Raw genomic sequence first — 72089 nt, 5'->3', positions numbered from 1 at the left:
GACATCTCTATTAGTCATGAATCAATATTCATTGATTGAGTTTCTATTAAAATGTTTATTTCTAAAGCTGAATTACTTCTCTTAGAATTTGATTTTGCAATTTTGTTTCATATACAGCTACACACTCTCAATCAAATGTATCATTTACGATTTTTCCTGAGGAGTACTTAATATTTCTATTCACTTAATAGTGATTTTTGGATGAAGAGATAGCTTACTCTGTAAAGATCTTGCCTTGTAAGCATGAGGCCTTGAATTCTATCCCCGTGTAAAATCTTCTGGAGACAGGCGAGTCCCTGGGGCTCCTGTGCAATAGAGGATCTGCCACACCTCTCACTGGTTGAGCTGAGTGTGGACAAACAGAAAATCTGCTGGATTCCCACATGTTGGCTTTCAGCACGCACAAGCAGTCAATCTGCGGGACTCCAACATGTGGCAGGCAGCTGGTTATTGTGCGTAGGCAGGTGGTCTCCCTGACCTTCATGTGTAGCATGGCTGAGGCATCCACATGGGTGTTTTCCCTGATATTCATATGAAACTGCGAGTGTACACAAGTGTGGACTTTCCCTGACTACGTCCTCCCACAAAGGGTGGTCCATGGAAGAGCACCAGCGCCTTCTGCAACTCGATATGGACAGAGCATATACAAAAGCAGAGAGCTGGTTGACCTGCACACTCAGACTGTCTGGAAATGTGCAACCCTGTGGATCTGTGGGCCGTCACTGAGCTAAGACCATCCACACAACTGCGAGATCAAGTTGCAGCCCCAGTAGCAGGCCCAACTCTCCTCCACCAGCCCACCGGCCGCAGCCACAGTCAAGCCCTCCACGGAGAGCGAGAAAGTGAGTCATAGGGAGAACAGGACGTGACAGATTCTGTCAGGCTTCCTAGGGTCTCCTTCAGAAGGAACAAGGGACAGTGCACACAAGAATGACCCAGCCCGGACCAATAAAAATATGCCAGTGATAGAACCTCAAAATGGAAGAATAATAAACATAATGAACAAACTTAAAGCATCTGTGAACAAATGGATGGATGAAATGGAAGAGAACCAAAACATTTTTTACAAAAGCTCATGAATGAAATGGAAGAGAACTGGCAGCAGCAAACAGCTCTCAGTACTCACCTCAACAAGAGGGAAGAGAATAAAAAAAGATCTTCATAGACAGATAAAACGTTCCAAGGAAAGTCAACAAAGGAATGAGCTCAACAGTCAAGGAGCAGACTTTCTGAGGACGTGATCAACTATAGGAGTGAGAACCGAGGAACAAAAAGAACATCAAACCAGAATCTGAAAAATGGAGCTCAGTAAAATGATGGAAATGTCGAAGAAAATGCCATAGAGAGCAAAAATGAAGGCAGTCCTAACAGGAAAATTTATAGCACTAAATGCCTTCATATTAACGACACAGAGGTCTCAAGTTGATAATTTAATCACCAACCTAAAGGCAATGAAAAAACATGAACAAGCCAATCCTAAGATATCCAGACACAACGAAATAACCAAGATCAGAGCAGAAATTAATGAATTAGAAACTACGAGAACAATTTTAAAGTTCTCAGAATGAAGAGCCAGTTCTTTGGAAAAAAATAAAGATTAATAAGCCCCTGGCCAAATTGATCAAATGACCAAAAACAAAAGATTAAAAGTAAAAGGATTAAAAATGAAAATGGAGATGTCACAAATGGCATCAATGAAATTGAAAGAATCATCAGGACATATTTTTAAAACCTGCATTCCACAAAATTGGAAAGCTTCTAAGAAACTGATGAATTCATACACAATACCAACCTGTCAAAATTAAACCCAGAAGAGATAAATTACCTAAAAAACTTATTACATGCCACTGCAAGCTATGCAATCAATCACCCGGGACAAGCATTGCACACCTCTGAAATAATGGCACACAGCCTTCGCAGGTAACCAGTTTCCCTCAGATTGTATATGAGGCTCACTAAACGGGAGAGAACTTTTAAGTGGTACAAGGAACTAAGTAAGAATCCCATGGCCAGGAAACTCACAAACCCTAGAGAAAAGCCCTCATAACTGTCTGTATAAGTGGAATGGGCATACAAAGTAAAATGTCTCTTATATTTCTTTGAATATTCCCCTTGAACAAATCTGTTCTTATTCTTGGTTGGAGAATCTCTTTTATTATTTTATTTATTTTATAGGTGGCCAAGACCACTGGGGAGGTCCAAGTTCCATCAACATGACAAGGAAAGACAGCTGACTGCCTCTCAGGAGATGGGCCGCCTCCATCACCCTTACTGGGACCCAGGAGAAATTGCAGAGGAGGAAGCTACATGAATATTTTCCCCAACACTAGTGTGACAACCATTTCTGGGGAAATGATAACAGGTCCTGTGGTAAATCAACCTGCACGAAAGCATAAATCCAGAGGCTACAGAAAACTCAACACTAAACCAAACTGCGAACAGGCCTGCCACGTCTCAAGATTGTTGCAGAAGAGGGGACAGAAAGATTTTAAGAACCACAGGGATAGGAGAAATATAGAGGAGCAGTCTCACACCCCCTAAGAACTAACAGAGGCCCCAGTTACCTCACGGTGAACACAAAAGCTCCTACTGAGAAAGCCCTCAGGGAAAGAGATATAAGATGATAATATTTGTTAACAAAAAAAAATTAAAAAATAAACTTTTGATTAGAGGATACACTGAATAATGGGCAAAAAAAAAATACTGTGAAAAGAAAGTGAAGTTTCCTCTTAAAGGTGGAATCAAGGAGGTGAACATATGGATGCTATCTCAAAGTGTCTCAATTGCCTTTACTATTTTTAAATTTTTCATAAGAAACTTTGGGAGAAAAGTGAAAACATACATTTTAATTTTGGCTAAGACATTGGTTATATGTGCGTAACCTTGCCAATATTACATAATTGGGTATTTAAAGATGCCTGAATTTTTCTCTACACATATATAATCTTAATTAAAATGCTTAATTCTTATTTAGATAAAATACATCAGAATCTAGTATCAATTATAACTATAATTTCAATAGCATTTCTTTTTTAGTTTGGCTAAGTAGGGTCTCACTCTAGCTCAGGCTGACCTGGAATTCATTATGGAGTCTTAGGGTGGCCTTGAACTCATGGCAGTCTCCCTACATCTGCCTTCTGAGTGTTGGGATTAAAGGTGTGTGCCACCCTGTCCAGCTTCAATAGCATTTCTTAATGAAACCCCTAAATAATTGTTATATTTAGCTATGCATATATTTGTCATACTTAATTTTTTAAAATACAGAAAAGTTAATTATAACACCAAACTATGTAGAATTTCACACATATAGAACACCCTTTCTACAGTGTTAGCAAACTCTCCAGACCTATTAACCTTATTAATGGAATAGCTATTTGTTTAGAATGCAAAGCCCAGTGGAAATCAAACAAACAAAAGCTTGAACTCCTGATGCCAAGTAATTACCACTGTTGCTTAGAGTGTAATGATGAGGCTGATAGCCTGAGATATGTGGTTCTTAATAAAGTGCTTGCAGGTACTTTCGGATCAATTCTAAATGCAACAATCTAGGCCCTCACAGAGTACCGTGATCACCTTCACTTTTCCCACTCTGATTTAGTAAGTATACGTTATTCTAGTGAAGGCAGATTATTTAGAATGAACATATTATCCTCTGTCAAATGAGCATTAAAAACAAACTTCAAGATGCTTCCTTTATAGAGATGATTCAGTATCCATTAGGGATAATACGCTTGTGAATGGCATAGTTGTTTAGAGGCCTCTTTGCTACTTTCCTTCTCAATTGGTTGCCATCCACCTGGGTAAGTGCTGTGTGTGTACATGCCTTCAATGCACGTGACATTAATCCTCTCTATTTTTTTTTTCCAGATTATTGAGTTGTATTATAGAATAGAACATGAATCTCCCAAGAAGTTCTAAGATAAAGTGAATAATTACAAAGACAGTATTTAGTATTGAAATGCTGTAGTCTCTACCCGGTCACTACCAGAAGCCTCACATTCAAATGCCAATGCTTTTTGAGGCATGTCAGTAGAAAACTCAGACAACGTCTGCAACAGAAACACAAGACGGAGTGTAGAATGAAGTGAAAATCATGTGGGAATTTTCTGGTACAGATATCTTCTCTGCATGTTCCGCTTGATAGGAAAAGACACTTCTTGGACTCAGGCCTGGCTTCGGCAGGTGGCCCTTTGAAGTTAGGCTTAATCGTTATAGTTACATCCACCCAGAGAAGTGTTTAACATCTGGCTCCAAATAATGGGCACAAAGTTCTGTTTTTGTAGGTCGTAAAACATAACTGTTGCTCTGTGAAGGAGTCCATGTAACTCAGCAAGAGCATGAGAACTAATTTTCAGGATGTACGGTTATGATTGCTTCTGACGGGAACAGCTCTGCCAGACACATTTAAACAGGTTGTCATGGCTTTAATCTCTGGGCTCAGAAAGGAAAATTTCTAAGATCAAAAATTATCCTGTAAAACTGAACCTGGTAACAGTTTTCAAGAACCACACTGGTTCACGTGATCTACCTTTTTTTTTTAAAATGTACCCACTTAATGCATGAAATATGAAGGTAAGAAAGGTGTCATAACATTTATTATTAACCTAGTAGTGAGAGCGAGAGACTAAGAAACTGAGAGAGATAAAGAGAAAAGACAGACAAAATATCAAAAATAGCACCAAGAAAAACTTATCTACTCATAAGCCTTGAAAGTAGTATAATTAAATAAAAAGATAAATCACACCACTAATTCACTAAATTAGGGAGAGAAATAAAAGCCGCTCAAACTTTTTAAGGACGATAAAGATGTGAAGAAAATGAGAAAAAAAAAGTATTTTATTATACACACAAAACATGTCTCTGACTTGGACAAGTATAGTTTTTCATTTGTCTGTTTCTGTTGCTATTCCTAAGTTAACAATTCATAATCATCAATTCATCTTACTTTAGAATGTTGCTAGGAATATTTTTATGTGTATGTCTTTTCTCCATAATGGAGTTCATATGTATTGAAGGAACTTTAGCTTGTGAACACATAGAATTATTTTTATTTTATTTTTTATTTTTTGGTTTTACCAGATGGGGGTCACACTTTAGCCCAGGCTGACCTGGCACCCACTATGGAGTCTCAGGGTGACTTTGAACTCACGGTGATCCTCCTACCTCTGCCCCTAAGTGCTGAGATTAAAGGTGTGCGCCACCACTCCCGGCTTTAGATTTTACATCCTATACCAACCAGTGTCCTAACCAATATGTTCAACTCACTTATTCATTGAATGAATTTCAGCCAAAGTAGAGAAATTAAAAAAAAAAACTTAATAAATAAATACCCAAGTATCCATACTTTATTTGAAGCAATGTCATTTAGAAGATAAAAATTAAAAAAAAACACAACTTGAATGTTCTAATATATGTCTAATTTCTAGTATAATAAGATGGAAAGTATGTGCTTATGAGTTTACACAATAAACAGTGGTTTTCATTTAATTTTCACAGCAGATTTCCTCCAGATATTTCCAGAAAAGCACTGGTGACAGGAACCCCCGCAGACCATAGCTCCTGTATGGCAAATGTCATCCACTGCAACATGCCCAAGGCAGCAACTGTAAAACCAAGAGGTGCTTCCAAGCACAATAACCATCCTTACAAAATACGACCCTGGAAGAGATACGTTTCAGACTCTTACGCAATGCGAACTTCCTATGCTGGTATTCAGTTGCAACAATAAACAGAACACAAATAATCCTAGGAGATTATCCTTCAAAATTTTTACCTCTTTGAAAAACTTATTTCCTGTTTCAAAATACATTATAAAAATGCCCCATATTAATTACTAGTATTGATAGGATATTACATATTCTTTAGAATCAACAAATATGTTTTTTCTTTATAACTACACAGGGTAATAGAAATTGCTTTATGCAAATATTATCAGAATTCAATTGTGTTAGAAATATTGTGTTCATATTTCATGTTCAGTTTCTATTATTACTAGAACCTTGGCAAGTCACTAACCATTCTAGCACTTTTTTTATTTTTATTTATTTATTTGAGAGACAGAGGAGGAGCAGAGAGAGGAAGAGAGAGAGAGAGAGAGAGAGAGAGAGAGAGAGAGAGAGAGAGAGGGAGAGAATACACACATCATCTCCAGCTACTGGAAACAAACTCCAGACACATGCTCCACCTTGTGTATCTGGCTTACGTGGGTCCTGGGGAATTGAACCTGGGTCTTTGGCTTTGCTCACAAGAGCCTTAACCACTAAGCAATCTCTCCAGCCCCATTCTAGCACTTTCTTGGTTTTTTTTGTTGTTGTTATTGTTTTGGTTTATTGAGGTAGGGTCTCACTCTAGCCCAGGCTGACCTGGAATTTTCTCTGTATTCTCAGGGTTGCCTCAAACTCACAGTGATCATTCTGCCCCTGCCTTCCAAGTGCTGGGATTAAAAGTGTGCTCCATCCCGCCAGGTTCCATTCTAGCACTTTCAGTGTTTTCTTGTATATTGTAGACTCAATAGATCCTATGACTTTTTCATATATTTATTAAAGTATATGCTTCTTTATGTGATTGATATATGTGAATATATCATATATATATTCTTTATACAATATATACATATAATCATATGCAATTATATGTAGGTTTATGCTGCTAGGCCATAATGAAATGAGTCAAATGAATGACATTTGTATATACAAGTATAAAGCCTTTTCTCATTTTCACCATCTGTTCTGAGTAAAGGGTGGTTCTTAGAATTTTACCAAAATTACCTCTGTTTATCAAGAGGTAATATTACTATTTCACCTCTTGAGAAGGAGTAATTAAGATTTGTAGAAGGCAAAATTTCCAAAAATTACACTGATACTAAATTACAGATCAGGGATTTACAAATGGGAATCAGGTATAATTTCAAAGTCTGTTTCTTGAATATATTTTCTTGCTTCTTTAAATATTTTTGCACCATTTCAAAAAGAAAATTCAGCTCATGGCCAGCCATGATCTAGTTTTTGTCTAAAATAATTCCAAGCCTACCATGGCATTTCATGGCTTTGTTTAGTTTTACCTAAGGCTACAACTTCATTTTACTACTCGGGATTCTGTGGTTTTCATTTGCTCCATAGTCATGTTTGTGACACTGTTGGGTTTGTAAGCTTCTGTATTCTAATCTATTACAATATGGTGGGGCCAGACGTGGTGGCGCACGCCTTTAACGTCAGCACTGGGGAGGCAGAGGTAGGAGGATCACTGTGAGCTCGAGGCCACCCTGAGGCTACATAGTGTATTCTAGGTCAGCCTGAGCCAGAGTGAGACCCTACCTCGAAAAAAAAAAAAGATATGATGGGATTTGGGATTGAAAGACTACCAAGGTCCTTTGTTGATATACACAATACCTGTCTTTTCTTTTCCTATAGCTAGCTTAGGTCCTTCTAATATTATCACAGCCCTCTCTACCAGCAGCAAGTACATATATATTTTGAACTTGGGCATTATGTCCATAAGTTTTGTCTCCATCTCTACTTCCTTTTCTCAACTTCATTGCAATCCAGTATACTTCAGTCCTCACCTCTATAGTAAGATTATCTAAATCCATGGGTTCCATCAGCAAAAACAATATTCTCTAGCCTCTTCCCTTTAAAATTTTTCAGTAATTATTCTATAAACATTTCTATGGTTACTGCTTGCACTTTTAAGTTTTATCATACTTTGTTTGTACCCTGTCTTATCTCTTTCCTACTCCACTTGAGACTATTTCTTATTGCTCACAAAGGACTCTCATAGATACCACAACCACACAATTCACTTTCTTCGTTAGTTCACTTGCCATTTCTGGTGGAAACACCACTATCAGTCATACTTTCCTGTTTCCGAAATTTCTACTTTTTGAAATACTTCTCATCACCGATATCCATAATCATTATTGTGTTATCAGCTACCTATTTCTCATTCAAAAGGTAAATAAAATGATGACAGGTAAGTACCTATGACTATATTTGTGCCTCATTGCAACATACGTTAAGTCACCCAAATAAGAATTGTCATAGAGTACTTTCTGAGAGCTCAGTACAGACACAGAACACATAATCACTTGCATGTGGGGGGCGGGGGCAGAAAAGTGGGAATAACTGGCAGGAAGGTTAGTTGGATAATAGACATCCAGGATGTCTTAGTTGAAGGTTGTTGGCATGGGTTTGCTGAAGGTAGGCTAACTAAAAATCAAGTACAACACTGTCATTGACTCAGGGAATTGGTTGAGTTTTCAATGGTGGTCACCTGGGCCTACTGTTACAGAGCTGTGCTTATTGAGTGCTGTGTGGTCAGTGTTATGTTTCTGTATGTACTGGTGACATGCTTCTCTCTCATAATACACCTTCAGCCTAGGCTCCTTTGAGCTATGGTGCCCTTCCTCACATGCTGTTATCTTACCGTAGACACATGTTGCCTTGGGCCACAGTAAGAATGAACAGATACTGTCTATTCTCAACTGCCTTCACTGGCATATATGTTAAAAGAGACCATGTCCATGGGAATCCATACAGTGAGTGAGTCATCATATAAAGGGAGGGATTCTTAAATGTGGGTCAAAGACAATTTCTGTTCACAGCAATTTTGAACTTAAGCATACTATTTAAAACAAAAATTACTTACGAATTTAATTTGTTCCTAATGTACATATATCAGCCAATTCCTTAAAATATTAGGCCATGCTAATTTTGCTCCTCCCCCTTTCATTTCTTTTTTCCTCCGGAATAATTTCATTTTTCCTCTATCCTTTAAAAAAATCCAGCTACCCAGAGTGTGATGAATTTCTGTTCTGAAATTGCTATTGTGTCACCTGAACCAGGTATACCACAGTGATTTAGATCAAGAAACAGATAAATCATGTGTGATTGATAATGGAGTTATACACTAGCAGAAGAAAATGAATTAAGATAAAGAATAATCGGCCTTGTCAAACTGGAAGGTAGGTATTGTGGGGCTTAATGTTGTATAAATACAAAGCCCTAAGATTTTAGACGTTCATACAGTACTGCTATAAATCATGGCACAAAACATTGCTGTATTTCACAGATCATGCGCACACATTCTTTTGTGTGATTTGACAGACACATTTCAAGATTCATTAGCTAGCTTCTGCTATAATTCTGTGAGCAAAATGTGTCCTGGTTCAACTTACATCCAAGGAGAGAATGAAATGGTCCACTAGGCCACATAATCGAACCCCGAAGAACTTACGCCTTCTTTAAAACAGAGAAAAGAACAAAAAAAAAAAGTGCTCTCGGTTCTACTACACCTTATATAAGTACAGTACTAAACTGATTATTGTTATTTACCAAGATCATAAGTTACATGGAATAAAATGCACAGACATCAAATACAAAGTTCAGTGACTTTGGCTTATAATATTATCTGACGTTTCTGTCACACTGAAAATTTCCTCCTACAATGTAAGTCTACCAACCTCCATTCTCTATAAACCCATTTTTTTTTTCTAAAAATAATTACCACCTATCAGTTTTGGCTACTGTTGGACCGCATAGTATATATTTTATTTTATATGTATCCTTTTCTTCAATATGATTTTGACATCAGTTGATGTTACTGTATATGCAGTCACTCTTCCCTTTTCATATATGAATAGGAATCATTGTATTTATAGATCAAAAGTTTTTGTTCTCCTACATGTGGAGGTTTGGATTGGGCTCATCTTGTCTTTTTATCCTCTATTGGATAAAATCCCTACATATATTGTGCTAAGCTCCTGGGTAGAAACGTCATAATTTATGTTACATTATGAGTGACACTGTTGGCTTGGATATATAATTATCACTAGAAAGAACTTCCAACACAATCCAATGTTATGATGCCATTCTCCATCCTCCACAGAGACATAGTCATGCATTTATACTCATTCACTTCCTCAGTTACACTTGGATCTATCAGTCTAGACATAGGAAGTATCACCTGATTTTTTTTAATTCATATTTTCCTATTAGCAAAAGACTTTAAGCACCTTTTTTTTAAATTTTTTTATTTTTATTGATTTTAGAGTGACAGACAGAGAGAGAAAGAGGGAGAGAGAGAGAGAGAGAGAGAGAGAGAGAGAGAGAGAGAGAGAGAGAGAGAGAGAGAGAGAATGGGCCTCCAGCCACTGCAAACGGACTCCAGACACGTGGGCCCCTTGTACATCTGGCTAACGTGGGTCCTGGGGAATCGAGCCTTGAACAGGGGTCCTTAGGCTTCACAGGCAAGCATTTAAGCACCTTTTAATGTACTTAAAGGACAGTTGTCAGTATTTTCAAGTATATTTTCACCTACTCTTGTCTATTTCTCTGGGACATTAGTCTGGTTTTCCCCCTTATTATTCATTTATAGGATTTTTTTTTAATACATTCCATATATTGCCGTCCCTCAAGCCATTGTTGACCCGCGTGTGTGCTATGTCTCTACCGTCACTATTCTTATTTAAAACTATCGAGAGATGCCTTAGGCAAACAAAAATACATCAATAGACATATAGCAAGCATTCATAACTGCTCTGATCATAACACCAGTCCAAACCAACAATGCTCATTACTAAGTACTGCATGACAAATGCAATTGAATTTCTCCAAAATACTACATCATGATTGTGTTCTTAGCACCATTTGAAAAACAAAATATTTCACTGCTATTTACTATTTCATATATTATTGTTTTATATTTTATGCCACATAAATGTATAGCTAAGCCGTATATATATATATATATATATATATATATATATATATATATATATATATATATATATATATATGGCTTAGCTTATATATGTATACACACACACACACACACACACACATATAGTATTTTGTTTTATGCATTTTTCTAACAAATAGATTTTTTTCTTTAAATGTCTTTGTTACAATTTAACTATACTTTTGTTTAACCTGGTAAATTTATATAGTCTTATGTGGGCATTGATGAAGTTTCAGTCTTCATTGAAAATGTAACATACATTTTTTGCCTTTGTGTAAACACTGTGGGTATGCCTTTCTTATATAGGATGCATTTCTTCCTCTGTTACTGTGCTGCATTATAAGCCATTGCATCCAGTTATCTCTAAATTACAGCTAAGGCATGGGCATTGAATTCATAACACTGGAGACTATTTTATATCATGGTAAACAGAAAATTTCTATTTGGTTGTACAATGAATATCCTTGTGTGTTAAGTAATAGGGAAATAGTACATGGGATGAAGGAGCAATGCAATTATCTATCGATATATAACATGTGGTATTTTGTGCATTAAAGAGCTAAATATAGTTAATTGTCAAGTTCCCATTTACTCTTAATGCCTGGTAAAATTAATGAAACTTTCCCTTCTCCAATCTCATGATCCCCTTTCATTAGGACTCTTCAGATGTCCTTGTTTTTTAACATAAACCTTGCATTATTACATTGTCTGAATGCATTAATCCCCATGCCCAGTTAATTAATAAGCCCTGAAAAAATTATATAACCAAAACAATTATTCATCTGGACACTTGTTCTCACCTTCATTATCACCATCTGGTCTATGTAACCTTCATATCTCTGATGGGATACTTAAGGACCCTCAGATATTTTCGCAGTTCTAAGTAGCAATTGTTTTCATAAGCTATGAAAAATTTAAAATAAAGGTGGACCATGTTTCTCTTGGGTTTAGAAACATACTCTCTGCCTACGTACATGCCTTTCTTCTGCCCCTTCCTGTCCAATCAACCTGGCTTTATCTTTCAAATCCTCTAGTCTCATTTTTGTGGCCGGCTTTCTGTTCTTGTCTCTCTCTCTCTCTCTCTCTATGCCTGGTGAGCTGTTTTCCCCATGCTTCTTGAAAATGACATTTCGCATCAGTCATGTTCCTTTCCATCCCCAGCCTCCTTGCAGAGGTGGTTCTTCCTCTGTCTCCATCCAGCAGGGTGCACCCAGCCTCCCTGGCAGTCACAGTGCTCTCTTCTGTTTTCTTTCAGCTCCTCCTCAGAGATACATGTTTATTCATTGCGTGTTTTTCTTTGGCCCATTTTCCCTATCAGAATCTACTAAAGCAGTAACTTCTTTTTAGCAGTACCTTTATTGTCAACAGATCTACCCGGCCAACAGTAGGTGCTTAATAATTCAGAAGAACATAAACCACTTCCAAACTTTAATAGAATCTTGGTGGTTCTCTGTGTGCATCTTGATGGTTTATAAGGTAAGAACACTTTAGTAGGTCAGTCTTACTGATTTAGGGAAGAGGACAAATGTAGAGTAAAGCCATAGTTGAGAATGTTTTTTATTCCCTTGGAGTCTCAACATGGAAACAGAAGAAATACCTTCTGCTTGGTTCCTTCCAGTGTCCAAATGCAGGCTTTAAATATCACTGGGCTGTGAAATAATTGGGAGATGTGTATTGATATGTTTTCAATATTTACTTGTTATTTTTTAGCTGATCATAACTAAAGTTATTATGATGTAGATAAAACCTACTGTAAGAATAAAATAAATTTGTGAGGTCTTCAATTTAGTTGAGTGGTGTATTGCAATCATATAAAATTAATAACTACTGAGAAACATCATAAAAGAAAGTTTATAAAATGAATAATGTTTTCCATTGGTATAGAATTTATAATATCAGTAATGTGATTTTCAATGAATTAATTTTAGGCTTTGTACAATATACAAATGGAAGTAATCTTTAAAGTCATTTTTAATAATTTTCTCTTTTATTTAATAATTTGTTGGCCTGTATTCGTGCAAACAGCACAAAAGACATAGACACTTTCATTAACTAACTTTGGATACTTTGATTCTTTCCATCTCCTCATGCCCCTCAAGTTAGTCTTCATTCTTTCAGACCATCTTGTTTCTGTTACGTCATTAAATTTCATACAGAAGTATGTTTTAATTCTTGGTTTTATTTCCTGTGTTGTTGGAGTTCTTGTCAGAAATTTCATGCCTAGGTTTATATTCAAAAGTGCTTCCCTTACAGTTGAAGTAGGCATTTTTATTTGGAAAAACTAAAGTAATTTTCACTTTAATTAAAGTCAAAGGGTAAATTCAGTAACCAATTACAGAAAACATAAAGATTATGAATAAATAAAATATAAAAACTAAGATATCATATGAAAACTAAGGAAATTTATCTTTTAAAACTTGGAGTAGCTAGTTCATATAATAAGATTCTGAGACCAATATGATCACTTAAATAGGAATGAAAAAATCCCACCAAAATATCATAATTAGGATTCAGTATATGTGAAGGTTATGCTCTTAAGTAGATTGAGCATCAAGTAAGAGACACATCCCCTGGGCAGTTTTCCAGGAAGGGTTCTCTGAGAGAGGAATTCCTTCTTACAGAATGGATGGCTCTTCTGGTGGTGGGATATGTACAAGGAAGCTACCAGAGAAGAGAAAGCTTTTAGCAAGGCTGTCCTTTCTACTGACTTGCATGTGCATCATAATCTGAAAACTCCTTATTTTTTATTATGCATCTGGCTTAATAAAAGCTCTGGAGAATTGAACCCCTGCCAGCAGACTATGCAAAGAAACACCCTTCAAACAATGAGTCATCTCCCCAGCCCCAATAAATCTCTTCTAAATACATATTCATTTTATCAGCTCTGTTCCTCTAAAGAACTCTGACTAGTGCATTATGTGATAGTCAACTTGCTGAGCTTAGGTATCACCTTGTAAACAAACATCTGGAGCTTGAAGAAGTTTCTAGGTTATGTCAAATGAAGTGGGAAGACCCACCCTAAATGTGGGTAACGCCCTTATGTTGCCATTGACTGGTGTCCAGGATTGAATGAAAAGAAGAAAGGGAGCTGGTGATGAGCACACATCACGGTTTCCTGATTTTGGGCACAACTGCCCAGCTGCTTCATGCTCTTGTTGCTATATTTACTCAACATGATGAAGCGCAACCTTAAATTGTCAGAAATTTCATGCCTAGGTTTATATTACAGTTTCTTCCCTTTTTACTTTTCAGGCATTTCCTTACAACAATGCAAAAAATAACTAACACAAGTTGTTAATATAAATAAATTTCTATTATGTTAGGCTATGAATATTTTAAATTTTTATATACTTATTTGAGTGAGAGACAGAGGAAGAGGCTAAGAGAAAGAGAATGGGTGCACCCGGGCCTCCAGCCACTGCAAACGAACTACAGATGGGTACGCGCCTTGTGCATCTGGCTTAAGTGGGTCCTGGGGAACCAAACCTGGGTCCTTAGGCTTTGCAGGCAAATGCCTTAGCCACTAAGCTATTTCTCCAGCTCCTATGTATATTTTTATATAATTATTGTCTACTCTCCCATGAAGTTTTTTTGTGCACCTAGATCTACATGTCATTTAATTTCTGGGGTCATAAAGAAGTTGAGATACAATCATCTTGCTCAAGTTTTCAGTCTGAGACTAACATAAAATGCATCTAAAATTTAGGATGTGTGTGTGTGTGTGTGTGTGTGTGTGTGTGTGCGCGCGCGCCTGTGAGTGTGCAAGCATGTGTGTGGCACGTGTGCGCAAGGATCAATCACTACTGAAAACGAATGCCTTTCATGTTTTACATGAGTGGCTGGGGAATTGTGCATAGGTTGGAAGGTTTTGCAACAGCCCTTAATAGCCGAGCCATCTCACCAGCCCCGAATTCATGCATGTTTAACTGAATTTTTCTACCTTATTCTATAAAATATCTGGTGTAACTTCTGTTATCTTTCTCAATGTGTCGGAGTGTCTATGCCAACAAAACTGATAGCATAAGAAAGATATGGGTGTGTCTATATTCGCAGTCAAATAGATAGAAATGATAGCTTGCTGTTATTTTATATTTCTCTTGTTATTAACAAATTTGAGAAAATACTAATCACATTAATTTGAAAGATTTCTAGCTCTCATAAATTGAATTTTTATACTAGTCATAACTGTAATGTATGCACCTGGTGTCATTAGCTGATTAAAAAAATAATTAGATGCAATGCATTACTTTCAAAAAAAGTAGCTGAATATTAGGACAATAATCATCAGTGAATCAAGTAGGCAACTATTGTCATGACAATAGGATTTATATATAGTGTTTTAGATTATTTCAGAAATGATTGTTCTGAATGCCACCTATATTCCCATTTTTATTTATTCCAGATAAGTATCTTTTCAAAAACTATAAGCTTCCATTGCATTTTAGTGGGTTATGGAAGTTCCTTTATACGTGCTTTCATAATCTAGCAAATAATGAACTGGGAATGACAGTTATACCCTTATTTTAGAATTGAGAGGGGGATTAACGCCACAGTACAAGTTGCAGCTGGGTTGAATTGCCTGTCAGCTGCCCCTGTTATAGCTGGCTCCCACAAGAGATTTGAGTTAACCTTTCAGAAATGGAATTCAGCTTCCATTTTATCCAAACTATGATACAGTAATTCAAAGAGGAGTGTTGCATACATTGTTTAGCTAAAAATAAAAATTTTCTAGTACTTGTATTTCTTTCAAAGCTTAGTGATACAAATTACCAGAGAAAAAAATAAGAACTTAATTTTTTAACTTTACTCTCTTAGGTCAGATACTCAGAAACTCCCAAGTTTTGGAATGTGTGTGTATATGTGTGTGTGTGTGAGTGTGTGTGTGTGCACATACACATATACAAATTCCTATGCTTCAAGTTGAAAAAGATGCTTTATAGGGAATGCTCTGTTAGCATATTTGACTGCTAAGAACTGACCTACAAGATGCACATGAGAAACTGGCATAAACAAGTGTGTGTATCCTTTCTTCATGTGCCCACGGACAGTGGATATATGACTTTTTAATTTATGCTTTAACTTGATAATAACTTGCCTCTTAAATTAACAAAAAAATCTTAGCCGGCTATTGCATGGCCAGTTTTATGTTTAGCCATGTCAATAGCTTATTAACATCAATTCCTCATTGGTTAGATTTATTGCTGAGAAATCAGTCTTTAATGTGACCCCAAATTTAAAATCAAGCATGTTATGCTCCATTTGGTGGGCAATTTTAATACTACTGGTATGGATATTAAATTTCTGTCAGACTCTTTCTGTGTCCTTGGCCAGTTCATTAAATCTTCGGGTGGACGAGTATCTTCCGTTATTAAGTAGATGATATTCCTTTTGTCGAAAGGGGAAGAAGAAAGAGCTAATTAAACGTATAAAGGGCCTGCTAACAAGTGTAAAACAAATGGTAAATTGAACAGAGTTAAACCTTACTGTTTACACTACATAATCTCAGATATAATTAGTGTTCCTTTACAGTTCATTCAAATGCATTTGTTGTTTGATTATCCGGCACACAATACAAATGAAATTTTGATTCAAGCTATCTCTTTAGTTATTGTCATCTGTAACTAGGAGTAGAAAGAGAGGTAATTGTTTAATAATAAATCATGGAAGAACAATTGCCAAACATGATTTAAGGCTAATAACAGTGGATGTTAGCATATGTAATATCAGTTTTTGGCATGCTTTAAATACCCAGGTACAATTTAATGTTTTATTTCTATTTATTTATTTATTTAAGAGAGAGATAAGGGGAGAGAGAGAGAGAACACGTACCCCAGGGCTTCCAGCCACTGTAATCAAACTCCAGAAGCATGTACCACCTTAGGTCCCTGGCTTAAGTGGGTCCTGAGAAATTGAACCTGGTGTCTTGGCTTTGCTGGCAAGCACCTTATCTGCTAAGCCATCCCATCAGACCCCCAGATATAATTTATATAATGGATTACTTAATTAATTTCTGCATTTTTCTAAAATAATTGGTTTGAGTGTCATTGCTCTTCTTTAATCAACATATATGGCCACCTTCTACCCCTCTGTACTCTGTTTAGTTTTAATTCATGCCAGAGTAAAAATGATAACTGTGTAAAAGGAACAATTTTAGGGACTTATGCCACCTAGATTATGACATTTTCCTAAAAACCAAAATGAGTATGTTACATAATCTGTTGCAAAGTTTAATAATTTTGATTTCCTAGAATTTCTGTAATAAAATCTTGACATTTTTGGAAAATATTTTACAAAGGAAATGTCTCAACATATACGTTCTCTTCATCTCTAGGTATCTCAGGTATCAGGTTTCAGGAGTTGTTGTTATTTCTACAAATTTGCTTCTAAGATTACTGTTTCATTCAAAACACTACCTCCTAATATAAATATAGTTCACGCCAACCATGTAACATGTTTCAGAGCCATTTGAAGTCCTTTGACACCAGCTGAAGTCAAACAAAGTGATACTCATACTTCTTGATCTGCCATCATGCAGAAAAAACAATGAAAACAAGTGAGGATGGAGAAGGCAGGGTCAGTGGATGGAGTTCTGGAGGTCCCAGCTGTCAGGCTGGTCAACAAGGTATAGACCCCAACCTAGGTAGCCTTGCTTGGCTTTAAGCAAGTTACCTAAAAAAATATAAATATTTTTTCTCTTTTCTCAAATTAAAACCTAAGATCTGTTGGGATGAGTTGGTCTTGTGTCTTGTAATATGCAGTATATATAATATATAAAGTGTATGTGTGAGTGAGTGTCTTACATATATAATACATGTATGCATATAAATATATTTTCCTATGAGCAGTGATTCAAAATTCAAAAAATTCAATTTTAGTAGGCACTGTATAGAATGCAACTACCTCAAATTATGAAAGGTGAATATGCTGGAATGAATAATATGATGAAAGAAAGAGATTCTTTTAAAAGTTAACATTTGGGTTGTTTATAATTTAGAGAAAAAATAATGTTACTATTGCAGACTGTCTTAACTGTAGACTGGTCATTAAAATAAACTATTGTGTAAGTTAGGACGCTTTACGCAGAAGAAATAGAGTATGCTCCTTGGGGACCTCTCAGTAAACAACCCAGAATATTTCTTCATGTCAGAGTTTATGCAATGATATGGCCCAAGAGTCCAATAGAATGCAACTTGTATAACTATATGCAAAAAGACTTGATCTTAAAGAAGAATCACATAAACTATTCACCCAGGTCCAAGTCCGGAAATATCAATGTAAGGTTGGAATATTCCCAATACTTAACCCTACAGTTCATTGGCCTTCATGTAATGGATTTTGTTTTTTCCTGTAGTTGTTTAAACTTCTGGCTAACATCTCTCATTAAGAAAAGTGTTTGCTAAGCTGGGTGTGGTGGTGCATGCCTTTTCTCCCAGCACTCAGGAGGCAGAGGTAGATGGATCACTGTGAGTTCAAGGCCACCCTGAGACTACAGAGTGAATTCCAGGTCAGCCTGGGCTAGAGTGAGACCCTCCCTCGAAAAACCATAAAAACAAGAATAATTTCAGAAAACATACACTACCTAATATCAAACATCTTAAAGCAGCAGTTGGCAGTGCATGGTAGCAGTTGTGTAACTGTGGGCACACAGATTACTGCAACAGAATTGAAAGTCTAGAAGTAATTTATTTTTAACAGAGGAGTCAGGGAAAATTAATGCCAATTCTAAAGATCATCTTACTTAAAAATCAGTGCCAGGAAAATTGAATAATAATTTGACATGCCTGTAATTCACACTGATATAAAACTGAATCAAACAGGGTCATAAACTCAATTCCAAGGACTGAAGCTATAAAACTTCTAGAAGAAAATATAGGTGATTTTCTATTCCTAGATAAATATCTGAAGAAATAAAAGTACTTAACACAGAGACATATATGTAAATACTCATTATAAGTATAATTACTCATAATAGCTCCAAACTGAAGTTAATATTATATTCACTGAATACAAAATAGGGAAAATATAGTACATCCACAACATACCATGCTCTAAAATTGTTAGTTCATTACTGTTCCTATAAGTTTGATGCCAGTGACTTCCAGGGCAAATAGGGCTACACAGAAAATTCTTCTCTCAAAAGGGAAGCAAAATAAGCATTACTGAAGAACTGTGAAACAAGGATTATGTCAAATGCCCTAATTGAGAGAAGACAAATACAAAAGTCTCCATATTTTTGATCCCATTTCTATAAAAATATCTGAAATATTCAAAACTATAGATATGTGTATTAAAATAGTAGTTTTAAGCCCATGGATGATTACAGAGATAGAGGAAATAAAAGTGTTTTTGAATGATTACCTGAGAATATGGAAAGTTTTGGCAATAATGTCAAAAATTGTACTTAACTAATGATTTAAAAGAACAATAAAAATGAGATTTTAGACAGATATATGTACTTGGCACTGTGAAAAAAACAAAATGAACATTAAAAAATGTAATGGTGGGCTGGAGAAATGGCTTAGAGGTCAAGCGCTTGCCTGTGAAGCCTAAGGACACTGGTTAAGGCTTGATTCCCCAGGACCCATGTTAGCCAGATGCACAAGGGGGCTTATTCATCTGGAGTTCGTTTGCAGTGGCTGGGGCCCTGGCGTGCCCATTCTCTCTCTGTCTCTCTTTCTCTCAAATAAATAAATAAAAATAAACTAAAAAATTTAAAAAATGTACTGGTTCACTTAAAATGCCTTTAAGTATAAAAAACAGGCATGTCACATTGTACACATTCTTGCAGCCATTTTTGAAATACTTTAAATATAGAGAAAATTCTGGTATAACCTTTATCTTCAGAATAACCACATGTCAAGATATTTTAATTAATACAAATTCCAGAATATTTCTTTACAAGTAGATATTCTGTTCTTAATAAGAACAGTTGTTAAATTAGCAATTTTAAACATAATTTATGGTGATATTTCACACAAAATACTGTGATTACATTTTCTTTCTTTTTAATATTAACTTCTGCTCAGAATCATTGATAAATTTTGAAAATCATTGTCCTAAAGTAAATAATGTTTATATTGAATAGTAGTGTCTTATTTTTCTAACAAGTAGCTCTGACAAAAGGTGTGGTTCATATACTGAAAGGTATTTATATCTCATTAGAAATAACTAACTTGTTGAGGAGCAATACACAGATCATCTCTTTAATGGCTCATGACTTTTTTGAATGACACGGTCAGCAGTATTGATTAATTTGTCACTTTGAATGATAATAGGAAAATATTTGTGTTTTGAAAAACACAATTGGGGCTTTATTTTTCTGAATTATATCAAATTAAACTTAGTGACAAATCTTCTGTTTTGTAAAATGAAACTAGTCCTGAAAACAATTTAATTACTACATTTGTAGGACGAATTTTAAAAATCAGAGCATTTTCGCCTTCCTTTATCTAGAGAAATGAAGCATTTTTCAATGCATTTGTTGCTTCTAATCAAACCACTCACACACAAATGAAATGACTACAACAGATGGGAAAACCTTTGAACATTAGACTTTATGTCTGAGAAAGGCACACTTTATATTGAAATTGCCACTTGGGAACATAAAGTGCTCTCAGGAGAAAAGCACATTTTACACTTTAAAAGAAGTCCATAAAATAATGGCAGATGGTTAAGTAACTTCTTAATTAACACAAAACAAATATTTACCTACAATGCACCCTTTAAAACTGCCTGGGACATATATACAAAGCAGAACCAACTATTTTAACTTTGGGGGAGTCTCTATCTTTATATACCAAAAAGCAGTGATTATTTATTCATAATTCATTAAGTTGAAATTATTTTATAGTGATAGCTTTTACTTTCTTTTATTCTTTAACAAAGTGTACTTGAATCTAAATGACGTAGATTTAAAAAAAAATGTGTGTGTGTGTGTGTGTGTGTGTGTGTGTGTGTTTGAGGTAGAACCTCACTCTAGCCCAGGCTGACCTGGACTTCATTATGTAGTCTAAGGTTGAACTCATAGTGATCCTCCTACATCTGCCTCCCTAGTACTGGGATTAAAGACATGAGCTACAATGCCTGGTTACAAAAATGTTCTTTTCAACTAGTTACACAGCTATTTTATCCATCTATCAACAGACGCTTAAGCTACTCAAGGGAATATTTAATAAATAATTATAAACATGATGATGCTTCTCAAAGTTCCATTATAGAATTCATGGAAGACATCACTATTAATAACATGTAATAAAAGAAACAAATGGTATGTAATTGTATAAAATAGAAGGAAAAACTTTCAGTTATAAGAAATTATTTTGGGTGAAAATGAACATGCAGACAATTTATTTGTAGGATTGAAAAGTGAAAAAATGGCTGGAGGGATGGCTTAGCACTTAAGGCACTTTCCTGCAAAAGTCAAAGGACGGAGGATTGATTCCCCATGACCCATGTAAGCTAGATGCACAAGGTGGCACATGCATCTAGAGTTTATTTGTAGTGGCTGGAGGCCCTGGTACACCCATTCTTTTTCTCTTTCTCTCTCTCTCCCTCTTTCTCTGACAAATAAATAAATGAATAAATATAAAATATTTTTTAAATAAAATGAAAAATAAGAAACACAGCCACACAAATAAAAGGACAGAGATTTGTATGACCTACGTGGCCCATGTGTATTCTTCACATATCTCAAAGTAGGGGTTTAGAAATAGTTTCATAAACAATGAAGGCCAGGATGTATGAATCTTATTCTCAAATGTTTTTACTATTGCTGTGCTTTATTTGTCTTGCTAAAGACATGAAAAACAAGAAAATGGTGATGAATTATTTGAGAGAAATGAAATAAATACAAATAGTCAAATAGGAAAAAAAAAAAAAAAGATTGTCTTTACCTCCAGATGACCAAAAACCAAGGATATTTTTACACTGGAAAGAATATAATCAATATTAAAAACATGGATCAGATGTGGTGCTTTGATTCAGGTGTCCACCATAAACTTAGGTGCTCTGAATGTTAGGTCCCCAGCTCATGGAGATTTGGGAATTAATGCCTCCTGGAGGCAACGTATTGTTGGGGGTGGGCTTATGGGTGTTGTAGCCAGTGTCCCCTTGCCAGTGTTTGGCACATTCTCCTGTTGCTATGGTCCACCTTATGTTGGCTGGGAGGTGCTGTCCACCCTCTGCTCATGATATCATTTTCTCTGCCATTGTGGAGCTTCCCCTCGAGTATGTAAGCCAAAATAAACCTTTTTTTTTTTTTTTCTCCCAAAGCTGCTCTTGGTTGTGTGATTTCTTCCAGCAATGCGAACCCAACTGCAACATATAACTTACTGGATTAGTGCCTATGACAAGTCATTAAATGAAGACATGGTCACTAACTGAAATCTGAATGATATAAACTCCAAAGAATCATCCCTAGTGTTTTGATGCTATATGCTCTGAACATCTTGGATTTTAATAATAAGTAAGTGCTAACTGCATAAACCTAGGATGCTATATATAACTAGGATCTCAGATCTTGGAAAGCAGAAGCAGTAGGATCACAAACATTAATTACAGAATAAAAATATGTATATAATAGTTATTAAATTTATACTGTCAAGTATGCCTGAAATATTGCTAAGGCAGTTATGAGACAAATAATCTAGGAATAGCTAAAAATAATTATGAAATATGCTTATAATATTGTCAGCTCCTCATATTCACAATTAAGACATCAGTAAATAAAAAATACTTTTCTAAAATATTTGTGAAAATATAAAAAATGACTGTAATTTTTTGAAAAACAGGTGCACAATTGATTTAAAAACCTCCATGGATTCTATCATTTATTTATACATACATATTTTAAATTCTTATATAATTTTAAATGTATACCATCCAGGTCTTGAAAACCCAAATTTAACACTTTTTTGACATTGTTGATTCCTTAAATCAAAATGAAAAAACGAAGAAGTGATTTGCTCAAATGTTGGCTAGGAAAAATGTCTTGAATTTTCTCACAGATTGATATAGAGATACCACCAACCTGTTTTAGATTAAGGTGAATATAAAGTGCTTGATTTGAAGTTAATAAATCCCATGTAAATCTGATAAGGGAAGGGAGTGTATAACTGTGATGTCAGAAGTTGATAGTGTGAGCAGGCATATTACAAACTAGGTTGTGTAGCAAGGCATCAAAATTGATTATGTCTGTAAGACAAACAAGAAGCAGGTTATATTTGAGAAACATGAATTAGTGTAATGAAAACATTGTACAAAGGTTTTCTCAGTCCTAACATGGACACCACATTGAAAATAAAATGGATTTTCAGATTAACAAAAACAGTTTTAATTTTGGAAAGCATGGATGACATTAAATCCATAGACAGATGCAACATGTGCAGAAAGGATGATCATGAATGCAACAAGAGAACAAGAAACAAACTACGAAGTTAAAAAACTAAACATATCATTGAAGCAGACATTTATCAGCAGCAAGAGACAACAAGAAAACAGAAATATATTTCATATTTTAAAGGTTGTGAGCTCAATCTACATATCCTTACCCAGATAAACTGTCCTTCAAATTTGAGTGTGAGGCCAGGTAAAATTTATCAGTTATGTTATTACATAGAGGATTTCAAAAGTTGGGCTTCATTAAGATAATCAACACTAAATGAAATATGGGCATATGCAAGTGGTGGTATACAAGGAAACTGGATTGTGCATAGCAAGTATAAGTAACATTGAGGATAACACTGGTGATGGTAATAATGACATTAACAAAAGCCTTTGAGAACTGGAAACAACTATCAAGGCTTTTGCTTCTAGCAATAACACTAGGCTAGCAAAATCAATTCTCCCCTTGAAGACAAAATACAAAATCTTATCATAACACTTTTCAACAATCTCAGCAGGCACATAAACAACACAATAAATGCAATGAACATTAACCTACGAGAAATAGGGAAATGACATGAATCTGGAATGATCTACTTATTGTATTTAAACACACACACACACACACACACACACACACACACACACACACACACGACATATGACTAGATGCTTTAATGCACAGTAAGAAAGGATAATATTTGGGCAATTTTTGCCTATACCACATTGATATTAACAAATGAACTTGACAAAAGCTTAGTTCTTTTTGAATACTTAAAACAAAGGGGGAAATGGTATAGCTCATTTTGGAGCACCAGTGAGGTTAACACAAAACTTAGGCATTTCTTCCCAAATCTATCACATCACTAAACTTTGCCCGCTATTGCTCAAGAACAATTGATGGGAGAGAATGATACTAAAATGAGTGAGATCTAGACACAGTCAAAGGACATCAGGGTACTAAGAAGATGGGTACCAAAAAGGTGATTATTATACTGAAAAAAAAAAATGACAAGGCAATGGAAATGGGATAAAAAGTAAAAACAAAATGCCTGAAATAAACAAGGTAAAGATCATAAGTATTTGTAATAACCAGTGTCTTAGGTAAAACTAAAGAATGGAGTAGTAAATGGAAAAAATATACCAGAATAATTTTTTCGGAGCTAAATACACATAACCAAAACAATATTAAAAACACAAAGCAAAAACAAATATATATAAAAAAAAAACTAATCTGTTCATTCAGTATGGGAAGACTCCATAAGGTAAAGTGATAGAGAGTGAGAAAGGAAACGATATGTGCCTGGTATTTATCAATATAGGACTGCATGCTAGAAGTTATAACTGGGCTTGTAGGCAAGCATTCCACATGATCTGATAAATGGCACTATTGCTCAATGACAAAAAAACACATGTTTATATAACAGCCACGTGGATATAATATTAGTGATTATATCAGGTATTAGAGATTTGGAATTCGGTTAAATGTTGGGGGCAACTAAACCTAGGTGATAAACATTAAAGCAAGAGTACTTCTTTGTGTCTAACCTGACTACGCTGCCAGGGTTAAAGGGAGACTTTGTCTTCTTTTCCCCTCATGGATTCTGTAGATTGTCTCGATTCCTTCTTGGTGGCACTGGTCCTTTCCTTGGTGAGTCACGTTGGGTTTGCTGCTCTCTGTCATCCACAACATGAGCTCCCAAGCCCTGGCTGGCAAAACATAAGCTGTGTGGAAACATCTTTCCACAGTGCTCCACCAACGCCATTGACTCCTGAGCCATTTGACAGCAGGATACTGTAATCAGCCTCGATGTCTGGCTGCCCCGTTTCTAAACGTTCCTAACGAGGTCTCATCTCAGAACATTGCTGATATTCCTACTGTGCTCCGAGAATGTGTTGATATTTCCTAGTAATTCTTCCCAGCTTATTGGGACTGGCTTAACCTGATAAAACACAGACATTCTCTACTGATTAAAATAGCTTTCAGGTAGGACACACTTTTCAGATCCATTTTCTTCTACAAATAACACTGAGTGGCTAATCCTCCACCTGGACATCATGATCATTAGAGTATACTTTTGCTTCTGTTTTTCAATTGGTTAATTGAGAAATTAAACTATGTAGCCTGTTATCTAAGATAAGGAGTAACTCAAATTCATAAAATCAATTAGAAAAATGTTAAAAATTATTTCAGTAGATATGACAATACAGGGGCCTTTTGATTAAAACCAAATTTATAGCATGGTATACTATGAAATAATTTGCCTTGCCAGTAAATGGTATTTTAAATGAATTGTTGAGGATGCCTTTCAGTTTAAAAGAAATATTTTTTTAACTTATTTGAGAAAAGGAGAGAAAATGGGCACACAGGGGCTTCTGGCCACTGCAAATTAACTCCAGAAGCATGTGACACCTTGTACATCTGGCTTACATGGGTCCTGAGGAATTAAACCTAGGTCCTTAGGCTTCACACACAAGTGCCTTAACAGCTAAGCCATTTCTCCAGCCCGAGGATGTCTTTCATAAGTATTAAATTGTTTTCCATATTAATCTTTCAAAGTTCTGCTTTTATTCCCCATTTCTTTACAGAATATTGTCCAATTGATACAGCTTTTGTTAATATTTCATTACTGTGGTAACTAAAATCAGACGTGAATTAAAACCTAAGGCAGTCAAATTAATAAAAGTTTTACAAAAGACAAATGTTCAATTTTTGAGTTTTCTTTTTTTCTTTTTGTAAGCAGTACACAGCCTACTGCTCAGTGCTCAAAAGCAGTTTTTCCTTGGATACAATAGAACAAGTAGTCCTCAGAAAGAGTGCTCCTTTCCATATTAAAAAGAGGTAAGTAGAAAGCAGACTAAGATGTCATTAAAACACTCATGGTCACAGTAAGTCCCTCATCGAAAAGTACATTCGGTTTTTGGTGTTCCCGGTTTCTTTTAAATGTAAAATGGGAGTGAATAGAAGGGTGGATTAATGGATTTAGTTGTATGGACAGATGCCTTGACAGATGGACATAAGTATCTGGATTTCTTTTTTTTTAATTTTTCATTTTTATATATTTATTTGAGAGTGAGAAAAGGCAGAGGAAGAGAGAGAGAGAAAAGGAAATAGAAAGAATGGGCACTTCAAGACCTCCAGCCAGTGCAAATGAACTCCAGGTACATATGACACCTTGTGCATCTGGCTTACGTGGGTCCTGGGGAATGAAACCTGGGTCCTTTTTTTTTTTTTTTTTTTTTTTTTTGGCTTTGCAGGCAAGTGCTTTCACTACTAAGCCATCTCTCCAATCCCCAACTATTTGATTTCTAAATGAAATTTGTAGAAAATGGCCTGTCATACATGTTCTATTTGGGGTAACTTTGAACATTAAGCATAAGCATGCACTTACACAGGCTAATGTGTACTTGAAAACATTCTACTCAACATGGTAATATAACACTTAGATTTTCACCTTTTTTTTTTTCCCCTGGGAAATGAGCAAGACATGCATATTTGTTGTGTCATTTGGACATACTAATCTTTGAGGAAGTGACATCCAACTCTTAATAATTTTGTGTGGAGGCTTGTAGCTTACCTCTAGATGAAGAAGATAAATAAGGAGGTCTGGAGAGATGACTTAGAGGTGAAGTCACTTGCCTGTAAAGCCAAAGGACCCAGGTTCAATTCCTCAGGAGCCACGTAAGCCAGATGTTCAAAAGATCTCATGCATCTGGAGTTCATTTGCAGTGGCTAGAGGCCTTGGTGCACCCATTCTCTCCTTCTCCCTCTCTCTTAAATAAATAAAATATATGTTTTTTAAAAAGAAGATAAATAAGGAAGGCTTGTAGCTGACCTCATTCATTTTCAGACTGTAAAGGATGTACACAAAGGGCTTCATCGCATTATATGTCCTGAGAGAACTCCAGGGATTTCATACCCTCAAATCTACTTATAACAATGACATACCACGAATCCAAAGATTCCAAACTTGAGTATTACAAAGGAAAGATGACATTCAAGTATCAGCATATGTTTGAATTTTATAACTTAAGCAACCTATAATAGTAATTTAATTTAAGTGGGCTGAGCTCAGTTTGTAATATAATACACCAATATATTTTTCTTTCAGAAGGGAACTGTGTGTGTTCAGACATCCAAGAAAATAACCTTATAAAGTGTCACGATCATATATCATTTAATTGATTCTAAATAAAATTGCTGCAACTGAATCTATAACTCTGTTCGTGCACTCTATGAAAAGCCAATGTTTCCATTCTAGGAACCATGGCAGAACACTAAATCAAGATAACTTTTATTCATGAGACTGTAACTTCTGTCTCCCAAAATACCCACTTAAAAGATCAATCATCGTGATTACTGTGATATGAAATTTTCACAAAGGGTTTTTCTTTGTATCAGTGAAAAGTTTGAAAAGGTGTACAAAGGCTTATATGACTTTGGTAGCTTCTTTTACTTTGATAACATGTATATAAGACAGTTTTCAGTTAATAATATCTAGATTCTTTTGTAATTAGTTACCAAAACTAATTCAGAAAATTCTAAGATGCAGATTTAGATTTAATTTTTTGCATTTAAAAATCTCATATATCTAAGATACATAATTGTATTTCTTCTGACAACAAAGAGTTGGCAGAACAGTTAATATAAGTTAGTAAAGTGGGGAGGTTTTGAGAAATTAAGATTTCTCATTACTTGTCTGTCAATTTAGATTTTATTAGCAGTATTCAGTGTAATGTAATTTTCTAATTAGTTCCTCATTCTTTGTCATTATGACTTACAAATCAGTAACAAATCATCAGATTGTCATGGTGAGTATATTTTTGACTGTACCTCTAACCCGGGAAACAGAAAACATTGGCGTTATGGGCAGGAGGAGAACGCTGGAATTCAATTACCTGTTGCTCAGGGCTGGTGGACACTTCACTAATAGCAGCTTCACCTCCCTCCACAACCATGCTTCTCAGCAGTGAATGGGAAAGCTGTAACTCACCTTCATTTAGTATTTATACCTGTCTATATTTTAAGATTGAAATAATGGTCTCCCTAATAAGATTCCCAGGCTACCTTTCTGAGAAGGTAGAGGTAGGAGACAAGGCCAGGATTTTGGTGGTGAGGTGAAGATGAAGATGACAGAATGGAATAGCACCATCTCACGTACCACCCTACCTATTGTCAAAACAGGAAGACACATGGGTAGTTGTGTTATGTTTGAAGGGGTGTGATAATTCTTTTCCTTTTTGCCGAGCCCTATGTGAAAGAGCATGGATCTTCATTTCGCATTGTTTTCTTCTAGGTAACCCTTGAAAGACAAGCTAGATACTTTGGAAGTTTCAATTTAGAAACACACAGTCGAACAAAATAAATTATAAAGGAGAAAGAAGTTTTAAAACCTTTTTTTAGTACTACATATTAAATATATTGACAGAAATTTAAGGGTCCAGAGGTTGTATGATTTTTATAGTCTGTATTTTTTTGTCACTATTCTATCTCATTCTTCTCTCTGGAGATATATATATATATATACATACATATATATATATATATATATATATATATATATGATTTTATAAAAAACTATGCATAGATAATATTCACACAATATTTACCACCCATTGGATTTGCTTTAAGCACTATCTGGGGTCTCTGATAAAGTTAGCATGTCTAACATTGTTTATAAAGCAGCACTATAGTATTCTGATATGTTTTTGAATACTTCTTTGGCAAAAGCCACTTTATTTTTGTAGATATCAGAAAGAATAACATCAGCTAGCAATTGCAATAAAGGTTATTCTGGGAGGGAGTCCTGATACATTGGAAATAACACTGCCTCTAAGATGAGGAGTTTGGGTTTGGCATTCTACAATTTATTAGTTCATGTCTTTGTGGAATATTTAATTTTTTGACCCAGTTTCAATTTCTCAGTACCCACTTAAGCTAATGCACAAGGTGGTACATGTGGTTGGAGTTCATCTGCAGTGGCTGGAGGCCCTAGTGTGCTCATTTTCTCTCTCTCCCTCCTGCTCTCTCCATAATAAATAAATAAATAAAATATTTTAAAAATACAGTGCAAATATTAATGTGTATTCCATATAGTAGTAGTAAAAATGGATGATGGTTTGGGCATTAATAGCTTTTTAAATAATACATATGCATTTACTGTAATATACATTTAATATCTAAAATTCAAATTATATTAGTTGTCATTATTATGCATTAATTGAACTCTAATTTCTTTGAAAATAATATCACGTTCCACTTTGACATTAAAAGAAATATGAAAAGTGCAAAATATTTTTTGTTTAAGATGCTTTGGTTTTTAATTCTTTTTTTTTGGCTTTCAATTCTTGACCAGTCAAAGAAAATGAAGAGAAATGTAAAGTGAAACATGTAATTCATCTCAAATAAATATTCACCTTATGCTTGATGAGATAGATGCTATATGTTTAATGGGTTAACTTGTGCATATTAATTAAATCTCGATTGATTGCTTAATATCTCTTGGAGATTTTCATGCCATCTGGTTAACTTGCGTTAAATGACAAGAGCAATAAGTACTTAATTGCATTCCTATTAATGCACTGTTGTTTCTAAACATATTAGACTTTTAATGAGCATCTCCTAAGGTTTACTGAAATCTATTGTATTGAGGAAGATGAATGTTTTACTCTTTTGCTGCCTAGAGTACATGCAAAATAGTGCAAAACTATCATCTAAAGTGATTCAAATTGTTATTTGAAGATAAATCATCAGTTTAGAACTAAGCGCTTTTCTAAAAATGTCTCTGTACTATGTTAATTTCCTACATCATATCTATAAAGGTAGAATTTAATGCTTCCTCTGGTTTCATTCCCTAGAAAAGAAATGTTAACAAAGACATGTACCATTGCTTGTGACTAGTGTGACATTAGGTGGCAAGTTTGGAGCTTTTCCTTGAGTCAAGTACAATCATGGGTATGTGCCAGTCCAACAAACAAACATCTTGAAGAGATTCTAGAAAAACTTCAATTGATACATAAGCTGAGTTTAGAAACTTGGTGAATTGTTTTAGTCACATCCAATGTCCTCTGGCCCATGGACTGCAAATGAGTGCATAGAGCCAAGGATAGATATATATCAAGTGAAAAAAATTAAACTTAATTAAAACATTGTGAGTATTTTTTTCTTTCTGTAACTTGCCTGTGTTGCTCCAATAGAAGAAACAGGACAAAGGTATGATTCTGTCTGTCTTAACACATCCTATTCTCATCACACAGAGTGAAAATATTGAAAATAACTAATTACTTTTAATTATTCATCCTATTTTGAATATAGTGTTAATATCTCACATAATTTCTCAATTAGCCTATTAAAATGGAGGCTGTATTTCATATAATATGTTTCCAAAATGTTATTTACTACCTTGTCATACTTATCTTACATAGAAAGTGAACATCTCTGTCTTTGACCCTATTGACCTTGTGCTTGAATTGTAAATGTGAAATAGTTGGTTGGAGATATATAGTCCATGCTCTTCCTTTATTTCTGCTCAGGCACTTCTTCCTAGCAGGTAGTTACTGGTAGAAAGCTTTGGTTCTAACATGAATAACAACAGCAGAATATAGCCTATTTATTTTCCCATCACTTCTTTTCAAGGTTGCCTCTCACAAATTTAGAAAAGCGTCAACCTTGCTTAGCCCAAGTAATTTCAGTGACATGAAGGCATTCTGGGATAGCAATAAAACAACTGGAAACCCTCAGAGTGCTTTTGAAGCAGGCATTTTTTTTCAATACACTTTCTAATATAAATCTACTTTTTCTTTATGGAGGTGTGAAGGTGTGGAGAGGAACAAGATAGACTTTGGTGACTCATAAACATGGTGTGAAGAATGGCTCTTCTGCTGTTTCAGGACAGAATGCTCCTCCTAAAAACAAGGGAGAGGGCGTTTCTCAAATATGTAGTTGATAGCTATGGGGAAAAAAAAAAGTTTAACAATAATCCTTTCTTTGGTGAACTTAATTTGACAAATGTAAATAGTCACTACTTTCAATTTAAGAAGGAATGCAATTATTTGAAAGACATAGTTTGAAGTCACACAAACGGAAGAAAAGCCGGGTGGAGTTATGAGTAAGGTTTAGACAGATAGTCAGTGTGACAGTCCCAGCATGTCTAGACAGCCAGTGAACACAGAGATTTTATAGCATGTATTGTGTATTACTAGTGGTAAGTCCAGCAAATTGCCCTTGACTCATGCTAGCTTCTGACCTTGTTTTGTTGTTGTGTTTTTTGTTGTTGCTGCTTTTTGTTTGCTTTTACTTCTTAGCTCTGCCTCTTTTTTGGAACTTTGATTCTTTTTTTTTCTTTCTTTCTTTCTTGGATTAGAACTTTTTTGGTATAAACCTGTACCCTTTACATCTCATCAACCTATCAAGAGCTCCCAGGGACATTTAAAGGAACCAACCCAATCTACTTTGACTTGATTCCTAATTCTCATCACTAGGGGTACGGTTGTTTGAATGTGATATATTTCCCATAGCCCCATGTGTTTGTGGTTCTGCCTTATGTGAAGTGTCCGTCTGGTGGCAGTTTGGGAAATGGAGCCTTGTTGAGGAAATGTGTGACTGAGGGAGGATCTTGAAGCTTATTCAGTGCTAGCCAGGTCAATTCAAACTACAACCACCCAAATATGGGACACTCGGCCATGCGTTTGCCCTCTCTGTGAAGCTTCCCCTTTGGAACTGCAGGCTGAATGATCCCTTTCCTCCCATCAGCTGCTTTTGGTTAAGCGTTTAGTGCCAGCAGGAAGAAAGGCCAGTGCAGCAGGAACCCTGATCCAAGTCATCCAGTGGTTATATCCTCAGGATCCCTTCCAGATCAGGAGATTTCGGTTTCACTTTCTAATAATGAAGTCTGGTTTAATTTTCCCTCCTGCTACATCTACTCCATCATTCTTTGCAGGTCACAAGCCAAAAAATGTGAGAGTCACTGGCTTGGGAGATATAGTGACTGTGTAGTACCCACTCTAACCAATAAGCTAAGCTTGGCCAGCAAAGGCTCTGTTCTTCTTAAAACCCTCAAGACTACCACCGTGGGACTCTTATTAAACTCAGGCTTTGCTAACGTTCACAGTTTCGTCCTCCAGGGAGACATTAGTGAGGCTCACAGTATAGTGCTAACATGAACAAAAGCAAAGTGAAAGGCCACGGGATGAGGTTCATAGAGAGGCACAGCTGGGGATCTGCCCTCAGGAAGTGGTGTAAACATTTTGGCCATTTGGCACCATGGGTTGAATTCTGTATACTAAAAACAATGCTACTCAAAACTCAATTTTTGTGAGCCAGAAACGAAAGACATATCTTAAAGGCATGCTTTCACACAACTAGTTAAATCATAGGACAACCATCATATATAGAAATTTCTCTTGACTACTACATTAATTTAAAATGGACTAAATAAATATGAGCATTAATTCATTCCTGTACATACATTATCCTCAGCTTTAAGTAATCCTGTTGTAATATATGATAAAAAAAACTGATATTAAAAGATGAATAACTCAGGGGCTTTGGCAAGGCCCCTGCAGAAGTTTGTTATAGCATGTTGCAAGCTAGAGGTATCCCATAGTGTTGTCTACAACAAATCTTGAGATTGTAAATTCTCTTTGAAAGTGCTCATCACCATAATTGTTAGAATACTTACTCAAAATCAAAAATAGGTGTTTTATGAAAAGAAATCACTAGTGTTACAGTCAGTTCCACATTGCTGGCAGAAAACACCCAACCAATAATAGCATGTGGGGGGAAAAAAAAAGGCTTATTTTGTATTATAAACCATAGGAGTAATTCCAGGATCCCAGAGGGAAAATTATGGCATGAGAAGAAGGTGGACAGCATCAGGTGGACAACAGTGACAGGAGAGTGTGCCAAACACTGGCAAGAGGAAGCTGCCTATAGCACCCATAAGCCCACCCCCCAAAACACACTGTCTCAAGAATGCTTTAATTCTCAAATTGTCATCAGCTGGGGACCTAGCATTCAAAACAAGTTTATGTGGGACACCTGAATCAAACAACCACATTCTGCCCCTGGCCCCATAAACTGATTACCATCCATGTAAAATGTAAAACGCAATGCATTCTGCCCAACTTTAAAAGTCCCCATAGTTTTATCAATCCCAATAGAGTGCAAGTATTCTCATAGTCAAAAAAACATAATAAATAAATAAAAATAAATAAATAAATAAATAATAAATAAAGACACGGAATAAATATACACATTGCAAAAGAGAACACTGGGCATAGCAAAGAAATATTCAAACAATACAAGATTTAAATAGGGCAAACTTCAAACTCTATAGCTCTAAGTCCAACAACTCTACTCAGTGACTCCAAGTCTGATAATTCTCACCAGTGAAATCTATGGAGATCCTATTCTGCCCCTCCAGCTAGGCTATTTGTAGTCCCAGAAAACTTCATCCAGTGCTGGTGGCTGTCCTTTGCAGCCATTTCATAGTCCTGGCATCTCAGTTGAGTCTCTATTGCAAGCCAGGGTTCAACTTCATGGCTCCATTGGGCTCTACACAGGTAATTCAACAAGCCCACTTCACAATGCCCATGGCCATTTCCAAGATACAAGATCATGTTGCAAATTCAATGACCCTCTCTCTTCTGCATTCGATACATTTCATAGTAACAGGTGGGCTACCAACTTGTTCATCCAGGGGGATTAAAGCAGACTTTGAAGAACAGGACATGCCTTCAGCACTCAGGACCCTTCAAAAGACATTATGTTATAATGTAGGTTAGCTGGCCCAATCTCAATGGTTATATTCTCTCAAACAATTGCAGCTGAACAGGCAGACATTTCAGCCCAAAGATTTCTTTCTGTGCCATATCTCTTTGCTCACACCAGCCCATTTCTATGCAATGCAACTCTGTACAAGTTCTCAGGACATGGGCATAATAGCAAGCCTCTCACAAAAAATGCTTCTAGCCCAGTCCCTTTAAAGTTCTTTCTCAAAGCCAAACCTCACAGTCCATAGTTATACTGCATTCAGGTCTTTCAACTCTGACCAGAATAGTCCATCAAGCTGTAGTTATAGCACTGCAAGCTATTTCTTAGGCTAAGATTTCAAATCCTTCCATATTCCTCTCAAAAATCAGCATCAAAAGGCCCAAAGCAACAAAGTCAGGTTTTGAGCAGTAATGACCCAACTTCTGATACCAATTTCACACAGCCCACTATTAGAAAGAAGAGAAAGCTCATAAAATATAGACATTAAAAGTAGTCATTAAAATGAGGTATTGTCTAGCTTTTATTAAAGAGTTTCATGGACTTTTTACTACAAAAATTCATTTATAAAACTGGTAATCAAGTCTGCATATGAAATTGAGTGTCATTTTAATTTGTGGCACAAGGAGAGCACTCAATAGATGGATAGTATGAAATATATATTTACATATATATCATACATATAAATGTATGATATATACATATATGTATATACATACATACATACATATATATCAAGTATTTTCCTATGGAAATATAGAGAACTATGAAGTAAACTTACTATATGTTTTCATGGAATACAATAATATTAAGTATAAGCTAAGATGAAAGCTATATTTATAGTTTTCATTATAAAACACAAACTTGCTTCAAAGGAATTTACTTCTTAATATGGATTATATTAACAAGCAGCAACAATAAAATTAAATATTCTACTTTAAATGCTTTTTAATAAGTTCATCATGGTTTAATGTTTTTCTCATGTAAACAGATAAAATCCTGGAAGGACAAAATTTCTACCTGAATGTCATAATGTTGAGGTTTTGGATAGTCACAAGATGTTCATAAAATACATCTACTTTAATTAAACGCATGTGGTAAGAATTCTGATTCCCATATTGTTTATAAGGTTAACAGAAAATTGTCTATCATCAACTGAATTATTTATCAGTCTGGAGATATGGCTCAGAAGCTAAGGTACTTGCATGCAAAACCTATATGATCCAAGTTTGATTTTCCAGAATCCATGCAATGTAGAGACAGATGCACAAAATGGCATATGCATCTAGAGTTCTTTGCTGTGGTTGGAGGCCCTTATGCACCCATTCTCTGTCTCTCTCTTTCTTGTAAATAAACAAATAAAAATATTTAAATAGCATTTCCCATAAAAAATTTCCTTTTCTCCTTTATTCAAAAGATATATCTTAAAATTTTGTGAAGTGAGAGTGTGAACACAGTCCCCCTACCACAAATTATGCAATCAAGTTTCCCACATGTGGGGGAGTCACAGGAGTCAGCACATCCAAAGTGCAATGGGTAAGACTCTCCCTGGGAAAACCACCTTTGTGACCATGGTATCTCTCCTGTCAGGTAAGTATATATCTTAAACTTTTGATTGCATTAACATCATTGCAGCTGTTTGCAAAGAACACTAAGCATCATTAGGATTTTAGTAATAAAATTAAAAGTACATGTGTGCAAACATCTAGACATGTTCTACTTAATAAAATTTCCCTCATTTTAATATTTCTAAAATTTTAGTACAGCCCCCAACTAGTTTAAATTAACCTACACATGAACAAAGTCATATATCTATATGTGATATTATTATAGACATAAAGTATATTTCCCAAAACAGAAGAATTGATTGAAATAGAAAGTCATGTTTTAAACTTTGAAAACATTCACTGTTGAGTAGGGAAGATCAATAATTGAGTTGCAGGGCTGAGTTGAAATAAGGTGGTTGTTTTTTCTCTTCATGGAAGAAAGCAATCATGTATTAGAATTGCATTAACTAATACTTTATTATATAGCAGACATAAAATAAAAATGACTTGCAAATGACTCTTTATGATAATGAAGCTAATAGAATGTTAATAGAGTTGTAATCTCTGGAACACATTTCAGAAAAGATTGTGAGGGCAAAATAACTACTATTAAACCTGTCCTGTGACATATTATCTACAAAAATGAAGTGTTCATATGTGGCACACTAGGAACAATATGGTAAAGATAAAACTAATCACTATCTATATTCATCTCCAAAATGACATCATAAAACAATGCAACCTGACTAATTGGAAATTAGACTTATCTTTCAAGGAAAAATTAAGAAAACAAATAAAAATTGTTTAAAGATCTTAAAATTACTTTGCTTGTTCCTTTCAATTTTATATTTTCTTTTTTTTAATATTTTTTGTTTATTTTTATTTATTTATTTGAGAGTGACAGAGAGAGAAAGAGGCAGAGAGAGAGAGAGGGAGAATGGGAGTGCCAGGGCCTCCAGCCACTGCAAACAAACTCCAGACGTGTGCGCCCCCTTGAGCATCTTGCTAACGTGGGTCCTGGGGCATCGAGCCTCGAACCGGGGTCCTTAGGCTCCACAGGCAAGCGCTTAACCGCTAAGCCGTCTCTCCAGCCCTCAATTTTATATTTTCTAATGAAATATTTTAGTTTTATGTAATACAAAAAATGAATAGTATGACCAATAACAAATAACTAGTGACTGATTTATGAATTTTGAAAATTTAACATTGTTTGATGATGGAAGTTTTTGTTTATTCCCTGTTGGTTCTAAAATGGGTGTGTGATGTGTTATTATGCTTAACATCTTGAGAGTAATGTTTCCATTTCATATTTCCTAAATTGTGCAATTTTAAGAAATTTTCTCACTATCATACAAATCGTGAATGGTGGAATTCAACTCTATAACTCACCTGAATTTGTGCTGCTTCCTCTTTCCCAAGTAACATCTCTTAATGTTCTTCAGTAGTGATAAGCATGCTTTTCAAATTGGCAAAGAATATGAAAGACAAGAAGAACACAGAAAGGAAAATTTATAATGCATGCCTATTTGAATTCCCATTGATGCTGACTGACAGCCCTGTGTAGCATGTTGAGAATGTCTCATTTTGTCTGACCTTTCATGGGGGATCTTTGAGTGTCAATAATTAAGAACATTCTGTGGTTATCAAAGTGCATTATGATACTTGTTATATAGTCAAAGTAGAAAACAAATAAGCAAACAAAAAACTGTTTTGAAAGTAACAGCAAAAAAGTAGCCTTGGGCTGGAGAAATAGCTTAGCAGTTAGGTGCTTGCCTGTGAAGCCTAAGGACACTGGCTCGAGGCTCAATCCCCCGGGACCCACTTTAGCCAGATGCACAAGGGGGCGCCCATGTCTGGAGTTCATTTGCAGTGGTTGGAGGCCCTGGCATGCACATTCTCTCTCTCTTTCTTTCTCTCTCTGCCTCTGTCTTTCACTCTCAAATAAATAAATGAAAATAAACAAAAAAAATGTAAAAATAAAATAGCCTTGATCTTCACAATTGTGGAGTTTTTATTTTAATGAGAAAACCAATTTTTAAAATGATATTTACAAGTATGGTGATAGCTCCATATAATGGGTGGCACTTACTATTCCAAATAGTCAACTTAAAAAAAAATAAGTTTCTGGCTGGGTGTGGTAGCACACATCTTTAATTCCCAGCATTTGAGAGGCAGAGGTAGGAGGATCACCATGAGTTTGAGGCCACCCTGAGACTATGTAGTGAATGCAAGGTCAGCCTGGGCTAGAGTGAGACCCTACATCGAGAAATGAAAAATAAATAAATAAATAAAATGTTTAGGACACATAAGAGTAGTGACTTCAATAGGATTATGACTTAATTCACTGAAGTCTGGAGCAAAGTGTTTTAGGACAAAAAAATAAACAAAGCTTAAAGAAATTGTAATCTATAGCCTCAATAAAATTATAATTCAAAATAAGAATAGTATTTATACTTTTACTCAGTGAAAAATTGATGCATTAGTAAATATATGTATTTAATAATTCGCTAACTCAATGTGGGAAAAACTCTATAAGTACAATAAGTTAGTATTTAAGAACAAATTTCCTTTCTCAGTAATACCTCCAAGATGATTTAAACTGCTTTTTCTTTCTTCACTACTATTTTAACACTGAATTATATGCTGTACAAACAACACTTATATTGAAAGCTAACAAAGTGTTTTCTATAAAGTTTGAAAACATTAATTAATAATATTTATTTCATTTTAGGAATTCATTTGGGAAACACAAATATATAAATGGTATTAAACTTACTAATTTGTAACATGGTGCATGATTAATTCCTATTAAATTTTATCTCTTAGTCCTCAGTAAAACTTATTTGATCTTTTAAGTACTAACTGAGAAATTTCTGGTCTTCAGTATGATAGACAAAAATGTCTCCTTGAGAGAGAAGCATGAAATAATATGATCATCCTGTAAAGATTTTTTTTCTAATATATACCATATATATATATATATATGTATGTATGTACTCTTACTTTTCAAAAATTGGATTTAGTTTACAAAGCTAGGTGGAATATACTCACACCCTTCTTTCCATTTGTGTCTTGCTTTCCATTGTCTTAAGTCAATGTTAATGAAAAGATATAATAGTAGAAGCAGCTTAATAACAGATGTCTGATTAGCAAGCACGTGTATGCTCACTTCAGCTAGAATCCATATAGCCCTCAGAGATTAAGATTTACTCCCAAACCTCAAGAATGGAAGAAGTGGGATAGTTATCATAGCAGCAAATTACTGTACAATGGAACTTCCTTAAACTATATATGTATTCATCCCTGTCATGAACAAAAAGAGAGATAAAGATATAGACAGTCTGACATCTTTACTATTGTGCCACCATTCTATAGTGAAGAAAACTAACCTGTTTATTGTGACCTGAGGAGAGATGGTTATCTGGTACTAGATATTATTAGGCAAAAATTGACAGGAATAAAAATGGAGATGATCAAATGATCTAGTTAATAATATCAAATTTTTTAATGAGTAATTGTTTCCAAAGTGCATGGGAAAAGTACATTAGTTTACAATATTTGGATCAAAAGTAACATGTAGACATATCTCTAAGACCTTAAAAATACAGACTAAAATAAAAATGAATCATTGTGTTGAAAGCAAGTAAAACCATTATAGATATGATTTCTCATTGGAAGGTAAGAGTCAGACCCTCCCACTGAGGACTGTGTGGAAGATCGTCAAAGTAAAGGATGACTGCATTATCAAAACGGTTTAAACCTCTGAAAAGTACCTCTAAGGGAGTCTGTGTCTTAGGACAAGGTGTAATTAACATTGACCAATCTCATGGGAGGGACACCCTAAACATATAAAGAATAATTAAGGATTCAAGTGTGCATTCTAGGAATAAGAAAATAGAATTGAGAAATATGGGAAGTTACTAGGAAAAGACTGCAGTTTAATGCATATCTCCCAAGTAGTCAAAAGAACTTAAAAAGAAAAATATCTAAGTCACTGCCAAATTCACCAGCTGTCACACGAGGTCTGAAATAATCAGTGATTTACCCCCTTTTAATATTAGGTTGAGATTTCTACTCATACTGTCTATACCCCTGTTATCAGAAGATTCAACTCTCTTATTGCTACTACAATTTCCTAAATTGCTACATGTGAAATATTACCTAAAATCTGAGAGGGCATAGTGTTCTAATCAGAGAAAGAACTTTGCTACAGTGCTTGATGTTTATGCAAAGCCAAGATATGACTTTTCTGATTTACATAAAATATACATCTAGGAAAGATAATTATGCATTCTAAAATAATTCCTTAAATTATAGCATAATTATCATTAAATTATTTTTTATATTGTTATTCATTTATTTGCAAACAGAAAGAGAGACAGACAGACAGAGCAAGACAGTGAGAGAATGGAGATGCCATGGCCTTCAACCACTGCAAACAAACTCCAGACACTTGGGCCACTTCATGTTTCTGTTGGTTTGCGTATCTTGGAATCAAAACCAGGTCACTAGGCTTTGCAGGCAAGTGCCTTAACTGCTGAGTCATCTCTCCACTCCTTCCTTGAATTATTTGTATAGCAATTTCCCTATATAAAAATGGTTAAAATATAATAAAATTATATAATAATATTTATATATAAATATTGCTATGTAGATATACATAATACTTTATCAATAGTATATTTTGAGTGCTTATGAGCTATATGAAATTACATATCTATACATTCCAAACTTAAAATCATTTACAAACAAAATCTTAGGCTAAAGAGATGGCTTATCAGTTAAGATGCTTGCTGGCAAAGCCAAAAAAACCCCAGGTTCAATTCCCCAGTGTCTACATAAAGCCAGTTGCCCATGTATCTGGAGTTTGTTTGGGTGGCAGAAAGCCTTGGTGCACTCATTCTCTCTCCCTGCCTCCTCTCTACCTCTCCATGCTTGCAAATAAATAAATAAATAAAATACCTGAAAAAAAAATATTCGTGGAATTTAACATTCTGAAATTGATAGTTTTAGAAAAGCACATTGTATACTTGAAAGGTAAAATTAATGCTTCAGAATTCACACAAATCAGGTACTTAATTTCAATACAATTATATTTCGAATATTTTATGTTTGTGTATGTAGAGTCACATATAATTGTAGTTATCAGTGGGGACAAGTGATCTGATCAGTGACTGCAGGACACAGAGTAAACAATATGTAATCACTTCCTTTAAGTTTGCTTCCTGTTAGACATTCCCAAACAACTTCTAAATTAACCACAGGAAATTGTTATTGGTAATTAATAACAAGAAATAAAATTAGGATAGTAAATACTTGCTTTCCTATAATAAAATATGGAAGACTACAATGGGGAACATATTTATAGCATTTGGTAATCAGTAAAAATTCTGTAAGATAAATGAAATTGTGATATAAAGAAGATAATTTGATGGTTTTAAAAAAATATTGTAATGTATTTATGATCTTAATATGTGAAAATAAAAAGACACATAGAAAAATTAGAGATATTTAATTCCTACCTCTACCCTTGTCCCAGAAACCCAAACACACATTCTATTTATATAGAAGAATACATTCTAAGTTAATCATTTAACTCCCCATATTAAATAATTACCAGCGTTTAAGATATTATAAAAATAATTATAGGAAATTTGTAAATTGAAGATATAATTTTTAAACATTTACTATTATTGCTATAATTATCATCTAATATATTTTGGTTAATTTTTCAATTTTTTTGACACATATGTTCAAACAATTTTACATCACAAGTTTATAAGAGCATGACTTTAGAGGCCTGGCTACCTATAGCTGGAAGATTTTAAGAAATATTCTACACTTTTATTAACAAACAAGAGATGTGAACCTCTCACTATATCTGGCAAGTAAAATAAATTTACTTTTAATAATGTCAAATGTTATTAAAGAAATTATCTTTAAACTAACCTGTTGATCATGGCATTAAATATTCTTATGTTAGCACATTTTAGTAATGCAGAAAAATGGATTTCACAGTGGCATATTTTGTACATGACTGTGATATTCTTTAATCATATCCTTCCTCATTGTCCTTTCTTTCTCCTGCACCCTTTCCCTTCCTCTTCTCTAATATCAATCCTTTTACCATTGTTATTGTATTCCTCCCCTGAATTGAACATATAGAAACATATAATAATTTTATTGAGATTATTACTATTCTTTTTCATTATTTATTATAATTCAGTTTCATCAGGTTTTGAGAAGAGTATCACTGCATAGAGAGGCTAGCCTTAAAATCTTAGAACACATGCCCCAGAGTTGCAAATGTTATGATTACATCCGCATATGTATTATTACTATGCCCTGTGTGGTGTGACTTTATCTGAAGAGATGTAAGCAAACATCTATTCCTCTGAAAGGACACACGTGACAGGTGAAAGAAACTATTCTACCCATGTGCACTTAGTGAATCAGTATTTAGGTTGAGTTTACTTACAGGAGGATGGGTGAGAGGCTGTTTACAGGAGCAGAGCCGACTCAAAGCGCACACTAGATTAAGCAGTTAGTATGGAATCTGCAACTCTGGAGCTCAAGGGAAAACTTGTAGGCAACTTGGCCAGTTGGAGAGTCTCCTCTCCCTTGTAACTGCTGACTTCTTTTACAACTTGGGGGAAGGGTCTTGGCAATCTTCTGAGGTTCCAGGGCTTATTGAGTCTTGTAAGTTTCACTTACTTCTTGGGCCTTGTATGTTTCAATTATTCCCTCAGTTGTGTGAGTTCACCTGTTTTCCTCTTTTAATGGCATTTTCATTTTAAGGAAAAATAGCTAAACACACAACTGCATGAAATACTTGTTTTTCTGAGTCTGATCTTAGTTACCATGGTGATATCCATTTCTATCCATTTTCTACAGATAACACCATTTAGTTCTTTTACATGGATGAAATAAACACATACGTGATTTATCCACTTTTTTTTTTTTTTTTTTTTTTTTACTGACAGACATTTAAGCTAGTGCTGCAGTTGGATCGTTATGAATAGTTGCATTGAAGGATAAATAGGAAGAGCTGGATTCTTTTAGGCAGTTTGAGTTAGAAGTAAAGGCCCAGAGAGAACCAGGAGATGTCACCCCACATGCCAACCCTGCTTGGTCCAAATGGAGCTCCTGACAGGAATGGAACTTGTGTCTGATCAACTCTTCTGTGACTCATAAACAGCCAGCTACAGTGTTCCCTGCTGCCCTTTCTAGCATTACTAACTAGGTGGGCTGGCTCTGGGGTCTACCATCCCAATCTATAAACCAATCAGGTCTTCCCCTTACTTCGCTGAATCTTGCCAAGGATACATTTTGTATACTATAAAGATGCTGACCTTCTTGTGGCTCTCTCTACCTGCCTTTCCACACTCTGGGCACTGGGACATATGCGTGTCTGGCCTCTCCCCTCACTCAGGGTGGCCGGATGGAGGGGACAGAGCATAAGCGCTGTTTCTTGCTCTGGGGTAACTTTTCTGTTTGCCTCTGCTTTACAGTTTGGGGTAACTTCTCACTTTTATTACATGTATGATTTTCCTCTGGTCTCTAAATCTACCACTTTTGTATTTTCCTTACACTCCAGATTCACCTCATAGGTGCTCTTGCTAACTCTAGGCCTGTTACCTGAGTAACTTCTCGAAACTTCGGGTAGCCATGGATACAACTCTCTTTACTAAGCTCGCACAATTTGCCCTGTTAACTTCCTTCCATAGGGCAGCTACAAGGCAGATGCTACGTGTGTTCCTTCTAAATCTCCCTACCGATACACCTAATTTCTACCTTCCATGTGCCTGTAGTCTTTCCTTGCGACCTCCAGTTTCTCTTAAATGAGCTTTATGAACTAAACTCCACATGCTTGTGTCTATACTGTAGCCTTTCTCTTTAAAAAAAAAATCTCAATTTTTCTAAAACTTTATGAACTATACATGATCTGTTGACAATTTGGGGCCACAGGCCTATTGATTTTAAGACACACTCTATTAAGGGCTCATCTTTTCATCTTTCTTTTAATGCTTTTTTTTATCAGCAAGATTATTTGCCCTTGTTTCTGTAGTTGATATTGTTAACTTCATTGAAATGAAATATGTGTGGGTGTGTGGGTGTGTGTGCGTATGTGTGTACTTTCAAACAATATAATATACTTGAAGACAATGCATACATTTTAAGGAATAATCTGAGAATCTGAACGTGTATGCATCCAGACACATATGTATACACATGCATATAGAGAGATTTCCTATGATTATTTGTGTGGAGGTACTGTGGTAATGCTGCATAGAGACTCTATCATCAGGACCATCTTTGTACTCTTAAGCGTATTTTAGTCACCAATAATGAAGAATATTTTTAATCTCATTGCCCCTTCAGTGTTGCTTAAAGTAAAGCCACCTGGAGTTTTGAGTGGCTTTTCATGTTTACTTTAAAAATCTTTGCTTATATGACTCCATAACATATTAAAATTACAAGTGGTGATTGCTTCCCGACACTGATGAAGACTAAATGAAATTATAGATTTTAAGGCATATGACAGCTTTTCTATTAGCATAAAAATACTGAGAGAAGAAGCAAAGAAGTTATGCAAGTTTGAATCAAATGGCAATCAGAAGCAGCTGCAAAAGGACTATGAGGAAAGTGAGAGAATTTGTTAATTTAATGTGTTCTTATCCAGATTCTGAAAGATTCTGTTAATTACAGGCTGTGTAACCATCTTCATATATGAGGAAACTATATAGTCTTTAAAACACAGCTTTCCAGAAACTAGAGAGAGAGATAGTATGAGAGCTTATAAGCAGATCCTGTCAAACTCATTATATTACTATGAAATAGAAGGCATTTCGCAAATAGTCACCCTGGCTTCTCTTATCCTCATACAAGAGAACGTTTCTTCACATGGATGGTAAATGCTCAATCTCACCAAAATTTCTTCTGGGTAAATTATCTAATCGAAGCAAGGAGCATTATGTTCCCAGCAGCAACAAAGAATAAATGTTAGCCCCATTACAGTTAGTGTGTATAATCATATAGGACAACTATGTTGTTGAGAAATATCATCAAGTAAAATAAGATCTTCAGTAAAATAAGTTCTTCAATAAAGTTGAAGATTAGAAAGATGGCATACCTACACGTATTAATGAGAAGCACTTATGAAAATTTTAAAAACTGGTGGAAACTTTTCATATTTGAGGTTGGCCATCTTCACATTGATGGCTTTCCTCTTCTGCATCACTATAATTAGCTGATGTGAATGCCAATCTTTCCTAGAAAGGCTTAATTTTTCAGAATGCTTAAATCTGAAAATTAGATGTATTGCCTTCTCTAATACTATACATATTCATGAATTTTGAGGCTACAGAAAATAGTTACTAATTTCAATGATTAGATAAATTGTTCCTTAACAAGTTTTTGCCCCAACATGTACCTCCAAACTAAGCAACTTTGAGAGGAATTGCATAGTGAGGCTTTCAGTAATTCCCTGTAGTGAACTGTAATGTCACAATTCTAGAGCCAAACATAATGTGTTGGGATACAAACATATCAATAGTTTTCAAATGAGATTTTGTACCTTCAACAAATCTCTTAGCTGCCTGGAAGAGACAAATGCTTTCCATAGTTCAGAATCCAGTTCACTCTGAATTTTTCATCATTTTATCTGATATAATGAGATTTAAAAGGTTCCAACACAAAGATTTGAGTCAAAAGTTCTTTTTATGTAATGAAAGAGGCACATTTTGATGAAATTAAATTCATCAAATTTAGTTATGGAATCAAGTGGCTTTTGGAATTGTAGGGATGTCTTCCCATCAAGCATAACAACTTTAAAATGCTCCCCCCAAAATTCCCTAGAAATTGATTGTAGTGAATTCCTACCTCATCTCTTATTACTCCACAAAGCAGCCACTGATTTGTGTTGTGTCAAATTATGTTTAAGTTTTTTGCTCTTCATTTAATATGGAGAAAGATGATGGCTCACAAGCATTCACAACTGGTTTCTCATGGTTCACAAGTAGTTTTAAGATGCAGTCATATTAAAGCATGCATCAGTAGTTTCTTGCTTTAAAAACAAACAGCCATTTATATATCTGTTTAGGTAAGTTACAGAAGAGTGTTGGTGTATTTATAAGTTGGTTTCTCCAGATATACTATAACCTAGTGTCTGTGCTTAATAACAACAACCAAAAAAATATGTAAATATCTTCCCTCTATACACAGCAGGGCAAGAGTGTCCATATCTTCTTCAGCAGTGAGTTCTCAGCTGCCCAAGGCCCTTCTCTTGTGGTGATCATCTGGCCCTCAGCGCACAGGAGACTGGAATCTGGCAGCCTGGTCTGGCCCTTCCCCTCTCCTTCCTGCACTCCAGTGCTTCCAACTGGTCTCAGGCAAGGAAAGATTAATTTGAGTAGTTGGGTAGGAAGAGATGGGAATGGGTGAATCCTACAGTGGAGCCTGACCCCTGTGGTAGGGAGAATCCAGGCTTGCAGAAGGGGGTGGTCACAACGAACTCCCAGGGTAGAAGCTTCATAATTCATAGTTCAATTAGTGTCCTTGGTCACAGGTCCAGCCCTACAGATTAAGCTTGGTGCAGAAGCCAAGTGTCTGGACAGGGCTTGGTCCCCATCCACAGGCACCGGCCATTCAGGGTGAAGCGTAGGGTCTGAGGATAGAGTGGCTGATAAAAAAAAATAATAATAACAAAATCAGTAATAAAATAATTATAAAATGTGTTGCTGGTCTGAACGATCTGAGCAATAGTCTTGCTTTTGTTAAAATCCTGAAGCCACTATAGTCCTGAATATTCTTCCGGACATCATTGCTGGCTGAAGAAAGACACCTCAGGCCCAGCTCAGCTGAGAGTGGTCCGTTTGAAAGTCTATCTTTTCACTTCTAGTGAATACTGTCCACAGTATGGACAGTCCTTTTTTTGTGTCAGAATTTGCTTATAGTTAATCCGTTTTAAACTTTTGTCTTGCTGGCTGACACTTTAAAAGCCACATGTTAATCGTAACTGATCATTACTGCACAGTTATCCATAAACACTGAGAATATGTTAAAATAGTATGAAATTTAGGCATGAATGGCTTATGTCATCTGTATTTAATCTATGATTTGTTATTTTAACTTATGCTTTAAGGCTAGTATTACCCTAATATCAAACTCAGGAAAAGAACATTCTAGTACAATGCCCCTTGGAAATTGGAAACAAAGCATAATAATACAAAATTGAAAGCTATTAAAATTTTGAAATGTATAAAAATCATTATATACCATACCCAGTTGAAAGTTTTCCAAGGAATGAAGCTGATTTACCAGCTCCAAACCAAGAAACATGTCACCCTAATAATATGGTACAAGATCACACTTTGGTCATTTCAGTAGATTAGCAAAAACATTTCCCTAATCCCAACCCTCACATTTTGTAACAACTTCCAACAAATAAAATGTCAGGACACAATTTTTAGTTGATGAAGATCTATGAGATAGTTAAGATAAGGTCACTTTTGTTGGGTACTGTAGTTTGGGTTGGCAGCCAGGGTCATTTAGCTTTTGCAATATTCTGGCCCAGGTTCTTCTGGTTTTAAGAGTTTCTATCTGGCTTACAAGTGTATTGCTGTTTTTCCCATACAGCTTTCAGTATTGTGTGTGTGTGTGTGTGTGTGTGTGCACGCTTTTGCAAGTGCATGTGTATTGAGTGCTTTGATTATTATGTCACAGGGGGTGTCTCTTCTCTGTCCTCATCTGTTTGGCCTTCTGTGAGCTTCTGTACCTAGATGGGTCTCTCTTTTGCAAGGTTCAGAAAACTTTCTTCAATAACTTTGTTAAGGATATTTTATATGCCCTTGGTCTTCATGTCTTCCCCTACCTGTATGCCTATGATCTGAACATTTGGTCTTTGTAAGGTGTCCCAAAATGCTCTCATGTTCTGTCACACAACTTTATGGACTTGGCAATGTTTCTGGAATCCTGCCCTAATTCTTCTGTCCTGTCCTAGAGTTTCAATATTCTGTTTTCCATGTTGTTTACTCTGTTGATGAGGCTGTCTTAGGATCCTTTCTCAAAGGGTTATTTCATTTCTGTTTCCCGTATTTCATCTCTTGCTTAAATTCAATTTATTTATTTTGATGTAGTATCTCTCTGTAGCCCAGGCTGGCAGGAACTAAAGGCATGCACCACCATAACCTGGCCATTTTCATTTCTTGATTTGACCTTTTATTGTCTCTTGCAGTTAGTGCCTGAATTTGTATATCTTCCAGTTTTGCTTGTTCCTTTGGCCCGTGAGCTCATTTATTTGTTGATTCTCTTCAAATTTCTTTAGCCTCCTGTTGATCTATTTGTGATTGTCTTTATTTTATTGTGTCACCTATTAGCTAGTGTTTTCTGATTCACTTGCAGTTCTTTCAGCCATCAATCGAGTTCTTCTAACTATTTATCTTCCATTTCCTTCACCCATCCTTTGATTTCTTTTTTTAAGCTTTCTAAAACTTTTTATTATTTATTTATTTTTTTAATTAGTTTTGTACTCAATGAATACAGTCAAGTTGGTACCATTGTTAGCCTTCTCGCTGTCGTCCACCCTCCCTCTGGCCCCTCCTTCTTGGGGTATATGGGTCATGCATTGTGGGGTTAGCCCTCAGTTATGCATAGGAGGCAATGTTTCTGTGTATCATGACCCAACGTGTGGCTCTGACGTTCTTTCTGCCTCTTCTTCTGCAAATTTCCCTTAGCCATGTTGTGTTCATTTTAGATCTACTTCATTGATGAAGTGTCGGGAGCCTCTGTGTCTCTGGATATCTGATTTGGTAGGAGTTGATTGCTCTCTGTGTCAATCTTCTTCACCCTTGTGCTGGTACTAGGTTCATCAAGAAAACAGCACCCTTGCTTGTTTTGCCAATTATTCTTAGTTTCAATTGGGGCCCATTTGATATATGATGGGGTGCTTCTCTCCTTAGGATCTTCATTTATCTGCAAAAGAGAAGCAAATTCTCCAACGGGGAGTAAAGTTAGCACCAGATAAATGGGATAACCATTATTTTTTTAGAGAGAATTTCATAGGTGTAGACCCTCTTGTAGCCCATGAATGGAGGATGCAGCTTGATAATGGAGAGTGGGCTCATTTTGGGATCTGGTGCTGACTTGTTTCCCAGCTCCACCTATGGGTTTTGTTCCACTGAGTGGATCAGTTAGCCACATCAAGAGCAGATGGTTTCTTTTTGCAGTTTTTCTACCATTTTATTCAGCCATTCTTGGAGTTCCTGATGGATTACTCTTTGACCAGTTTCTCCCATTCCAACATCTGTTTGTTTATGGTCTTATTAAGTTCTTTTAAAATGCCCACTGAGGTTTCACTTTGGGTTTCTATGTCTTGGGTTTTCTCTAATTTTTCATTGGAGGCTTCCACTGTGGGACTGGGTAATCTGGGTGGGGATTCCTTTGCTGGGTATCAGATGTTGCCTGTTTTGCATGCTCATTTGCCCATCTTACAATCATTTGTCTTGCTGAGGATGCAGCAATAGCAGCTTTTGTACAGTGTGTGTTGGGATGCTCAGTCTAAGTTGATCTAGGTGGATGTGGGATTGAAGACTATCCACTATTCATTTACTTGCAAGGAGTGAAAGAAAGAGAGAGAGAGAAAAAAATGAGAAAACCAAGACCTTTTGCATTACAGAGAAACTCCTGGTGCATGTGTCACTGGGCAGTCTGGTTTTATATGGGTCCTGGGGATTCAAAACTGAGTCAACCCAGTCCTGTAGCCATATCTCTAGCACAATATTTTTTCAAAAAGTATTAGCATACTGAATTTCCAGACTGTGATTTAGTGAGGTGGAAAGAAGCAGGCAGGACAAAGTGACGGAAAGCTTTCCTGTACAAAATGTACATCCCCTAATGAGAATTGAACGGGTGGTGAACAATCGCCTTATTGCAAACCCCATGTAATCATTAATTAAACTATTATATATTGGATATGAAAAAATATTGAAATTATTTGTTTATATATTCTTAGGGCTATCAATTCATTAGACTTAAAATTGTTTAGTCCTATGGGTGACATGTTCATGGAAGGTTGGACATAATACAGCAGTTGCCAGAAATGGAGGTTCATTCCACCTGAGGAATCTCAACTGCCGAAGACACACCATGGCTGCAATCAATCCTACCTCTGATTTCACTCACTCCAGGAGTACCTTTTAATTACTGTAGCTTATAGCTGTCTAATCTAATCCAATGTGAAAACATGAATGTATGGCTTTTCACCAAAATCTAGAAATAGATTTGTTATCAGAAAAGAGTTGGCATTGATTAAATTACTGACAAATGGAATCATGATGAGATGATTTGAATGGGTGACAATCATAATTATATGGTACTTTCTTTTTTTTTAATTTATTTATTTGAGAGAGAAAGACAGATAGAGGGAGAGAGAGAGAATGGACGCACCAGGGCTTCCAGCCTCTGCAAACGAACTCCAGATGCGTGTGCCCCCTTGTGCATCTGGCTAACGTGGGACCTGGGGAACCGAGCCTCGAACCAGGGTCCTTAGGCTTCACAGGCAAGCGCTTAACCACTAAGCCATCTCTCCAGCCCATATGGTCCTTTCTTTAAACACAGCCATTGTTTTTTACATTACTAAGTTTACAGAGTGCAGCTATTGCTCTTTTTAGAGACCAAGGGGGAAACTGCAGCCATCAGCACTACGGTCACTAATTTGATGATTATCATAAAGTCACACACCATGTCTCGAGAACAGTAAAGTTTATGATGTAGGATTGCACCTAATAACAATAACAAATATCATGCCTTACTGTAAAATAATAACAATATATTGGTGAATAAAAATGGGTTCTGTCTGCTGGTTTAAAATAAATTAAATGAAGCAAAACTATTAAACAACATCATTACAGGTTACTTTCCATTTTGTTCTAGGTCACAAACAGATTCAGTATATTAATGCTATATTTACACATAGTACTGTAACATCATCATTTTCTGGGCTTCCTCCTTATTAAAAAAAAATAACAAGTAGAGAGTATTTTAAAATGGGTGTTGGGAATCAAGGTCTCTAAAATAGAGTAAATGATTTTCTTTAGCTTTTCACTTTTCCCTTACATTTAGTCCTGGGGATGATTAGATGACATTCACATAAATATTATGCCATTTTTCTTAATTTTATTTTATTTTCCTATTACATTATCAAACACTGATTAAATAGTGTTTTAAAAACTAAAATTAAAAAGAAAAAATTTTAAGATATAAGCTATCTCATTACTTAGTTAAAACTTATAGTGTGTTTATGCAAACTAGATAAAATTAATTTTATCTCTTTAATTAACTTATCATCCATTTTTCATGAAGCATATGCTTTAACCAAAGTAGACACACACACACTCACACACACACACACACACACACACACACACACACACACACATGCACGCACCCTGTGGCTGTGTCTGGATTTCCACATTGATCTCTATAAGGGATACAGAAAGATGTTGGGCACCATGTCTTAAAATCTTAGCTATACTTAAGCATCATATCAAATCTAATTCTTGATGAAACATCCCTGAATTTCCAGTATAGTATTTGCATGCATATAATAAAGGAAAATAAATCAGGATCAGAGAAACAACAACTTCAAAAATGCAAATTGAAAATCGTCATGAGTTACCCAGAAGAATAAAGGCCCTGGAAGCAGAGGTAAACCTGTACAGTGCATAGGAGATGGGAAGGCAACAGACATGTTTTCTTAGGTTGAACTGCATCTAGAGGTTTCCTCAGCATTCCATAACAAACGTCAAAGGCAAAAGTTGAAATGATAATACTTATTTGAAAACAAAATTATATGCCAGTACAAGGTCCCCAAATTTTAAAACTACAAAATCCAGAAACCATTAATGAAATATCATAATATCCAATTATCAGTTATGTATCACCTGGTATACATGAGAAATCATACTATCATACAATCATACATTACTGTTATTAACTCATTGAAAATGGAAATTTTCTAAACTATAGAGATAAAATAACTAGCAAATAGGACATAAAATATATCTTATCCACAATGCAATTTACATCTATAAGAAAGCAGAATAAAATGAACATTATTATAGTTGCACTGAAGATAATAAAACACCCCAGAACATGCCACAAAATAAGGTCAGTAATAAAAATAAAATCAATACCAGATGAAAGAAATAGTAGAATATACCGTACAAAAGAAAAGATTAATAACCTAAGGCCAGCTGTGTATTAGTAGAAGATAGTATTCCATTTACATAATCAAAATCCTGTAATGGAGTGGGAGAGATATTAACAATTTCCAGTGAAAGAATACACTGCTTGTTTTCATTGCCAATAACTATAAACCTATCAACAAAGAACTCAAATGACCTCAAAAGAACAAAAACAGAATAACCATGTCAAGACATATCAGAAGCAAATTTAAAAAGTAAGGATAAAAATTATTTTGTATTATTATTTTTCCAAAACAATATTCTTTCTATTTAATTATTTTTTATATTTTGTATACTTATGTATATTTTTCTTGCCTTGCTTCAATGAAAATATTTTTACAGTAGAATAAAGAAAAGAGCACCAAACACCACTTTATAAACAATGCAAAATAAAATGCAGGAGCTGCTTAAAATTACTTATTAACGCTTAAGCTAGACTTTACCAAGTGAGAATATCTTTTCAAACTTAAAAGAAATGAAAAGCTTTTTGTATGCACATAAAATCTGGGAGAATTTATTTGCTGTGATTTAAGAACTTGTAAGGAAAAGGGGGTGCCTCCTTGTCTTACTTCCCATTTTTGGGTAGAAATCCATACCATGGCTAGTCTCTGTTCCATATGCATATAATAGATAAGCAAGATAGTATTCAAATGTTTTATTACATTTTCTGCCTGTCCAAACTTGAGAACAGCATCTCCAGTGAAGGAATACAGAAACGAATGAACAGTAACACACGTGATGCATTTGAGCTAAGTTCTACTCTTTCTTAGAGTTTCTCCATTGACAGATACGTGAGCCTGTTACCTGGAGGAAAGTAAACTGAGCCAGTATTCACTAGCCTAAAGAGTTGACAGGAACATTCATAAAGAGTCATCAGGAAGTGTTTGTGGATGGGCCACTTGTACTCTGAGGAGGAGTAATGTTCCAAACAACAACTGCCCTGAAGTCTGGGCCCCAGACCACAAGAGACATGATGCAGAGCTCTAGATGGCTAAGGGATCTGTATCAGAAAGAAGTAGGACTTCACTACTTTAAATTTCTTCTGTTTTATTTTTTCCTTTTTTCTTTGTGGATTTTCAAGGCAGGGTGTCATTCTCGCACAAGATGACCTAGAATTCATTCTGGTGCACCCATTCTCCTCTCTCTCTGCCTCACTATCTCTCAAATAAATAAAATAAAGTTTAAAAAGAAGTACTTAATTATAAACACATTTAGTTTTATATGTATTAAAATTCTTTGTTAGTTGGAAACCTGTGGCAAACACTGATATGATCCCTCTGGAAACATATTTTTACAGCACCTAGTCAATCACCATATGACTTAAATGGGGTTAACACATCAAAGGAGGATTTCTGAAAAGAAATCAACGTTATTTAAGTTTATACATAAACATACAATAAATCTATATATTTTACATAGAATGCTATTAGGATTAAATTGGGCATTAAATATACACAATCAGTATGACTTTACTTTCACAAGAGAAATAAATCAATTGATACTAGTTGAATTTATATAATTTCTGAAGCCAGTATTACAATGTTGTTTTTTTTATTCTCTAAATCATCCCTGTCTTCAAAATCACCATTTTAGGAGGGATTACACCTCCATTTACTACTTTCAGGCCTGACTTAATTATACTGCTAGTCTGTATTTTTTTGCATTGTCGACTTGGGATATTAATGTCCAGACATTCTTGCCAATTCTATTTAGTCTTGTAGCACATATATCCCAATCTATAAAGGTGTCCCATGGGATATTACCATAGCATTGCATAGTATGCTAACATGAAGGTGTTCTTAGTTATGAACATACATACATATGTATCATATGTATACATACACAATGGATCTCAACTTGGAAATTCATCAGTGAGATGACTCTATTATTTTTTGTATTATTTAGAAATTAATGTAATTCATTTGTTTTAGCTCCTTTAAAAACATCCGACTGCAAAACTATGTGAGATAACTAAGACTTCATTTGGCTACAATTGCGTTGTTTTTGATCTGAATTTGTCATGCTGCTGCCATTGGACCAAAAACACACCCTTTACCTTTGTAAAGGTTCATTACACAGTAGAAGAAAATTTTCCTAGAAAACATATGTGGTCCTGAAAGCCTGAAATGTCACTATTGTGAGCTTTACCATTAAGAAAAAATCAAAATTGCTAATTTCTAGTTTAACACCTAGTAAAGAGAAAATTAGAAATACAAGATAAAAATAGAAAGTATATTTCAGGCCTGGAGAGATGGCTTAGCAGTCGAGGAGGTTGCTTATGAAGCATAAGGACCCAGGTACAATTCCTCAGTACCTACACAAACCAGATGCACAAGATGGCACATGCATCTTGAGTTCATTTACAGTTGCTAGAAACTCTGGCATGCCCATTCTCTCTATCTGCCTCTCTCTCTTTATCCCTTTCTTTCTCACTCTCTCTCTAATAAATAAATATTTCTTTAATAAAGAGAGAGCTTAATTTGGTCAGCCTGGAAAAATTATGTAAATTAACTTCAGGGGATAAACTGAAGCATATTTATTCATTTGCTACCAGTAGTTAGTAACTTAATCACCTTCATGGATTAATCAGCATTGTTTTTAGGCAAGTGATATTATCATGTAGTGATATAAATGTCAGTCACCAATCAAAGAATTTATGACAATTACAGATATGACTTTTAAATAGAATGTACCATATCAAAATATCTATTTACTATCTGCAAAATATCCAACAGTATTATTGTATGGGGACAAAAACAGCAATATTTGCAAAGCTGCATTCATTAGTGAAAAGTATCTCTTTCCTTTCCTGTATCATGGTATTTATTCATATAATTTAAATGTCTTCAATTGCAATAAACAAAGTAATTATAGGTAGAGTTGATGAGAAATTTACTACATTAGCTTTTATATAACATAAGAGATATCCAGCAGAATAAAATATTTTTTTACATGAGGAAAACAGAACCAACACATCAGACAAACTAGCTATGAGACTGGGGTGGTTAATTAAGATAGCAACAACAAAATTCATATCATGATACTATTTTTTTGTAACCAAAATAGGAATGTCTGAAGCATTGCTTCTAAAAATAGGGAAATTTACTATAGTTGATTGAAGTGACAATGTTAAGAGTAAAATGTTTAAAAATATGTCACTTGATTAGCAATTTAAGTAGATTATATCTCATGTTTTCGATGATATAAATGTTATTAATGAAAAACATGAAAGTTATAAGTGGGATAATCCTGGTCTATTAAAAATAATGATAAGATCCATGTAATAAACATAGTTGTTATGATCATGAACCATAACTAATTTTACAAATGAGAATTTTTAATTATTTACATAATGCAGTGCAAAGTTATTATGTTTTGTAAAGTGATTATAATTATCCCACAAATGATTGTGTAGTTGAATTTACAAGTACATGTATAATTTAGAATGGCTGCATTAAAACAGCCAACTGTTTTCTCTTGTCATTGAATCAGTAATAAATGAAGGAGAACTTCTACACAAATCTGATCTAACTATAGAAATATTGAGTAAAGTTACAATAATTTGATTTCTTGTTTGAAACTTACATTCCTAAATTATTGCTATATCATGCAAATCCGTGTGCTCACTGAAATTTAAGTATGAAAGACTGATTTTAGGTTTCAGGGTTTTTGATTTCATTTTGTGAATTGGACTAACTTAATTATTAAAAATGAGTCTGATGTCATATTAGTTACTTTCTAATTGCTGTGACCAAATGCTTAACCAGAAGCAATTTAAGAAGAACCGGTCTATTTCTTTCTTACAGCTTGAGGATGCAGACCACCATGACAGAGAAAACATGGCTCTCTGTGGCTCTCTCGTAGGACTCAGAGATGCTCAGCTGGCTCCCCTTTCTGTCCAGTCCAGGACCTCAGCCTGCAGAATGGTGCTGCCCCCAGTCAAAGCGGATCTTCAACATCAATTAATCTAATCTACATTAATTCCTCATGCCCAGAGGCTCACTTCCAGTGTGATTCTAGGTCCAATCAACTTGACTAGCAATACCATCACTGATCTTTTTTTTAAAAATTTTTTATTTATTTATTTGAGAGCGACAGACACAGAGAGAAAGACAGATAGAGGGAGAGAGGGAGAATGGGCGCACCAGGGCTTCCAGCCTCTGCAAACGAACTCCAGACGCGTGCGCCCCCTTGTACATCTGGCTAACGTGGGACCTGGGGAACCAAACCTCGAACCGGGGTCTTTAGGCTTCACAGGCAAGCGCTTAACCATTAAGCCATCTCTCCAGCCCCCATCACTGATCTTAATATGAACTTTTATAAAGTTTGAAGGAGATAATAACTAAAGTAAATTATGAAAACTTTTGATTTATCATATAAATTTGTATATCTCTAATTTGATTAGGAATCTAAGTTACAAATTTTATATCATAATGACACATAAACATAGTAAATGCATATGCTTCCTTATATTTATTTAATAATGATAAAGTAATCCATAAATTATATTTTTCTTGAATTTTCCAAGTATATTTTTTATTAGTTTTGTACTCAGTGAATACAGTCAAGTTGGTATCATTGTTAGCTTCCTTCCTGTCCTCCCCCCTCCTCCTGGCCCCTCCTTGTTGGGGTATATGGGCCGTGCATTGTGGGGTTAGCCATCAGTTATGGGGAGGAGGAAATGTCTCTGTGAATCATGACCCAATGTGTGGCTCTGACATTCTTTCTGGCCATCTCTTCCACAAATTTCCCTGAGCCATGTCAGGTTTATTTTTGGTCTGCTTCAGTGATGAGGTCTTGGAGCCACACTTGAATTTTGAAGCTTGACACTCTAACAACTTTGCTTTATATTTATTTTTATTTTTATTTTGGGTGTTCATTTGTGTGTGTGAGAGGGCGAGTGTGGGAGTGCCACAAAGCATGTGTAGCGGCCGGGGGACTTGGGTGCTGCTCCTCACCTTTCATGTGGTTTGCAGCAGAGGATCACTGCTGAACACCACCATCATTGGGATTCCTCCATCATTGGGAGCTCCTCCAGGGAGCTCCCCTGCCTCAGCCTCCCTTTTTGTATTGGCATCTGGGATTGCAGGTGCCACCCACAGCCTCTGGCTTTACCTGGGTTCCGGAGATGCAAACTCAGACATTCACATTGCATGAGGCCAACGGCTTATTTCTTGTCTTGTCTTAGAATAACATTTTATGAACAAAAAGACAATTTATGGCGTTTAAAATTTTTGGATAAAAATACTCAAAATATCTGACTTTGGCCTTAAAACATTTCATGTTGACAAATATTCACCTTCTAATTCTGACCAGAGTTGTTTCTCTGCTTCTTTTGCTGCTCTTCTTTGCCTCGATGAGCTCACTGCCTGGCTTATTTAGTAAGCACACGCTGACCTTGAATGGAAGGTTCTGTTATTAATAGCATTGGCTTTTAGTACCAGAGAGGATCACATCAGCCCATGCCAGCCCATCATTGCTGTCACCACTGAGGCCACATTTCCTACCAAAAATTAGCTATGAAACTTAACTATATTTTCAGTTTCCTATATTAGGTTTTTGTCTTATACAAGCTTAGCCTGCCTTCTCGGCTTTCTTTCTTCCCTTCCTTCCCTCCCCTTCTCTTGCCCATTTATTCTTGTGTATGTGTATGTGGTGTGCATACATGTATGTATATTTATATGTGTGTGGTCCCATGTTTATAGATGTGTGCACCTGTGTGTGTGGTGTATGTGTGTGTGTGTGTGTGTGTGTGTGCATGTGCGTGTGTGGGGGTGTGTGTGTGGTGTGCATGTGGGAGACGAGAGGGCAATCTCACATGACAGGTCCAGTTGCACCATCTACCTCTCTTTGAGACATGGTCTCTTGTAGTTTGGAGCTCACAAATTAGACTTGGTGGGGTGGCCAGAGAGCTCCAGGTAACTACCCATTTTTCAGTCCCCTGCTCAGGGACTACAGACATGGGCTGTCATGTCAAGCATCAATGCTGCTGCTGAATATCAATTTTGGGTCCTCATTCTTATGACACAACCACATATTGACTGAGCTAACTCTCCAGCCCCTCCTTATTTTTAATTCACAATAATGGATATATGGCTACATTGATTGATTGTGTGATGTGTTGGAAGCCTTGGTCTTACTTTTGAAAAGTTAAACAAGGTCATTTCTTATCAATGAAGGAATCCATTGTTTGATAATATATGACAATATTAAATATTCAGGTACCTAATTATGACCCTTGCCAGGTAGGAAGAAAAACTAAAGTACTAAAAGAAAGAATAATTAAATTTTTAAATATATTGGATTTTTTTTAAATCCCCCACAAAATACTTGATAGAATAACTAAGCACAAAATCAGTAGCTATGGAGATGCTAATATTATAAATTGCATATAAATGATATTTTAAAAATACTTCAATAAATCATCATGCTTGTTTTTTAATGAATGGAGGCACATCTGTAAAATTATATTATGATATTATTAAATTATAAAAAATTAGAAGTCACAACCACCAACATGAATCAAAATGAAAGAAAAGAAATAAGAGGTTATATTGGTACTGATAGGATAAAAAGTAAATACCAGGGTCCACTTTATTCCAATAAATGTAAACACTTGGGTGACGTTTTCCAGGCCCTGTAAAAATAAACTACCAATGATCACTTACTCAACAAGAATAAACCTAAGTCTGTATTTTATCATAAAATTTGTAAAATCTTTCCCAAACTCCTGAGGTTCTCAGTTAAGACTTTTATAAACGTTTAAGAAATAAATAATGCCACTTTTGCACAAAACATTTATATGGGAGAGCAATTTACTGCAGGAATTTGATTTCTAGATACCAGTGTGATTAAGGTAGCATTGCGGAATGGCATTCTCTGAGCATAACATAGCTATTCCCTTCTCAATCAGAGCAGCTCTGATTGATTATCTGAAGACTCTGAACCAGAATGAGTCTGTTGATATTCACTCCTGAAAGCAAGGCATGAGAGAGTCATTGGACCCTCACATGAGATCCCAGCTGGAGTCTCCACAAGTCTTAAGGACTGCTTTGATACATTTAAAGTGGTGGTATGCTAGAGTATACATTTCAGAATAGAAAGATAAAATGGTTATTTTTTGATTAAAGTAATATTTTAACATAAATTATTTGTCTTATGTTTAGATCCATGAGCCAGGTTTCATATATTCTACCTCAAAACTCTTCCCGTCATTAAAGTTGTTTTGGAGATTCATAATTGAACTGGTAGTTATAGATGCATTGATCGTATCTGGAAAATTCTTGTAAGTTCAAATTTTAAATTTCAATAGAGATGACATATTATGTCCCATCAAAGTGTTACTACATGAAAACATACATTGTATTTGTCAATTCCATACACAGGGACACTTTGATTATATTTAATAGCACTGAAAACATCATAATATGAAACTTGATTTAAAAAAAACATAAAGCTAATGAGTGTCATTAGCTTTAACAATTTAATTGCATTGGCCTAAAAGCACTTACTTTATGTAACAATTAAGTCTAGAGTCTGTTATTTGAATAGTATTCTATATTTTACATTATTTAAAATTTTCAAAAAATATTATTGAAGTAATGAACTTCTGAAAAACATTTAAAATGACTATACTTAGTAAAATGAGATAACCACAACTATCATTTCAACATTTTTTGTGTATTAATTTTTCTTTCAACAAATTGTCAGTAGAAAAAGCTACCTAATAGTTTCTAACCTATTTGGACAATTGATCTAATCATCCGATTGTCCCATAGCGCCCAATATCCACATGTGTGATGTACTTTCATAGTGAACACAATAGCCTTAATAAGATGACTTTATTCAGCTTAAGCGTTTTGAGACTTGGGTTGTTTGTAACGAGATGTCCGCTTCGTCTTGGGATGAAGCAGCATTCTGGTTCCATAGAGATATATGACTTGACATTTGCACCTGTGGCCTAAGATTAAGTACTATGGGGCTGATATAATAAGTATCTGGTGCTTTCACATATAACGTGTACTTTTGAAAAGAGAAATACAAAAGGAAAACACTTGCTGCCTTCAAAATGAAGCTGATCATCTATGTATAGTCTCTAGATTAAAAGCTCTCATGTATGTATCTGCTCTTCCTTTCACTGATTAAATGGGACCAATTTGACTGTAATTCACTTGACTCAAGCTTTACTGCAAATAATAGTCAAGTGATTGTACGAGTTCATACATGTTGAATACACATGTGCCAGGGAGTAGCAACCATTAGAAGTGCAGAACAGAGGGAAGAACCGTTTTGTCTGTGAAAGATCTTATACTAGAGAGCTACTGATTCATAAAAGACAATAATTACTCTTTCTGCTCTGGAATGACTAATATATACACAAAATTAAAGTAACATCCTGTCTAGCAAAGAGTGAGAAGATTACAACTTTGCACTTTAATTAACTTCAGTAAACACAAAATCAAACTTTTTTCCCCCTGAGGGGGAATTGAGTTGCCTAATTTTTAAAATGATAAACAACATTTCTTGAATGCTATGTAATTTATTCAAGCATAACAGTAAATTATGCTGTCTTTCAAAAGCCAGAATGTAGTTATGAATTTTTAAGTATCAAGTGGTATGATCTGCACAAACACGTTACACTCGAACTGATTAATCATGAAAAATTTAAAAAAGAGGAGAATGGTACAAATTATATTCATGTATTTATGTATGTGCCCTTCAAGATGGGGGGATGGGAATGTGAAAAATGCCACTTTGATGAGTACTAGTTAATCACACTGTGCTCTGCTACAGTTAAAAACTGAGAATCCTTGTTAGCATTTTGGTGGTGAATATTCTCTAATATTTGATGACAGGCAGAGTTCGAAATGAAACACAGTAACGAAAGCATCCAATGAGAACTCTGATTATATTGTCTCTAATGAATGAAAGATTTACTGATTCCATGTTTGTGTCACTGAGACATTCTCTGACGCTGCTAAGATTTATTCCATAATTCCTATCATGCAGAGAGTTTTTCAAATGCACTAAAAAATTAATCTTCAAATAATAAAACGTAATATATATAATATGAATGTTCATATAAGATGAAATGACTTTCAATTGATATTTTATAAAGGAATCTGAGATTTTTGTAGTTGATGTATCATGAGTAGAAAAATCCCTTTTACATCTTTTCAAAGATGTCATATGGATGATAGTGAATATATCTTTAAAATTTTTTTAATTTGTTATTTATTTGAAAGCAGAGAGAGACAGAGAGGAGAGAGAGAATATGGGTATATCAGGGCCTCTAGTCACTACAAACAAACTCCAGATGCATGCACAACTTAGTGCATCTGCCTTTCCATGGGTTCTGGGAAATCTAACTCCGTTCGTCAGGCTTTGAAGGCAATCAACTTCACAGTGGATACAGCTCTCTGGCCCCAGTTAATGTTTTTTTGTTTTTTTTTTTTTTCTTTTTAACAATGTCATGGTGTGGCTTTTCCTGGAAAGACATGAACATACATCTTTTAACCACAGATAATGCAAAAATGACAGACCACAAAAATGTTTTCCCCAAATCTAGCTTTGTAAGCAATCATGACCACACAACAGCTACAGCAGCCTGTTTATGACCTCATCCCATATGTCCTAATTTTAGGTACTTTATAGATAGATAGATAGATAGATAGATAGATAGATAGATAGATAGATAGATAGATTTGAAATATATATATATATATATTTTCAGCCATTTTGATGGAATCTTTATAGTCATGAATGAGACGTCATTAATCAAGGATGTATGCTGCCCCACACACTGTACAGGAAGATTGCCACCATGGAATTCCTCCCAAGACAGTGCATGTCAAGATGCCCTGACCTTGGCTTCATGTCTCAGCACCCACCACAGTGAGCATGCCGTCATCACTGCAACAAGCTGGCCGACCGTTCATGCACTATGAGGAAAGGAGCCTTAGGAGAACTGCCCTCCTGGGTGGGGTGCACTCAGAGCGGCCACGATCCCTTGTCTCATCACCCACCACAGAGAAAAGAGATTCAATAACTCTTCTCCAGCTCATCTTGGGTTCTGCCAATCCATGTTTGGGTGCCAATTATGTTGCATGACATTTTCTGGGGTAACAAGAAGAACTTAGGTTCACTCCACATAAGGAAGGCCAAATAAATGACTTGATCCCAGTGTAGGGTGGTGAACCAATATGTTTCCTCGGGTTACTTGCAGAGGCATGGGTGACTCAAAACAGAAGCAGGGAATTAGCACACTTGCCCTAGAGACGACTCATCGATTGTTTCCTGGGAGTTCCTTTTGCAATGTCCAGGTGGCCTCTCAACTCATTAAGCTTTGTAGGTTTCATGACATTCTTAAACCTTTTAAGTTATGCTACTTTTCTGATTCTGGGAAATGTTTCAATTTAGAGGATATAGCTCTACAACAAATGTGCTTCTTTATTCAGAAGAAAGTGGAGAAAACAGCAGGAAATCTTAGGCTGAGACACTTCCTAGAGAAGGAGCTCCAACAACGCAAATGATGACGAAGGAAGTGACTGAAAAAAAAAACCTTGACTGGAATGCATTCCCAAAAATCATTCTGCAGGGTGGCAGGCAAGACAGAGAATAAAAATAAATGAGACTGGGACAGATGACATAATCTAGAGTTTTCTGTATAAACTGTTAACCATCCTACTTTTCAAAATCCTCAAGATATTTGTCTGCAAACCTTAGATCACTAGTGAGTTTCTCTTTCTTAGAAATGTAGGGGCTGGAGAGATGGCTTAGCGGTTAAGCACTTGCCTGTGAAGCCTAAGGACCCCGGTTTGAGGCTTGATTTCCCAGGACCCATGTTAGCCAGATGCACAAGGGGCCGCACGCATCTGGAGTTCATTCACAGTGGCTGGAGGCCCTGGCCCACCCATTCTCTCTGTGTCTCTCTCCCCGCCTCCTTTTCACTCTGTCTGTTGCTCTCAAATAAATAAATAAAAATAAACAAACAAAACAAAAAGAAAAGTAGGAAACAACCTTGACTTATCTTCATCATATTAGTGGAGATCATTTGAAGTATATTAAAGGGCTAACTCTCCCTCCCTAATTGCTGGATGTTCATATTTGTTTAAGAAGTGGGAAGCTTTATAGGTTTAATTCAAGATCAGAAAATCATATCATCCTGGATTATTTGAGTAAGCACTACTAAGGCCAACAAAAAGTGTCCTTAGCTGGACGGGGTGGTGCATGCCTTTAATCCCAGCACTCCTGGGAGGCAGAAAAAGGAGGATCGCTGTGAGTTCGATGCCACCCTGAGACTACATAGTGAATTCCAAGTCAGCCTGGGATAGAGTGAGACGCTACCTTGAAAAATGAAACAAAAGTGTCCTTAAAAAGTGAGGACGCCAGCTGGAGAGATGACTTAGCAGTTAAGGTGCTTTCCTACAATACCAAAGGATCCAGGTTCAATTCCCCAGGACCCACATAAGCCAGAAGCACAAGGTGGTGCATGCATCTGGAGTTCGGTTGCAACAGCTGGAGACCCTGGCATGCCCATTCTCAATCTCTCCTTCTCTCTCTCCCTTTTTCTCTCTCTTAAACTTTTTTTTTTTTAAATAAAAAGAAGTGTCTTCAAGGATTGTTGACATTGCTCAGTGGTAGGGTGTTTCCCTGAAAGCCTAATGACCCACATAAAGCCAGATGTGCAGAGTGGCACATGCATCTGGAGTCTGTTTACCATGCCTGGAGTCCCTGGCCATACCCATTCTCTCTGTTTTTCTTCTGTCTATCTCTCTCTGTCTGAAACTAAATAAATAAATAACATAAAAAAAGAAATATCTTCAAGGACAGTTGAGTTGCTAGTAGGTACTAAAACTATAAAATTAAAATAAGACACTGAAACATAAATTCAGAAAAATATCACTTTAAAATGGAAAATACATATTACACAAGGTAAAGTACTCACATACAAAATGAGAGGCAGTTTCAAAAATGTAACAATAGGAGTGATGTGATAGGAACTATGTGAAGGAAAACACACAATTCTTACAGATGAAGGAAAGTGAAAAGCATGCAGGAACAATTATCACGTAAATGAAAGGGTGACATACACACTGCCAAAAGATTTCACATGTAATGCTCATCTTGGTGACACCAAAGAATACAAATGGGGAAATTCAGTCCCTAAGCATTTACCTAGAAGGAGGGAAAAGTGAAAGTAATAACAATGGCACAAAGTTCAAATTCCTCAGCACTAAAAGATAACTGGGGCAAGCTTTCAAATTCTAGAGGATAAATATGAAGAGTGCAGACTCAAACTATGCCCAAAACATCATGAATCATTAGCTCAGAAGTTCACTGCCCTACGTTCTAGATATTTTTTTTTCCTCAAATTCCCAATTTTAAACATTATGTAAGAGTAGATTTGTTTTTATCAATGACAAAAGTGTAGATGATAGAGGTTAGGGTGTATGTGAAATAGTCACGATTTCAAAGAAAATACTGAAAGAACCTCTAGATTTAACCATGCTGTAAGGTTATAGAGAAACTAGGGATCTCGGGGTTCCAAGGTGGCATCATCACAGAGAGTTCCCATAAGGACATATAATATTGTTATGGGATGTGAGCTTCATTGTCTGTGTGTTACATGGGGAGATTTCTGTAACTAATATGGCAATAAAGATAAAGCATTATTTTACCTCTGTAATGTTATTCCTCATGCCTGTCTATCTTAGCCATCATTCCACATTTCCAAGACAACCAAGAAATTTTCCCAGACCTAGTCTTCCATTTCCAAAATTTCACTATATTGGCATATATGAGATGGTATAGAATGGTTTTATACATACATATAATATAATATAATATAATATAATATAATATAATATAAATACACACACACATACATATATATATGTGTGTCTAATCTAATAACTAATAAAAGGCCAGACTCTCTCCCCAAAACAAACAAAAATTATACTATAAATTTAAACATCCAAATATGTTGCCTTTTCATGCGCCATAAGACCCCTTGATATGTTTCCATGTACTTAAGTCTGAAAATAGTTCTTTAATTTTTATTGCTGAATGGTATTTGGTTATAGAGATGCAATATCATTTGTTTAATCATTTTTCACTTATTCAGATATTTGGCTCATTCAAGTTTTCATCTATTACAAATAAGACTATTGTAAAAAGTAATGTAGTCCTTCCTGGGTGGGCATAAAATTTTAAGTCTCTGAGGACAACACTAAAGGTAAATTTTGGATTACATGGTAAATGAACGTTTAGTGTTTAATTTATTATTAAAGAGAGAGAGAGAGAAAATGGGCATGCCAGGGCCTTTAGCCTCTAAGAAAGAATTCTAGGCATCTGTGCATCTGGCTTTTTAACCACTGAGCCATCTCTCCAGGTCCCTTACTTGAATTTTAAGGCTTTTTATGCACAGAAACACATGTACACACAAACACACACACACAATCTCTCTCTTTATGAAAGTTTCTTTATAATCAATGAAACTTTTAGTAATATGACAAGATGCATTCAGGAAGATCTAGTGCTCCCCAAATATGTTCCCTTTTCTCATAAATTTTTTATAGTTTCCATTTACTTTTAATTTATTAGTGCACTTTGAGATAATTGGTTGATAATTTAAGGTGTTTTGATCAAGGTTTATGTTTCTAAATATCAAGTTATGTCAGTAATATGTGTTGAAAACTTTATATTCTCCCTCCATTAACCTATCAAAATGCAACTCAACATATTTTTTCACGGATATTTTGATTTTTCTTTATGGCACAGTGATAAATGGAGTGCCACAGCAAAATAAATCTTGACTTCGTGAGAACAATACCTTGGATTATACTTTTCTGAGAAATTGTTAAAGTTCTCTGATTCCTCTGATACATGTATCCACTTTAGAATAATCTTGGGCATATCTACAAAAACATGTGTTAAAGATTTTGATTCATTTGTTCAATGTGCCATTTTTCTTCTCTTTTTGATGTTGCTTGAATTATTGAGAATTTCATCTTGATTTTCATTTATCTCTTTATACAGGTTTTAGTGGTTACCCTAGCTATCTCATCTGGCTATCAGTGTTGATTGTTATCGTAGTATGTGATGAATAGAAACCCTGCTCTTGGTTCGCATCACTTTATGTTTGTCTGTTATTACATCACATGAGTGTCGGAACACATTTCCTGCACACACATATAGCAACATCAGAATCTGATGTAATTTTTGTTTTTACCACCAACATGGTACAGAAAATCCGAAAGAATGAAGCTGTGATATTTACTGATACTTTTCTTCTTGCTATTGTTATTCCTACAAGCTGTTCTGTTCTTTATTTCATTAATTCTACTTTTTTCCTCTTGTGAACCTGCCTCAGATGTTGCATGAGAGTGGATCTGCTTGTTGATTAACTCACTGTGTTATCATCATGTGAAGATGAGCTGACTCCCCTTGCATTCCAGAGGCACATCCTCAGTGGCTGTTGGATTCTGAACGGATAGAGCTTTGGCTCTTTTCAGCCCTCTTGAATAGTTTCGCATCAGTTTGGCTGTCATTTTTTCGGTTGCAAAATCTGAAGCCATTTCAATCAACTTACCTTGGTTATCCCCCACCCCCCCACCCATGTAATGAAGATTTTTTTAAAACTTAAATACCAGAAGTTTGAAAAGTTCACAAAGCTGTGGAGAGGTTATCAAGACCTGTGTTCTGATGCTGCTTGGGTTCTTCTCAGCTCCTTGAAGTTTTCTGGCTCATGTATTTTGCCAAACTTGGGAAACTGCAGCTACCAAGCCTGTCAAATGCTTTTTTAAACTTCTATTGTCTTTCTCATTTGTTCTGAATCCCTGATGACATGAATGCTCAATCTTTGAAATTTTCATTGTGGTGGTGTGCTGCAGTATCATGGTTAATGATTAACAGATTTTTTTTTTTTCCTTCATGATATGACCATTTTCAGGTCATTTTGTTGGGGAAGATAGCACTTATGGGACATGTTTGGTCTGTGCCTACTTGTGCAATAACAATGTCTACTGTCACAGAGGATGAACTTTATCTGACAGAATGAGATTTACCACCAGTTAATTTCCTTTGTCCTGATGTCCCTGAGCTATAGCACCATGTCAGTGTATTTTTATGTTATGTTATATGGAACCTCTAAGCTTCTTGGAGCACTTAACTTAGAAGAGAAACCAGGAAAAATACGTCTATTCTACCTTCTAAAAAGTAGTGGACTTTCCTTCACTCCCAAAATGTTTCTAGGTGTCATTCTTTATCTTACCTTTATAGAACCTTCAGCATATGACCCACCAAAATGAATTATGGCTGGAGAGATGGCATTGGTCAATTTTTTTCTTTTTTGTTTATTTTCGAGTTATGGTCCCATTCTAGCCCAGCCTGACCTGGAATTTGCTCTGTAGTCTCAGGGTGGCCTCAAACTCATTATGATCCTTCTACTTCTGCCTCCTAAATGCCAGGATTAAAGGTGTGTGCCACCACACCTGGTGTTGATTAAAGATTTATAAAGGCTGACAGCCTGGGTTTGATTCCCCAGTACACATATAAAGTCAGATGAATGTGCTTGGAGTTTGCCCCAGCATGAGGGCCTAAAATGCCACATTCTTTCTCCTTTTTCTTCTCTCATGTAAATATTTTTTTAAAAAATCATGAATTAAGTAATACAAAATTTCCAAAGCAGTCAAAAAGATCTTCCTATATAAGCCAATCTAAAACATACACTGGTGTTAATTCTATAACAGGAAATCCTTTTTCCAAAGACTACAGTTATCATACTAATGTGAGGGATAGAGGCTGAATTCATAATTCTTAATTATATATCTTTAGTCCTTTTCATGTTTAGCTATTACTTCATATTTGCTTTTATAGTGTTTCAGTTCTCTTATGTACCTATATATGTATCTGTTATGATTTGTTTGAACTGAATTTTACTCAGTTATCTTAAAACTCTATAGAATTTCAAGAAACTTTCATTGAAACAATCAAATATATAAACAAATGTACCTAAAATAGCCATTTAGAAATGCCCTATGGCAAAATAGTTGATTATGATATTCATGAAATTGGCGATTTTTATTTAAATATGCATGTTTATATGTTTTACATAGGAACACTACTTCCTTTTAATAAATCATTTAAATCACTTTGAAAAATATTGTAAGCTTGTGCTTCAGTGCAAAGGAAATGTGATTATGTTATTGAAGTGGGGCTCACATTTGGTGGGCTGACAGAACTGGAAGAAATTTGGCATCAACTTTCAAAGCAAAAAAAGCAAGCTTTCAAAACAGAAGCCAGCTGTCCAAACTAATATTTTCACTTAAGTAATAATTATTTATACTGTATTTGTTATACCTTTTACAGAAAATATATGGCACTATTAATGTATTATTTCAGCATTAAAAATAGCTAATAGCAAAAATCATAAGAGGTTCTCCTCAGAAAATGAAATAAAGATGAACAAAAATTAGTTCCTCTGGGCTTGTGTCTAGGAGATGATAAATGATAGGATAAGAGCTTAATGGCTTTCATAATAAACTAGAGAGAGGTAATCCCGAGCAGGGTGAGGAAGAGAGCTTTGTGGGAAAGGCATACAGTGAAGTTAGACAAAATTTCCTCTGACAGTGCATGCTGTCAATTCACCATCTGTGTGGGAGTAACTTAGGCTTCCCTAAACGAAAGGTGTTCCTGGGTGACTGGGAAGGCTGTTCATACGCAGTGCTCACCTGTGCTGATGACAGAAAGATCCACTGCGAAAGCCTTGGCTCAATGCTCTTAGCAGTTTCAGCTGGGTCATAGATTTCAGAAAATGATCATTTCTTCAAGCAAGGAGTGAAGGTCTGCAAATCTGGAGGACTTCTTTCTTCAAACAGTGTAGCATTAACTATGACCTTCCTATATATTCATTTAAAAATTTATCTCTGTGGGCTTTAACTTTTTTGAGACTTTTGCTTAGATTAGTTTTATTTTTGTCATACATATATATATATATATATAATATGCATACATATATGCATATACATATGTGTAGGTTTGCACATGTGTGCATATGTGTGTGTGTGTGTTATACTCTTCAAACCCTGGCTCCCATTACCCGGGAAGCCCTTCTCAGTGGGATTATGGTATTCACTGGGGGGTTATAAGGCCTCAGTCAAGCCCCTTTAAGGTAGGACTCAGAATATTTCTACCGCCTCATGACTCTTCCAGCCTTTCCACCCCATCTTTTGCAATGTTCTCTGAACCATGACAAGGCTGTTGACAGTCTGATTTAGCACTGACTTCTCTGTCAACTCTGCATTTCTGCTTTGATAGGATTTCATTGATCACTACAGCTTTCACCATCACCCTGGGGTTGGCTGTCGGGCTTGCAGTAAGCACAATACTCATGTCTGTGCTTCCTCTGAAATTTCTCCTGGGCTTTGGCAGATGTGGTAGGGGTGACTAGTCTCTTGGTGGGCAGTCAGTTATCTTCTTACCTTATCCATATATCTAGGCTCTCCTCCATTTTCTCTGCCATCTGTAAAACCAAGAGTGAAAGCAGCTTGGGTTAAAGGGGATATGTGAAGTTATTTGAGAGAGTTCTGGTGAGCCAGCCCACTCTGCGTTTCCTGCCTGTGGATTCTGACTTGGTTTCTCATACCAGATATGACGTTTCTTCCACTGAGCAGGCCCCATGTGCAGTCAGAGAACAGTTGGTTATCTGAAGAGGCTTGTGTGCCACTATTGTGGATTTCTTGCCCACCTGGTTGATTTCATAGTCTGCAGGGTCCACTGCTTATTCATGTCACTGGTGACCTTGTCCTCCAGCAGCTCCAAATAGGGTGCTACAGAACTATGGAGGGCTAGCCTCGAGGGTGCCAGTTTCCCTTTCAGCCTCAGCATGGTATTCTGACCTCCTGTGATCCCAGCCTATGGTCTTCAGCAATAGGGTCTTGCCTTTTAGCTCTGGCAGGTAGTCAAGTGTTTTTGGCTTTGATTTTTCTCATTTGTAAATGATTAATATCTGAAATTCCTTTGGTTCCACAACTCTAGTGTTCACAAATTCATAAGCTCTATAAAATTTCTCCATACATGGAAGAAAATATCAGAAAACTAATAACAACTTACAAAATTAGCAAATATTATCTGCTGTGATTTGTGCCCTCTGTATTTTGCTCATTGATTTTTGAATATATTATGAAAATTCTGGAGTTTGCTTTACACTTAAATAGTAGAAAGTGAAATAAAAGCTAGGGTGTGGGTTACATGTTCTAACAGTGATAAATTCTCTCCAGGAAAGATGAATAATTTCAACAGTGGATAATTAACATATAGATAGTAGATAGTCATAGAAAAGTAATATGTAGGTAAGAAAGTGAATTGTGGGAAGTTTGTTGTCGATATATCTACATGATCAGTACCTGAACACTCAGAGAGCGGTGTTACATAGTAGTCAAGTTAAAGATTACAATTACATGTAAGATTTCTTCCACCACATAACCTGCTATTTTCCGCTGCTGCTGAAGATATGGGGGGCTTTCAAGTGCCTGTGATGCAAAGCTTCCTGCCTACAATAAAATAGCAGCAAATAAAGTCTTTCCTCCCAGAAGCTACTTCTGGTCTGGTGTTTTGTTCCAGCTGCAAAGAGGGAACTGCCACAACTACTAACCAGTAAATAGAGGGCTGCCTCACCTAGGAAAGCAGGTGGGCTACCAAAACAGCATTCTATGTGACAAAACACACACTCAAAAGTCCAGATAGTAGATGAAATTTCATTTAGGCCTGTGGAAAAGGCCCCAATTATATAATTGGCAAGGGTTTGAGTCCAGGGGAAGAGAAAGGTTGCCTTACAACCTTGCCAAACCCCCATTGTCTCGTTCTTTTCAGTAAGTTTGGAGAAAGAGGCTGGTGATGTCACTGTTTTGATGTTTGAAAGCTGCATTCTTTTTCGTTCACATGAAATAACCATTTATTCCATAATTTGGTAATATTATAACATAAAACATTTTTGGACTTCTATCATCATAAATTAAAAGATTTCCAGTGCAAATGAGTTATCTGTAATCTGGCTTTGTACAGAGTTGAAAAAAATACTACTTTATATTTTTTTTCTCCTAAAAAGCTGAACATAAACTTTAATGACTACTTAATGATTAACGGATATCATCATTCTATGAACTCATTTTTAATTGATGAATTTTCATTCTTTACTGCCACTTTGTATTTAGTGGCTGTATTCTTCACTATGTATCTAGAAATAAAAGTGGTAATTTAAAGTATCATAGTCTGACAGTTAATTTGTAAACTATAATTATCTTTCCATATAATTATCTTTTCTTGAAAGAAAAATTGTTTTGATGATCTCTATTAAAATAAGCATACAATGATATATATTCTTCTTTGCTTCCCTTAATCTCACCAACCTTCTAAATAGCTAATCAATGTTGGAATCCACCAATTTCTATTTTCCTTCTTTGACTTAATCAAAATTATTTCAAAGTAAATTACTAAGATTTACTTTGTAGATATTGTCATTTTATACCAGAATATTTATAGAGACTTCAGATCATACCTTTTCACTTTCAGTCCATTACTCTGGAAGAATCTTTTCAGTTAATACATAATAGAACAAGTCATGTTTCCAGCTAATTAGGTAGATAATAATTACATGAATTTGAATAAATTAGTAAGAACATAATACTCTGTTAAATTGCAACTCTCTTACCTAACCAATCTCTATACTCAACAAAGAGGCAATATTTGCATTTGAACTTTCTGGATAAAGGATCACTACATAATTATATTCTAATAAGTTCTGATTAATTTTAAGCAGCTTCAATATTGAAACTCAAGTAGAAGATTGGAAAGTTCTCAAAGGTGTGGGATTTCATTTTGACACTAGTTTTCACTGTGATTACAGATAACACTCTTCACATCATATAATGAAATTGAATATTTTCAAACCCAAAATAACACTAAAACTTATTCTCATATTCAGCTTCTAAATTATTCCATTATAGATACTGAGCTATATCAACTTGTACAAATATGGTAACTTATCCAGGTCAACTCTGGAAGATCCAGTTACCTATATTCAGCAGGTTTTACCTCATCTTGCCTGCACTTTGGCAAACACAATATTTATAGGTGTAATGCTCACTCCTAAACATAATCCCAACAAGCTATTGTTGATACATAAGTGAACTGCTAAGAACGGGAATCAACCCAGGTGACCATCATTGCATCAATGGATAATGAAGATGTGGTACATTTGCACAATGAAATTCTATTCAGCAATAAGAAAAAAAAAGGTACATTGCAATTTTTAGGAAACTGGGCAGATTTGGACTCAGCGAACTCACACAAGTACAAAAAGACAAATGCCACAGGTCTCACTCATCAGTGGTTCTTAACCTGCTTCAGCTC

At 35.5% G+C, this 72089-nt stretch overlaps 1 non-coding gene across 1 annotated transcript; it reads right to left on the bottom strand.

The window, feature by feature from the left end:
- Positions 1 to 35322: 35322 nt before the first annotated feature.
- Positions 35323 to 35484, bottom strand: LOC123455907. Its single transcript, XR_006634209.1, has one exon. It is a non-coding gene; the product is annotated as a U1 spliceosomal RNA (small nuclear RNA).
- Positions 35485 to 72089: the final 36605 nt, after the last annotated feature.

Source organism: Jaculus jaculus, chromosome 18, assembly GCF_020740685.1.
Source record: "Jaculus jaculus isolate mJacJac1 chromosome 18, mJacJac1.mat.Y.cur, whole genome shotgun sequence".
NCBI classification, from domain to species: domain Eukaryota; kingdom Metazoa; phylum Chordata; class Mammalia; order Rodentia; family Dipodidae; genus Jaculus; species Jaculus jaculus.
This window is presented reverse-complemented; position numbering and strand designations above follow the sequence as displayed.